At 37.1% G+C, this 67,500-nt stretch overlaps 3 protein-coding genes across 3 annotated transcripts; 2 read left to right on the forward strand and 1 right to left on the reverse strand.

Annotated features, from left to right (window-relative positions):
* Positions 1-8,670: 8,670 nt before the first annotated feature.
* Positions 8,671-14,861, forward strand: LOC130216845 (protein FAM13A-like). The gene is made up of 6 exons (XM_056448725.1): positions 8,671-8,703; positions 9,860-10,019; positions 12,021-12,227; positions 13,162-13,342; positions 14,133-14,266; positions 14,833-14,861. The coding sequence occupies exons 1-6, from the start codon at positions 8,671-8,673 to the stop codon at positions 14,859-14,861; spliced, it is 744 nt and encodes a 247-aa protein (XP_056304700.1).
* Positions 14,862-19,466: 4,605 nt separating this feature from the next.
* zgc:113423 (uncharacterized protein LOC569178 homolog) lies at positions 19,467-40,096 on the forward strand. The gene is made up of 11 exons (XM_056449695.1): positions 19,467-19,647; positions 22,986-23,113; positions 23,858-23,917; positions 27,296-27,373; positions 28,712-28,804; positions 30,756-31,080; positions 33,162-33,365; positions 34,104-34,225; positions 35,128-35,329; positions 38,044-38,247; positions 39,459-40,096. The coding sequence occupies exons 1-11, from the start codon at positions 19,635-19,637 to the stop codon at positions 39,596-39,598; spliced, it is 1,569 nt and encodes a 522-aa protein (XP_056305670.1). The 5' UTR covers positions 19,467-19,634; the 3' UTR covers positions 39,599-40,096.
* Positions 40,018-51,505, reverse strand: si:zfos-905g2.1 (uncharacterized). Its single transcript, XM_056449696.1, has 10 exons — positions 51,277-51,505; positions 49,127-49,260; positions 45,681-45,839; positions 45,460-45,522; positions 44,877-44,936; positions 44,457-44,501; positions 42,454-42,889; positions 41,948-42,166; positions 40,465-40,601; positions 40,018-40,319 (listed from the first exon to the last, which is right to left on the reverse strand). Exons 1-9 carry the CDS (start codon positions 51,503-51,505, stop codon positions 40,480-40,482), a joined length of 1,467 nt encoding a protein of 488 aa, XP_056305671.1. The 3' UTR covers positions 40,018-40,319; positions 40,465-40,479.
* Between the last annotated feature and the right edge of the window lie 15,995 nt (positions 51,506-67,500).

A 67,500-nucleotide genomic window follows, 5' to 3' on the forward strand; every position in this document is an offset into this window, starting at 1 on the left:
TCTGAAGATTAAATATGTAAATATGTAATGGATGTCTTCAGAGGAGCGCCGAATGGCAGAGGCTCGTTCTGTAGATGGTCTTTAACCTTGCACAGTTTTCTCTGTATTCTTAGCATTAGCAGAGCACTATAGCAGAGTATTAACTTACACATTTGGGTTCACATAATCCAGCTTTATTAGAGTACTTAGTGTAGATACATGATCTTAAACACAACGTCTGTAAAAAGGTTACACATTTACAATAGTTGTGTTATCATTCTGGCACAATAAGAGGATTTTAAGAGCATGATTACACTGGTATGCTTGCCGTGAGTGTCTAACTTCAGCATGGAAAAACGTAATAAAATATGCACATCTCTTCTTCGCTTATAGTAAAACGTCTCCACAGATACCCTTGCTGACCTTTACAGACGTAATATTGAGCAAACAAGTCCTCTCCTGGAGAAATAAAAAGCCCTTGACCTGGAAAGGAAAATCTCTCAGCCCACACGGTTGTAAAAAGATAAGTGTGAAATGCAGAATTCAGCACACCTGATGTTCTGGTCTAAACTTGTTTATATCATTAGAGCCGAGATCTACGATGCAGGGTCCTGAACATGCAATGGTTGGTCCATAAACGCCACTAAATAATCATTATTATTGTGTCCTTGAGTAAAACAAGCTTAGATTATTGCTGGAAGTCTGTATATTCAGTGGACTATAACTCACACGTGACACTGTATATTTATTGACCATTATTACTGTTGAAATCAGGGTCAATTTTACGATGTAGTTTTAGCAGTTTTACAGCTTATTACTGTAATTTCAACTAAAAAAATCTAACAGTAAAAGTTGTGAAAATGCTAAAACTTCTCTGTAAAAATCTTATATTTTCATTTAGTTAAATTTCATTACAGTAATATTTTGAAATTACAGTATTAAGCTGTAAAAATCCTAAAACTACACTGTAAAAAATTACCATAATTTCAACAGTAATGAGCTGTGAAAATGCTAAACTACACTGTAAAAAATGACCATTTAATTACATTTTACTACAGTTATTTTTTACAGTGTATTTAAGCATTTTTTACAGCTTTTTAACCATAAAAATTATGTTAATAAGCTGTAAAAGTGCTAAAACTGCACTATAAAAATGACTGTATAATGAAATTCAGCTAAATGAAAATACAGTAATTTTTTACAGTGTAGTTTTAGCACTTTTACAGCTTATTACCATAATTTTAATGGTTAAAAAGCTGTAAAAATGCTTAAACTACACTGTAAAAATGACCATTTAATTACATTTTATTACAGTAATGTTTTACAGTTTGGTTTAAGCATTTTTTTACAGCTTTTTAACCATTAAAATTATGGTAATAAGCTGTAAAAGTGCTAAAACTACACTGTAAAAAAATTACTGTATTTTCATTTAGCTGAATTTCATTACAGTAATTTTTATAGTGCAGTTTTAGCAGTTTTACAGCTTCTTAACCATTAAAATTATGGTAATAAGCTGTAAAAACGCTAAAACTACACTGTAAAAAATGACTAATTTTAACAGTAAAAAGTTGTAAAAAGGCTAAAACTACACTGTAAAAAAATACTGTATTTTCATTCAGCTGAATTTCATTACAGTAAATTTTTACCGTGTAGTTTAATCATTTTTACAACATTTTAACATTAAAATTACGGTAAAAAGTTGTAGAAATGCTCAAATTACACTGTCAAAATGGCCTTAATTTAATTACAGTCATTTTTACAGTGTAGTCTAATCATTTTTACAGCTTTTTACTGTAATTTTAATGTTAAAGTGGTAAAAATTATGAAACCTTGTAATAAACTGTCAGAACATTTTCTGTAGCTGGTGGACCAGAGATCCTAATCACAGTAAACAGCACCAGAAGCAATACATCAAAGTCTCAATGACAGCATTAGGCAGTCTGCAGAGACACTTGGCACAGGTCATTTCAGCACAACATCGACCCAAAACACACAACAAATGTGGTGAAGAAATGGTTACTAGACAAAAACATTAAAGCTTTGCAGTGGCCCAGCCAAAGTCCTGATGTAAGCCCAGTTGAGAATCTGTGGAGGGAGATGGAGATCAGGATGATGGCAAGGAGACCCTCCAACCTGAAAGAACCAGGTGTGATTTAAAAACTATAATAAACGTAAACATAAACATTATTTGGTCACTCCACCGGCCGGGAACAGTAGAAATAAAAGCAATTGAAAGTGAATTTGAGTTTTTTGGGGGGATGCACCACAACACTCATTTCACTTCTTCTGGAGGACACCTAAATTTGAAGTAACAATGACATAAAAAAATCTGAATTTAGCTTAAGGCATGCAGAGAAAGCGATAATGATCGAAATTTATATAATGTGCCAATGTATAATGTAGGTCAAAATATACTGTGAAACTTTGACTAACTTTGACAACTTTACCAATATAAAAGCACTTTAAATAAGCAACACTTTAATTTCTCTATTATTTTCCAGTAAAACAGCACACATACCACTGGAATAAACATCAACACTCACATGACTACACTTTTGGCATCGTGACACACACAATAAACACAGATAACGAAGCAGAACTCCATCTATATGTTGTGTTTTGCGCGTAAAATCCAACCCAAAATGTCCTTAAGCGGTTTTTATTCTTAGCTTTTATCTCTTATACTTGTTTCTTTTATTCTTGTTTTTGTAAAGCACTTTGGATTACCGATGTGTATGAAATGTGCTATAGAATTAAACTTGCCTTGCAGCCATTAACTCACATTTAAATGCAGATAACATTGTAATATATAAAAGCTTATTTAAATTAAAGTCCTGTTCAACTCTTTACCTCAATTAAGCTGTGGAGTTACTAATTAACTGATTACATATGCGCTGCTAATGACACATTTTTCCAAGAAGTCCACGATCAGCTGTTGCAGGCGTGATGACGCTCGAACCTTTGGATCTGTGTCGAGTGACATCATCGACTCACAACACACAATAACAACACAACACAGTAAAACGCTTTGAGATAACTTAAACATGTTCTGTTGTAATTATTAATATCCCTGGCATTGTTTTGTTTTGCTTTATTCTGTTGTCTATACTATCAGTACTCTTGTTGAATGCTCCAATAAAAAAAGCTCAACACATTAACACTCATTCCTGCGCACATCTACCAATAGATAATAAACACTGCAAATAAATGACTTTCTTTCTTAGAGTTTGTCTCGCTTCAAGTGCGAATATCTACAGATTCTTCAATCAAGAAGCATTTTCTAGACGAGCAAGTAATAATGTCTTGTTTTCATAAAATAATGAGTGACAATTAGGCAAGTTTTGAAGTAAAACAAGCAAAATAATCTGACAATGGGGTAAGAAAAATAATGTTGACATTAATTTTCTCATTATTTAGCTTGTTTTAGCAAAAACTGGTTTCATTTTGACTCATTATGTTTGCTTGTTTAGAAAATGCTCCTTGATTTAAGAATTTTGAGATATTTAGACTTGAAATAAGACCAAAATCTAAGTAAGAAAAGCATTTTTTACAATGTAAAGACGCATAAAACACAATAAATAGATGAATTTAATGCACATTTGCTCAAAACAACCATTAATTTCTATTAAAAAACACACGCCAAAAATGTAAACTGTAGTACAATCACATGCACAATAGTTTCAGGATAAATATGAAGCATTACGCATATATAACAGAAAATCCAACACAATCTCACGGCAATTCGTAACTTTTTGATTAAGTGGCTAATTCGTACGAATTCGTACGATCTAAGTAGTACAATTTAGTACGATTTGCTCATCCGCCAATGACGGTTGGGTTTAGGGGCGGGGTTAGGTGCCACGCCTCCTTTTTAAAATCGTACAATTTCGTACGACTGAACTCATACGAATTCGTACGAATTAGCCACTAAACTGACAAAATGTAAAATACTTATGTTTTCTCGTGAGATCAGGCTGGAATATCTGATTCAGAAAGCAGATTGACAGTAATAATCCAAAGAGATTATTATTATTCAGTGCTGTTGTGTTCTGCGGCAGGACAGTATTAAATACTACACCAGAAACACTGACTTACTTATTTTTAACTCCTAGGGCAGTTTATATGGAAGTTGATATTTAGCTCCACCATGTTGGTGTTTCGTAACGTCTAATTTTTACGAGGTGGCTCATTAGCCCAACGCTCAACGCCCAACCTGGAGGACCAGGACATACACACATACACACACTATGGCCAATTTAGTTCATCAATTCCCCTATAGCACATGTGTTTGGACTTTGTGTTTAAACAACACAATCTCACGGCAATTCGTAAGTTTTTGATTTAGTGGCTAATTCGTATGAATTCGTACAATCTAATTTGTACAGTTTAGTACGATTTGCTCATCCCCCAATGACAGTTGGGTTTAGGGGTGGGGTTAGGTGCCACGCCTCCTTTTTAAAATCGTTCAATTTCATACGACTGAACTCCTACGAATTCGTACGAATTAGCCACTAAACTGACATAACGTAAAATACTTACATTTTCTCCTGAGATCAGGCTGGTTTGAACCAGCGACCTTCTTGCCGTGAGGTCACAGCGTAACCCACTGCGCCACCGTGCCGCCCTCAGACCAGAGAAACACACACTCAAAAGATGATGTTTGCTCTTCGTTCAAACTACTTATTTAAAATGAGCTGAAACAACACAATTCTTGAAGTATTTTTTTTGTGGGACAACTTAAATGTTTTACGTTCACTCCACAAAACTAATAAGTGAACTTAAATCCTACATGTTGTGTGGAACCAGGCTTTTTTCCAGTGTAGTGTGATCTGACCCATAACATAAAGCACAATGTGGTAAAATCACTGTACTCTCAGCAGTCCGAACTATTCGACGTAGTCTTTGGAGATCGTATTTAGTAGCTGAGCTAAACCACATCAATAACTGTCTGGTTTAGCTCAGCTACTAAATATGACCTCCAAAGACTACGTCGAATAGTTCGGACTGCTGAGCGAATCACTGGTACAACCCTTCCTACTCCCCAAGAACTGTACTTATCCAGAGCGAGCAGAAGGGCTGCCAAAATCACTCTGGACCCCTCACACCCAGCACACTGCCTCTTTGAACTGTTACCTTCTGGTCGACGCTACAGAGCACTGCGCACCAGAACAGCCCGACACAGAAACAGTTTCTTCCCTCAGGCAATCCATCTCATGAACACTTGATGATAATAATTGCGAAACCAACATCACTTGCTATACACTTTTATACACATATACACTTATTTAACAACACACTTTACATGCCAATTTGCACATAACAGCTGCACATATAACGTTGTATATAGTAATAAACACGTACATACACTTGTCAATCTGTATATTTGCACTCACTACTTACTTATATATTTTTTTAAAATATATTTATTATCTGTTTTTTGTCCTGTCTCTGTAATCCTGCTGCACTGTAGAAGCTCTGTCACCAAAACAAATTCCTCGTATGTGTGAACATACCTGGCAATAAAGCTCTTTCTGATTCTGATTCTTCTTCTTTCTGATATACTAAAGTACAGAACATACCATATTTATATAGAGTACACTCCAAAATATATATCTTTTAGTTTGTTAAAACTACTTATTTAAAATGAGCTGAAACAACACAATCCTTGAGATTTCATTGGGACAACTTAACTTTATTATGTTCAATCCACATAAATTTGTTAAAAGTGTTAAGTTAACTTAATCGATTTATGCTGAGACAACAAGAATGAATTGTGTGGAACCCTGCATTTTTTACAGTGTGCCAAAAAACCAGAAGCATCAAATAAACAGACAAATAAAGAAAAAGGCACATATACAAACATAGCGTAAACCTAAATGACTTCAACGTGTTCCAACTAATTGAATTAAGCTTTTACAACTTAATTAATTACAATAATTTTCTTATAAATTAAGTTGAAAAGCTTCATTCATTTAGACACACACAAGCTGAGGTAATTAAGTTTTGACTTCTTACAGACACGATGTTGTGTTGATGGAAAAGAAGAGTTTAATAACAAATATAAATCATAATCAATCCTCTAGTGAACTCATTATGATACAGTAGTAATTATAGTCCTTATCTTGGGTGTGTTCACTGCTATCTCTATCTCAGATAGCAGGAGCTGCGTTAATCAAAGCTGAGATGGATAATCCTCATGATGAAATGCTGTATAAATACCTGCGGCAGTGTCACATTGGGCGGATATACTGTCTTGCTGTTTTGATGTGCTAAATAAAGGTTTAGGCTGAATCTACAACACTCTTTAAGGAGACCTATTAGGCAAAAATAACTTCATAAGGAGTTTAAGCATATGTGGCAGCAGCGTGTGAATATAACCATCCTCCACTGTAAAACATTATTGAGCTAATTAGTTATCACAACTTAATATGTTGAGTTATGTTAACATCTTGAATGTGTTGCATGTGCTAACAATTTTAGCTTACCCAATTGTCCTATACCACAGGTGTTACTGTGGGGACTGTGGGGGAAACCGAAGCACCCTGGAGGACACCCAGACCAACATGGGGAGAACACCTACATGAACTGACCCAGCCGATAGATATATATATATATATATGTTATTTATTGTAATACTTTTACTTAATTTTGTATTTGTTTACTTTCGGATGACGTCAGATGATGAACGTCTTTCTGCAGGTTTAGAATTTGATTGTGCTGGTAAAAAAGGCTTAAGAGGCTTGACAAAATTTGGGCTGGTTTGGGATTAGTGTGCATGTTTTGAATAGGCATTTTTATGTTAAATATTTAACAAAAACTAAGTGTCTGTAGGGGTGGCTCAGTGGTTAGCACTGTGGCCTCACAGCAAGAAGGTCGCTGGTTCGAGTCCTGGCTGGGCCAGTTGGCATTTTTGTGTGGAGTTTGCATGTTCACCCCTTGAAATACATTAACTATGTTTGACTCTACAATATGTTGGTTTTAGGTTCTGTTTAGTGTTAGGTTTGATCTTACATGTTTTACCACCCCCTACTGGACTTTTCAGACAACTACAGTCATCACAAATATTTTACTTTATTTATTTTTTACATTGCACAGTAAAACCCAATTAATGAGGAGAACTCAAACCAATATAGTACTGTAAAACTCAATAAGTAACATAAATCGTTTGAGGAAACCGACTGTAACAAACCATTTCAGTTAAAAGAACTACTTCTAATGAGTACTGTGAACTTTGAGTAAATGAAGCAATTTGAGCACAGTAAAACCCAACAAATGAAGAGAACTCAAACCCACTGAGTACTGTTAAACCCAATAAGTTAAGGCAACTCAATCACAACAAGAAAGTCGCTGGTTCGAGCCTTGGCTAGGTCATTTGGCGTTTCTATGTGGAGTTTGCATGTTCTCCCTGTGTTGCTGTGGGTTTCCTCCAGGTGCTCCGGATTACCCCACAGTCCAAAAGACATGTGGTACAGGTAAGGCTAAATTGTCCGTAGTGTATGAGTACGAGTATATGGATATTTCCGCTTAAGGGCATCCGCTGCGTAAAACATATGCTGGATAAGTTGGTGGTTCATTACTCTGTGGCGACCCCAGATTAATAAAGAGACTACGCCGAAAAGAAAATGAATGAATGAATAAATTAAACGTCATAATTTATTAAATAGTTTCCTAAATAATAGCAGTGATATTGAACGCTCTTTATATAGTTTGAATATGTTAACATAATGTTACTAAAATGCCAAAAACAACCTTCGGGTTTACTTTTGGATTTGTTTTATTATCATTTTATAACAAACCGCAGACAAATAAGAGGTCTCCATTCTACTGAGGAACGTCTAGATGGGATACAGCTGCGGATACTCAAATCAATACAGCATAATTTTTATGACACTGCACAACAATAATTACTGGATTTACATTACTGTGAGGGTTGGATTCATTGTAAGGTGTAGGAGTAGACGTAATAAAATTCAATTTAATGGGTAATTTAATAAATGATATAAATATTTTTTCGTAGCCTCAGTCCGAAGCTGTATCCCTTCTAGCAATATTAATCCTGTCTCTATTTGAGAGCCAAGATGGCGGCGACGGTGACGTGAATCTGAGCGATTAACCGTGCGTGTGATGTCATCGTGAACGGTTTCTTTACATTAATTTGATTTTGTCAGTCGGTATATCTCGATTACACATTGGATTTCTTTTTAATAACAACTAGCTCATGAGAGTAATGGGAATACTCTGCAAAATCATATTGTTCTGTTGGGTAAGTATACATTACGACCATAAATCATCAACTGTTCATAACTTCCGGTAAGTAATCTTAATAACTGTGAGTGTCACTTGAAAAAATACATTAACGTTAGCCTTGACTGTTTTTAGGACCTTTGAAGTGTTTTATTTTCATATTTTCTCGTATAAACATGAAGATGTAGCTGTTATTTACACATCAGCATAATTCGTGGTGAACTTGGGCTACTAAAATTATTAATGGGTGGAAGACGAAAATAATAAGCTAATAATAAAACACTTCACATAAGAATGTGTCCTGTTTATATTTATGTTTTCCTGATATTTAAAAAGCTTTGCCCACATCATTTTACAAACACCAGTAGTTCCAATATAAAATATTGTCAGACAAATGTATGCCAAGAATGATGACATATTAAAACATGTTAATTAAAATATTTAAGGATGACAGTGCAGCTCGGAAATACCTATATAATGGTGAGTAAGTGACATACAACTGGGTCATATTACTGAGTTATGATGTCATGTAATTAGAATATTAAAATGACGAAAAACAACTCACCTTTTAAAGACCACCAATCACTTCACTGAGCAACACATCCACATCTCAGCAGGGTCCGTCATGATTTTGGGTCCCCTAGAAACAGTGCTACGTACATATTTGCAAGTGTTGTGACCAATTTGCAGCAGGTTTCTTCAGTTGTTTGTATTGTGACCAATTTTCAACACGTGTGCTGCCAAATTGATGAAGATCGTTTCTTTATTTGCTGGTGTTTTTTTGTAATTGCATGTGCTTTCTTAAACTGCAGCGCGTTAAGCTCTCTCGGCCACCGTATGGTTGCCACCGGCTAATGAATGTGGCTAATGAATCCACAGCCTAATGACAAACTATCAAATTCTAATATAAAAAATCTGGATAAAATATGCAATATTGTTGTTTAATAAATGCTATTTTCAAGAGTTCATCCTTAGCTGATGATTGATTATAAAGCTTGTTTGGCATGCTGTCCCGGGAGAGAGCCCTGAGCTCATAAGATCCTCGAGCCCTGGGCTTCCTCCCATTTGCAAGGCGAGGGGGGAGTTTGAGCTCAGGTAGATCTGTAGCTAATGAACAGATAGTGATTGCTTTTAAGAAATAACTACTTACTAGGAGCATATCTATGGTGCTGATTTGGATTAGCCAGTTAACTTAAGTTGCATGTTTTTGGGGGAAACCCACGTGAGCACGGGGAGAACGTGTAAACTCCACACAGAAACGTTGGCTGGCTTGGTAAGGGCTAGAACCAGTGATGTTGATTCGTGAATCATAAATTGAATAATGCGGAACCGGCTGCACGCAATCATACTCTTCTGTCTTGTTTTTATAATGTGCCCCTTTGACATACTGTAAGGTGTACTTGAGTGCTCTGAAAGGTGCCTATAAATAAAAGGTATTATTATTATTATTATTATTATTATAAGCACGTGATCATCTCGAAATTTAATTTATTGATCTTCTCTTCAATATGGATATTGATAGTTGTTGTTATAATGATAGTTTTTTAATATATTGTCCTACTTCACATCACAGTTTAGCATAAAATACAAGGCCTACTATTTTTGTGATATTTGAATTGCTGTGCTTTCCTTGTAGACCACCAGTGATGATTCAGATTCAGTAGACTCCAGTGAGCCGGCGTTCAGGACAAGGCCAGTGTTCGGTGTCTGTCTTCACCGTGTGCGGAATGCAGGACAGATGCGGCAGGGTGTCCCAGCAGTGCTCATGCAGATGGTGGAGTTTCTGGAACAATATGGTGAGAGGTTTGACAACCCACATGAAAAATACTGTAGTAAATTATAGCAAGGACTGCAAAGTTTATGAATCATACTATTATGAAATGTACTCTCTCTCTTATTATATATATATATGCAATATCACAGGAGTAGCAGTGTGATATGGCTGTATATCAGCACTGGTGAGAGGTGCACTGCTACTCGTGTTATATTGCGTTTACACAACAGTTTGACGGCATAATCGTATATAAAAAAGCAAATCAAACATGGAGAGTCTAAAAACACTTTTGTATTAGGAACTACTTTCTTCCACCATTCATTCACATCTGCAGCTGACAACAGAACAGCAGAAACCGCTGCTTATTCACCAACGTCACTGTAGAGCTAGTGTTTGCATGATTCTCTAGCGTAATGTCTAAAGTGATGACAGAACAGCTGATTTTGCTCAGCATTTTAAGGTTATAAGGCTGAACAGCATGAAATGCCATCAGTCTACAGAGATTTCTCCATAAGTTACAGTCTACAGTATTTCTCTGTTACAGTCGGGATATCAAAATAATTAACCTAGAAAAAAGCAGCGCAATCACTACCAGATTGCTGAGTTTATGTTCAGGAAAAACGTTAAACACATGCGGACATTTCTTCTTTCTTCCTGCCAACACAACACACATTCCTAAAATGCGAGTCCCATGTCACACTCAATATACTACAGTTATAGGGTATAAATACAGCACTACAACATACAATAGAGAGATCGATTTAGAATATCACTTACCTGTTTAATAATGATTTGATCAGCTGTAGTTAGAAATTACGCTGTTTAATCTTCTAAGGGTTTATTATGGATATGGATAGACAACATCAAACGTCTTTGGTCTACTCAGTATGACAGGCTAATGTCCGTCGACTCGCTGTATCTCAGAAATTATAAATATTTTGAAATAGGCACTGTCCTTATCAATAAACTGCATAACTGCAGTCTAAATAACTACATTCTCGCCTAAAAAAGCCTCAGAAGTACATTATGTTGTCCAACAGCTGCAATATTTGTCAAACTGTAGAGTGTCCTCTGCTTGTTGCTATATGTGGGTGGAGTAATACACAAGGGCGAAGGGTGAGGAGGCTGGTCCAGGGCTGTTACCGGCAAAATATCACATGGCTATCAGCCAATCGGATATATATAAAATAGTATTTACAACATGATTGCTAACTGCTTTCTGTAGTAATAACATTAATAGTGAACTGATAATAAATACTGTAGTATACTTTAGTTTTTACATTAGTTTTTACACTGTTATGGATAAAGTACATCCAGGAGAGCGTTATCTTAGACAGGTTTATCAACAGCCCAACATGAAGCACATCACTGTTGTTTAAGACTGAAGGGTTTATTCTGCAAAAACAACCGACTGGATGTACTTTATCCCGCTTATTACACAGCTACCTGCCACAAAACATAAAAATTAGGCACAGAACTTTTTTTGAACTGACTGTTTTGAACCGTAATAGTTTATTAATTGTTTAATTAAACACAAAGCTGACAGAAACTAAAACAGCTGTACTAGTACTGTATACACTAACCCGTGCATTATTCAGACACAAGATGGCGCCAAACAGTCAAAAACACAAAGCTGACAGAAACTAATCTGACTGAATGGAGCCTAGATTAACCTATTATTATTAATTCACAAGATGGCACCATACTGTCAAAACCTGGAGTGTTACAGACAAGCAGAAACATGAATGTGGATGTAAGTATATGGATGTGAAAGTATTCACTGGTGATTCTCAGTTCCCGTATTAGTCTGTGTTATTTAGCGGTTGTTATCAGGGAATAACATTCCTTGGAAAGTCACGACTGACCAATCAGAATCGGGTATCGATAACGCCAAATCAAAACAATGATAATACTAATAACTGTGATATTTTTGGTCACTGTAACTGTAATATTAAATGTTCATACCTTTACATCTTCTGCCAGCCGTGTGCTGGGATTGTATTAGTTTTGCATATGTGTGTAGGTCTCCGTCAGAGTGAGTTGTTCAGTGTCAGTGGGTCAGAAGCACAGCGTGATGCGCTGAGGCAGCGTCTGGATTGCGGAGAGATTCAGTTTTTTAGCAGAGATGATGTTCACGCTGTTGCATCTCTGCTGATCCTCTTCCTGAAAGAACTGCCACATGGACTCATCCCAGATAAGGACGCCAAGCGGCTGTTGAGAGTGTTTGCAAGTAAGTTGGCTCCACAATATGTAAGTTGCGTTTCAATCATTATTATGCACTTGTTCCAGGGAGTGTATGAGTTTAGTTTCGTACCAAATGGAGCACTAACTTTTCTGACTAAACAGAAATTCAAACTGTTTTCTACGTTACATTTAGCGCTACACATAGCCCTGTATACATGTATGGAGACCACAAATTACAGTACGTAGCCAGAAGTACGTATGGCTGCATTTTGTCTGTAAAACGAACGCTATGGCGTGGTATGACGCCATTCCGTTTCAAGCTTACCAGCTGAGCGCTTACTTCCAAATGGACGGCTTTTCCGCTGTTATCAGTTTGTCCAGTTAGCTTGCCATGTACATCAGCAGACTTGAGATGCAGAGAGGAGTTGACCACAACAACAGGGTTCAATTCTGATGTAGAACGGTTCCAGAAAGCAGGTAAGACCAAAACAGAATAAAAAATAAAAAATAAACAAGTAAATAACAGGGTGAGAATGTGGTAAAATCTGAAACCGTGGTAAAAATCAGGCAAGGGCTTTTCTTATTCTGGGTTACTTTTTAAAACTGTCAATTGGGTTTAGGAAAGTGGGTAATTGGGGCAGTCGGTGCTTTTGAAAACACTATTGGTTGGGTTTAGTGAAGGAGGAGCGTGGCTCAGTCGATCTGTCAGTCAGTCAGTCGACAGCAGCCTCTGGTGGATTTACGAGATAACAGCAGCTGTGAATGGCACTGGTAAGAGAAATGTGTTATTACATGTGTTATTTAGTGGTTGTTATCTAGGAATAATTTTATCCAAATTCAATTCAAATCACAATATAAAATACGCAGACAGACTTAACATTGTGCTTTTTTTCAATATTGTTGAATCCTAGCTCACACTCACCAAGGGTTCTGCACCTCCCCATCCTGAAATACGTGTGTTTTGTCTCTTTATCCTGCAGAAACCAGAGGGGAGGGTTTGAATCTCAGACGTGCAAAGAAGGTCCTGGAGAGTTACCCACCTGACACCTTCAACATCCTATCCCTGCTCTTCCACTTCCTGTCTCGAGTCGCTGCTCAAAGTCACGTCAACCACATGACATCAGAGCAACTGGCAAAGGTTTTTGGACCCTGCATCTTTCAGTGAGTGATTTCAGATTAAAGGTGACCTATTATGCCCTTTTCTACAAGATGTAAAATGTGAATCGGAAACTGACCCTTTTAGGCTTTGGTCCTAATTGTGCTGTTTTAGTGAACAGAATTAGTGTGTCCCATACCAGAGTATGTTGAAAAGACTATGCCAAAGGTTCTCGGATGCTCTACTATTTGTCCACTAGAAATTCGAAGTGTAGAAGCATCTGTACTCTAACCGCTAATTTTGGCCACAATACATTGCGCATTAGATGTGTATTTAATTAGAACTACAAACTTGGGTAAACAAACTACAAAAATGGTGGACACACAAGACCAGATCAAGTAACGAAAATTTATTAATTAATATTTATCCAACTGGAAAATATTTAATTAAATTAGTGTTATATTTGATCTGTGAACTTCTATAAAGACCAGTTTGGGCATTAACTACTGAATGCAGAATTATCCAAACACCTGAGGAGATTTGTCTGCATGACAGACTCACGAATGGCAGATTGACACACTGCTGCTGCTGAATCTACAACACGGTAGCAAATCAAATATGAAAGAAATGTGGATGATGTGTGGAGGTGATTGACAGGGCACGTAACTAAGCAACAGAACGGTCCATTAATGAGGAAGTAGTTTGTCCCAAACCTTGCATACTCTTCTGTTACACACTCAAAAGGTTATACTTCTTCTTCACCAAAATGTACATACTTTTAGAACCTTGTATAATATGCGAATCTAACACATTTCAAATTTGCATCTAACACGTTGATCTTCACCGTGTTTGCAGTGTTCCTGATAGCTGCATGAAGCTGGTGGAACTGGAGTTGTGTGTCTATCTGACACAGCACCTTATAGACAGCGTTACGCTCCTGCTTCCCAACATGTATCCTCCAAAACCCAGAGGAGTGCTGCTCTGCACTGGTGATGGCGCTGCGGTATCAGGACACACTCATCACTCAGGTGTGAACACTAATCGGCTGTCTGCAGGTCAAAGAGCACTGTATCATGTTAGGAACTCAGCATCAATGAGTACACCCACTTTTTACTAATTTCTCAGTAAATATATTGTCAATAATTCATGTTAGTTTATTAAAGGGGGCCTATTATGCAAAAATCTATTTATTGAAGTTGTTTAAAGACCCTACTATATATATATATATATTTTGTCCATATATATATATATATATATATATATATATATATATATATATATATATATATATATATATATATATATATATATATATATAGTAAACGCTGTATATGTTATTCAAGTTTCTGTCTGATTTATTATAATAATATGTAATATTGCGCTCATATAAATTATGAAAAAAAAGTATTATCATAAACAATGTATGTTGAGAAACCACGAAATAAACAATAGAGCATAATATCAGATGACAGACTTTTTATTTTGTCCATACAATACACAGTTATTATTGCTCATCCCTAATTTACATGCCTCATGATCATGTTTCCTCTTTCAGGTCAAAGGCCTACTGTGGACGAGCATTAAATCCAGGACTGAAGCACAAATAAGAAACATAGACCCTCAGTCACTGCACTGAAAGAAAGACCTCCAGCACATATTAATAATAATTCAGATTAAAAACACACTGACCCCATTATAATTAACAGAATACTGTGGATTAATCTTACAGATCAATGCAGTAAAAAGCAGTGACAGCTTTAAATAAAGAAAATTAAATATCATTACAATTTAAAATGTGTTTTTTAATACTTATTTCTGTGAAATTTTAGGATCAGAAATCACTTCAACATGATAACTTGATTAATGATCAATACTGAAAATAAAAGTCATCATCTTTGTGGAAACCATTTAGCACTCTGTGATGAGTAGAAATATTGGTCACACTTTACAATAAGGTTTCATTAGCTCATGTATGATGACGCGGTGGCGCAGTGGGAAGCACGTTCGCCTCACAGAAAGAAGGTCGCTGGTTCGAGTCTCGAGTCAATTGGTGTTTCGGTGTGGAGTTTGCATGTTGTCCTCGTGTTGGTGTGGGTTTACTCAGGGTGCTCCGGTTTCCCCCACAAGTCCATAGACTTGTGGTATAGGTAAATTGAGTAGGCTAAATTGTCAGTAGTGTATGTGTGTGAATGAGTGTGTATGGATGTTTCCCAGAGATGGGTTGCAGCTGGAAGGGCATCCGCTGCGTAAAACATGTGCTGGATAAGTTGGATAAGTTCATTCCGCTGTGGCGACCCCGGATTAATAAAGGAAAAGAAAATGAATGAATAGTCAATGTATTTACTAATATGAAGATCTAAGTGAAGTTGAATAAATACTGCAATAAATGTGTTTGGTGTTGTGCATGTTAAATTTGCTACATTTATTGTAAGGTGTTACAGAAATATTAACTAACTTTTACTGTCTGGATCTATTTAATGCATCTATTTCTTTTTTTTATTTAATGGAAATAAGCCTCATGACTCCAAACGATTGACAAATATATCATTATTATATGGTAAAAATATAAGTGTTTAATGTGGATCAATGAAGTAAAATATGCGTGGCTCAGTCGATCTGTCAGTCAGTCAGTCGACAGCAGCCTCTGGTGGATTTACGAGATAACAGCAGCTGTGAATGGCACTGGTAAGAGAAATGTGTTATTACATGTGTTATTTAGTGGTTGTTATCTAGGAATAATTTTATCCAAATTCAATTCAAATCACAATATAAAATACGCAGACAGACTTAACATTGTGCTTTTTTTCAATATTGTTGAATCCTAGCTCACACTCACGAAGGGTTCTGCACCTCCCCATCCTGAAATACGCGTGTTTTGTCTCTTTATCCTGCAGAAACCAGAGGGGAGGGTTTGAATCTCAGACGTGCAAAGAAGGTCCTGGAGAGTTACCCACCTGACACCTTCAACATCCTATCCCTGCTCTTCCACTTCCTGTCTCGAGTCGCTGCTCAAAGTCACGTCAACCACATGACATCAGAGCAACTGGCAAAGGTTTTTGGACCCTGCATCTTTCAGTGAGTGATTTCAGATTAAAGGTGACCTATTATGCCCTTTTCTACAAGATGTAAAATGTGAATCGGAAACTGACCCTTTTAGGCTTTGGTCCTAATTGTGCTGTTTTAGTGAACAGAATTAGTGTGTCCCATACCAGAGTATGTTGAAAAGACTATGCCAAAGGTTCTCGGATGCTCTACTATTTGTCCACTAGAAATTCGAAGTGTAGAAGCATCTGTACTCTAACCGCTAATTTTGGCCACAATACATTGCGCATTAGATGTGTATTTAATTAGAACTACAAACTTGGGTAAACAAACTACAAAAATGGTGGACACACAATACCAGATCAAGTAACGAAAATTTATTAATTAATATTTATCCAACTGGAAAATATTTAATTAAATTAGTGTTATATTTGATCTGTGAACTTCTATAAAGACCAGTTTGGGCATTAACTACTGAATGCAGAATTATCCAAACACCTGAGGAGATTTGTCTGCATGACAGACTCACGAATGGCAGATTGACACACTGCTGCTGCTGAATCTACAACACGGTAGCAAATCAAATATGAAAGAAATGTGGATGATGTGTGGAGGTGATTGACAGGGCACGTAACTAAGCAACAGAACGGTCCATTAATGAGGAAGTAGTTTGTCCCAAACCTTGCATACTCTTCTGTTACACACTCAAAAGGTTATACTTCTTCTTCACCAAAATGTACATACTTTTAGAACCTTGTATAATATGCGAATCTAACACATTTCAAATTTGCATCTAACACGTTGATCTTCACCGTGTTTGCAGTGTTCCTGATAGCTGCATGAAGCTGGTGGAACTGGAGTTGTGTGTCTATCTGACACAGCACCTTATAGACAGCGTTACGCTCCTGCTTCCCAACATGTATCCTCCAAAACCCAGAGGAGTGCTGCTCTGCACTGGTGATGGCGCTGCGGTATCAGGACACACTCATCACTCAGGTGTGAACACTAATCGGCTGTCTGCAGGTCAAAGAGCACTGTATCATGTTAGGAACTCAGCATCAATGAGTACACCCACTTTTTACTAATTTCTCAGTAAATATATTGTCAATAATTCATGTTAGTTTATTAAAGGGGGCCTATTATGCAAAAATCTATTTATTGAAGTTGTTTAAAGACCCTACTATATATATATATATATTTTGTCCATATATATATATATATATATATATATATATATATATATATATATATATATATATATATATATATATATATATATATATATATAGTAAACGCTGTATATGTTATTCAAGTTTCTGTCTGATTTATTATAATAATATGTAATATTGCGCTCATATAAATTATGAAAAAAAAGTATTATCATAAACAATGTATGTTGAGAAACCACAAAATAAACAATAGAGCATAATATCAGATGACAGACTTTTTATTTTGTCCATACAATACACAGTTATTATTGCTCATCCCTAATTTACATGCCTCATGATCATGTTTCCTCTTTCAGGTCAAAGGCCTACTGTGGACGAGCATTAAATCCAGGACTGAAGCACAAATAAGAAACATAGACCCTCAGTCACTGCACTGAAAGAAAGACCTCCAGCACATATTAATAATAATTCAGATTAAAAACACACTGACCCCATTATAATTAACAGAATACTGTGGATTAATCTTACAGATCAATGCAGTAAAAAGCAGTGACAGCTTTAAATAAAGAAAATTAAATATCATTACAATTTAAAATGTGTTTTTTAATACTTATTTCTGTGAAATTTTAGGATCAGAAATCACTTCAACATGATAACTTGATTAATGATCAATACTGAAAATAAAAGTCATCATCTTTGTGGAAACCATTTAGCACTCTGTGATGAGTAGAAATATTGGTCACACTTTACAATAAGGTTTCATTAGCTCATGTATGATGACGCGGTGGCGCAGTGGGAAGCACGTTCGCCTCACAGAAAGAAGGTCGCTGGTTCGAGTCTCGAGTCAATTGGTGTTTCGGTGTGGAGTTTGCATGTTGTCCTCGTGTTGGTGTGGGTTTACTCAGGGTGCTCCGGTTTCCCCCACAAGTCCATAGACTTGTGGTATAGGTAAATTGAGTAGGCTAAATTGTCAGTAGTGTATGTGTGTGAATGAGTGTGTATGGATGTTTCCCAGAGATGGGTTGCAGCTGGAAGGGCATCCGCTGCGTAAAACATGTGCTGGATAAGTTGGATAAGTTCATTCCGCTGTGGCGACCCCGGATTAATAAAGGAAAAGAAAATGAATGAATAGTCAATGTATTTACTAATATGAAGATCTAAGTGAAGTTGAATAAATACTGCAATAAATGTGTTTGGTGTTGTGCATGTTAAATTTGCTACATTTATTGTAAGGTGTTACAGAAATATTAACTAACTTTTACTGTCTGGATCTATTTAATGCATCTATTTCTTTTTTTTATTTAATGGAAATAAGCCTCATGACTCCAAACGATTGACAAATATATCATTATTATATGGTAAAAATATAAGTGTTTAATGTGGATCAATGAAGTAAAATATGCTAATAAAAACAGAAGAACACAAATACAAGCACACATATAGGATTTAAAAGTCTCAAAATCTTCTGTCCATTTCTTGGAGATCTAGAAAACTCTTTCAGAGGCGCTTTCACGCGGTGTATCGTTGTGTTGCTGGCTATATTTAATCCATAATAAAAGTATAAAAAATAAAACTATTAAAAAAGATGTGATCCTAAATGTATATACAGAAAATGTGTGTCATGCAAATGAAAATCCATTCATGAGTTCAACATTAAATGATTTAGAAAATGCATTTGTATTCATTATGGTAAGATGCGATTGCTTCATTCAGCGCCGCGCTGAGAAAAGTAACAAACCTCACGTGACTTCTCCTCTGTGAACGGTTTAATGTTCCGTTTAATTAAATCACAGCTTAAACGATCGTTTTCACTTCAACGATGACCTTAAAAAACCATTTACCCGAAAACACAATGGATTCGACTGTAGAAACGAGATAATATCAGTCTAGAGAAACTCTGCCCTGTGGATGGGCGTCAGACAGGAACGCTTTTGTAAAGTGAACGGCGCTGCGTTCAGACATGCGCAGAAGGGAATGACAGTGCAGAACGGGCGTGGTCTGAACCTTATCTAAAAACAACCACACAATAACAACAGCCGACCCCAAGTGAACCACCACAGTTTCAACAACTATCTGAAAACCATAGGTGCTTAATCACTGTAAACCCTTACGATAACACAGCGCGAGTGACAGCGACGGAGCGAGCATGTCTGCACACGGTACATCATCTCTTTAATACACGCAACTGAACACTTTAAATGACACCGACTCTAAACAATAGCTTAACTCGGTTATTGATTTATGTTTTGCTGCCTTTTAAGCAGAAGTGTACTCGTTTTCGCTGTGTGTTTATTTCCTTAAAGCGTTCCCCGTTTACTGTGAACGAATATTAATATAATGTTTGAAGTTTAACAACAAGTACTGCTTAAAGGTAGCGTTAATGTGCTACTGAAATACTCGAGTACGCTTCTGTACACGTCGAAATGTGAATATTGAGAAGTGAAAGGTTATAAATTGATTAAACTACCAAAGTACAGTGGGCTAGATAATGATGATCAAGATAAGGTGGGCTACGCTTTATTTGTAGTTTGTGTACTTTACAGTGTACGTGAATTCCCTAAGAAAGTACACTGAGGTAACGTTAAAGTTGGTTTATATTCACTCATTAGGACTTTATCGTTAAATAAAACAGTAAAGCAGAATTTAACCCTAAGGTTAATACAGATTATTATGGTTCAGTGATAGTAACTAGTAGTTACTAGTTTATGTAGTGACTGTAAGTACACGTAGTATGTACGTGTGAACAATACCCTTAGGTCCTTATTGTACCCATAAATACAATAATATTGTGTTTATATATATATATATAAAAACACAATATTATTGTATTTATGGGTACAATAAGGACCTAAGGGTATTGTTCACAAGTACATATATGTATATATGCTATTATACATGTATATTATATATACTATGAATATTATTTATATATTCATGTGATTCAAAGCTGAATTGTCAGCTTTATTGCTCAATTCGTCACGATCGCTCAGAAATCATTATAATATGCAGACTTGCTGAAAAAGAAACGTTTGTTAATCATAATACTAATCTTACGGTATTTTGAAAGTTCAATACTTGCATTTAATTGAAGATGATATCTTGTAACATAGTAAACTATCACTTTTGATAAGTGTAATTAATCTATGCTGGATAAAAGTGTTAATTTCTTTCACCAAGTCCTGCTTTTTTTGTAATTTTGACTATTATTACATTTAACTAAACATGTTTACAGCCGTGTATAACTGCAGGTTTGACGGAGTGAAATCATATGCATTGATTATGGTGATGGTAGAATATTTTAAAATGATTACTGTATATTCATGCAAGTTTGTCTTCACTGAAAAAGTTGAATTGCGTACTGTATATCATGCTATTTTACATTTTGTGACGAGTGTAGGGCTGCACGATATTAGAAGAAACTGACATTGTGATATTTAGTAAAAATTAAGTGAATTTTACCTTAAAACAAGCTCAAACTAGTTGTTTTCACTTTGACAAGATTATTTTTCTTACCTCAATGGCAGATGTTTTTGCTTGTTTTAAGGAAAAACTCACTTTATTTTTGACTTACCATTTCTGAAAACAAAACACTATGATCTACTTCTCTAGAAAATACTTCTTGATTTAAGAATATTTATATATTTGGATTAGAAACAACACAAAAACTCTTAGGTAAGACTATATTTTTTTATGTCTCTCGTTATGGATGGAGTAGCAGAGTATTGTGATGCCAAACACACTCCCCTCTTTAACTTTATTTTAAAGCTCTCATGGTCAACACTTTTTAAAAACTATTTCTGATGTGTCTTATGAAAGCAGAGCAAATGTTTGTATTTTATGTTTGTATTTGTTTTTAATGTGAAACTTTTTGTGCAGCCATTTTAGCCCAGACTCCCTGGGAAAAGAGCTCTTGTATCGCAGTGGGACTGTCCTAGGGTGCGTTTCCGAAAACCATCATTAGCCAATTAAGGTCGCAAGTTCCGTCGTTACAAACATAGTTAATTCATTTGCCGTTTCCCAAATCCGGCGCTCCAATGAACATTCGCAAACTGCGTCGCAAACTTGTATGCTTGCAACTACTCCTCTGGAGCTGTAGTTAGAAACATAGTTTCTGGCTGTGTTCTATTCCCATTTATCCCCCCTATGCCCTATTCATTTAGAACATTCTAACATTCAAAGTTGGAATGATCAAAAAAGCATTAAGGTTGTCTCTCTTAGGTGTAATTTGCTTTCAAACTATTTTTACAGTTCAGTTTTAGCGATCTTCATTTTTACAATACAGTGCACTTTGAAAACACTGTCATTTTGAACACAGCCGTGGCTCATGATGAAAGCTATTCACCTTATTCTTCAAGTATGAGCGGGCGCAGCCATTGGAATCTTTTTGGCTCGAGACTTCCGGTCTCATTCACGTCCATTCATTTTTAGACGTTAAAAACAGTTCGGTTTGCTGCTTGATGTTGCAAACTGACGTTTTCTTATAATATTATTCTACGTTGTCTGTATTGTCATGAAAACACTTGCGTGTAGAGCCAGTATTTTGATCGTTTTCTGCCATTTATTATTCCTAGTCATTTCTCCCATAGGCAGCTGAGTCGGAAATTCTAAAACAATCGAAAAAACGAGCGCACTTCCGCATCGAAGAATAAGGTCAATAGGTGACCTATTATTTAAAAGCAAAATTTATGTTACGTCTCCAAAGCTTGTGAAAACAAAAAACAGCATACGCTAACTCCTTTAATTTATAGAGGGTTATTTATTAAGTATCTGTACTGTAGATGACTTGGGCCTGTTGGTTAGAAGTTTCTGCAGTGGTTTGCATGTGTCAAATTGTAAAAGTAGACTTAAAAAAATAAAATAAACAATATCCTACTTAATAATAATAATAATAATCGTCATCATCATTATTGTTAACATTATTATTAAAGTAGGATTTTCTTCATTTCCTTATAAATAATAAATATTACATTTTATTTCTTAATAAATAGCCTCATTATTTATTTATTTATTTATGTATATGATTTATATATGAGATTAGTAAGCATGTTCGCTTTTGTAAGTCATTTTATGTTTTAGATGACTATGGGATATTCTCAATAATATTTGTAAAGGAAACACAGGCCCAATATGTGCTAATATGGAAAGCAGTGCATGTTTTTATCAAAACGAATATTGGATTTTATTTTAAATGCGTGTTTGTGTAAAGCAATATAATTTGCACAAAGAAATGATGGGGTTCTTCTCTAAAGGAGTTCCTCCACCCCGTTTAGAGCATCATTATGGGCGTTTTACATTATAACTAACGTGGTTCAAGCGATGGATCTGCGGCAGAGAAACTACGGGTTTTGGGAAACACTCGTCACTACATCGTTCTTTTCCCAAACGATGCATCGTACTATGATAGTTCAGCCGCGAGTTACGTTGTTGTTTGGGAAACGCACCCCTGGTCAAAAAAAATACAGCATTAATAAAATAAAATAAATGTTTCTCTCTGCAGATAACCAGGAGAGAAGTGTTTTGTGTGGACTGAAGGCTGAGGCAGAAGAGGAAAATCCAGAAATGATGGACAATGACAGCATACCTCTGACGATGCCCAGAGGCTCCAGTCCGCTGAGCGACAGCATGGTAGAGTTTCACACTGCACATATGCGTACTTACAGATCCAGTCCATTTGACATGCATGTGGGTCAAAGATGGGGATTAAGCACATCCAGGAGGTTGTTATCTCAGAATAAATCCTGACAGGTTCATCAGCAGCCCGACATGAAGCGCAGCACTGTTGTCTAAGACTGAAGGGTTTATTCTGTGAAAATAACCATATTGGATGTACTTTATCCGACTTCTTACACTACTGCTTTCCACAAAACATAAATATTAGACACAAAACATTGTTCTGAGCCGCAATAATTTAATTATTCTTTAATTAAATTCAAAGCTGAGAGAAATGAAAACAGCTGATGGAGTATAGACTCACCGGCCACTTTATTAGGTACACCTGTCCAACTGCTCGTTAAAGCAAATTTCTAATCAGCCAATCGCATGGCAGCAGCTCAATGCATTTAGACATGTAGACATGGTCAAGAAGATCTGCTGCAGTTTGGTTTGTATGTGTTTATTTTTAATGTAATAAACCTTTCACCATCCACTGCCATTATATGAAGCACCGAACACCACAGATTCAGCTCAACATCTGCTTTAATGTTCAGCTGAAGAGAAAAGATCACCTACATCTTGGATGACCAGTGGGTAAATTAACAGGACGTGTTTTATTTCTGGGTGATTGATCCCCTTAAGAGGAGTGTATTAAGTGCTATTGCTAATTTGACTGAGTTGATGAAATGCCTGTTTTCTGTCTGTCTTTTCTACTAGATGTCTGAGGTGGATAATGAAGGTCTTATCAACGAATTCACTCATGAAATGACATGTGAGGTGATGGACCTTCTCAAACTACTCTAATGAAGATAAGCAGAACTTGAATAATTCAACCAAAAATGAAAATGACCAAATCATTTACTCATCCTCAGGCCATCATCAGTGCATATGAATTTCTGCTGTTAACCCAGTGGTAGGGAACCTATGGCTCTCGAGCCACGTGAGGCTCTTTGACCAAAATATGTGGCTCTCCAGCTGTCTTCCTCATTATTATTTTACCGTTTAAATAACTATAACCATCACTAAAAATCCTATCGAAAATACAAGAACAATCCCCTTTTAAATTGTAATTTTATACAGCACAACGAATAAGAACAATGAAAGGACGTTTCGACCAATGTGGATAACACTCAGGCTGTCTATAAAAAAGTCCAACAAGGATTGTTTTTTCTGAGGAAACTGAGATGGTTTCAGGTTTGCACCTCTATGATGACACTGTTTTATAATCAATTTATTGAATCTGTTTTATCGTTTTGCATTGTAGCTTGGTACGGTAATCTGAGTGTGTCAAACAAGAACAGGTTGAGCAGTCTGGTGAAGGTGGCAGGCAAGATCATTGGTTTTAACCAAACTGGTCCAACAGTAATTTCCCAGGTAGCAAAGAATTCTGGCCCAGTTTGGCATAAATCTGGCACAGCAGGCATTTATCCAGCACTGGCATACAGCATGTGGGCCAAACTTGGCCCTGGTTTGGCAGAGGTGGCACCGTCTTTAAGGTGGCAAACAATACTCGGGCCAAAAGTAAAATGTAGTATTTGGCCCAGATGTTAATACTTGATATGTGGGCCATGTAAGTTTGGCCTGTCCTGACCCACATTTAAAATACATTTTTATTATTTTAAAATAAAGAAAAAAATTCTACCAATCAGGTCGCTTTAAGAAAAAAGCTCACTCATAGCAAGCCTAAAGTGCAATGATTTATGGGTTTATCAATTTCATTGCAGTCGTGACACACCAACATATCTGGCCCATTTTAGGCTCAGTTATGGGTTACTAACTCGGCTGAGACTTGGCCCAGATATGGTCCGTGTTTGGCCCTTGTCTGGAAGCCAGATATGGTCCAGTCATGTGCCGTAATTCACTGCGGCATGTGGGCCTAGCAAAAGCTGATTGTGTGGGCCAGAGCTGGGCCAGAGATATTTTGCTATGTGGGTGACCACACTAGTGTTTTAAAGAGAGCTCAGGGTCTCCTATACACCCCGGATCACCCGTTGTACTCTGTGTTTCAGCTGTTGACGTCGTTTTAAAGTTCCTATTTGCAGGACAAATAGAGTCAGAAGTTCTTTTATAATGGTGGTCATTAAACGAGTCCAGGTGGGGAGGAGATGCACCTTCAATATGATGCACTGGATGTTGTGGGGTAATATTTTATTAATGTGTACATGGAACTTCGTCTGTGTTACGGCACCTTGCTGCAATTTTAGTTTTCCTAGATGGGATAATAAAGTTGAGTCTGAGTCTGATAAATTGAATTGCGACACCAATAAAGGACAAACAGCTTGCTTTTCCATGGTAACTTAAATTCAGAGAGCATTCATGAGTGGTGATGCTGAAAATGAAAACACTGTTCTTTATTCATGGACTTGCTCAACATGTGATGCTTCATTTTTGTTTATTTTTGAGCTGTGCATGGACATAAATTAATATGTATGATTTATAGTGATATTATAATAATAATAATATAGTATTAGTCGTAATACTAGAATATTTTTTAGTAATTTATAGTAATACAGTAGCAAATGCATTTTTAAAGAGGCATTTTGAGATATACAGTTGAAGTCAGAATTATTCGCCCCCCTTTGTGTTTTTTTTTCCTTTTTTAAAGAGCCCATATTATACATGAAATAGGGTCATATTTAGGTTGTAAGGGTCTCCAACAACAGTCTAATTTGCATGCAAGGTCAAAAAACACTTTGATGGTCTTATAATCTGCATTTATTTTTACCTAATTATCCCAGCGACTCCCATATGAATCGTTCAGCGATTCATTTGTTCCCAAACCCCTCCTCAGCGCGAAGCTAATCTGCGCTGATTGGACCGATGACAGCCTGCTGCGATTGGTCGACACTGACAGGCTTCAGCGCGAGACAGAGTGAAATGCCCAGCTGCTAATCTACAATATAAAAGTAGTCACAGTGCACACACGCTTCATAGTGGATTTTGGCTGCCAGTGGGTGAATGTAAATACAGACGATGGACTAGAAAATACTGACGACTAACTATTTTATTGAGCAAAAAGTCCAAGAACTGGCGAGGAGATCTCCTAGCCCATCACAGTCAACCTGCTCTTTTCACACACACACACACACTTGCTCCGGTGCTACGCACACACATTACACTCTTCCCCAGAGAACACAACACACACGCCTAGAGCGCCAGTTCAGCTTGCTGGGTGCAATTTAGACACCTCACCTCGAACCTGAGCTGAACTATTTTGAAACTTGACCGTTGCATGTGTGTAGAAACAGCTGACGATCCGTAAACAAAGCGGCACGCGTCGTGATTTCAACGTGGCTTTACACGCGATATGAGAAAAAAGATAACCTGATACAGCACACGCGGTTACAAGTAACAAAACACAACTTTTATAGATGAATCAACAGTTTTAAACACTGTACACTTACAGATTTAAGCCTTAGCTGGACATTTCACTTCACTTAGAGCTGTGTTACACCATTTTAAGGTCAATATTATTAGCACTTTTAAGCTAAATATTTTTTCCGATAGTCTACAGAACAAACCATCATTATACAATGACTTGCCTAATTACCCTAACCTGCCTAGTTAACCTAACTAACCTAGTTAAGCCTTTAAATGTCACTTTAAGCTGAATACTAGTGTCTTGAAGAATATCTAGTCTAATATTATTGACTGTCATCATGGCGAAGGTAAAATACATCAGTTATTAGAGATGAGTTATTAAACTATTCTGATTAGAAATGTGTTGAAGAAATCTGCTCTCTGTTAAACAGAAATTGGGGAACAAAATAAACAGGGGGGCTAATAATTCGACTTCAGCTGTATATACATCCATATGGCTCTTTAGAAAAATCCATTTGCTAATAAAACCAGAAATGGCTCTTTGCTAAAAAGTTCCCGACCCCGGTGTTAAACGAAGACAGTTGGAGGAAATTTATCCAGGCTTCTCCATGCTGTATTGATTGTTTTTAGTCTGTGCGGAGACCTGGGTAAAAACACTGAGCTGTAGAGCTTCTGACAGAAGAAAGTCATATAGACAGACGATGGACTGAGGGTTAGTAAACTATGAGGTGCTTTCACTCTTGGCTGAAGGAGTCCTTTAATTTTGCAGTGATTTCTTGTTTTGTTATATGTGTCGGCTTTTCTTTTGACGGTGTTTTTTCTCTGTGCTTGAAGGCGGAGAGCAACATCTCATCTGAAATCTACGGCGCTGATCTGCAGAGAACTCTGGGGGAGATTCTTGCATACTGTCAGGTACTGCTAATGCTGTAATGCATCTCTTTCAGTGTTTTCGATCAGCAGTATTTGAGGAGGCTGGAGCTTAGAGAAGGGTCAGATCTTTCAATCATTATTATATTATTGTTTGTCGTTCTTAAAGTGACACTATTATGCTGTGTCTTCATTTTAGTTCTCCTGTAGAAATTTTACACAAATCCAGGGGCCTCTTCTCTTCTCTGATTGGTCAGATGAATCTTTTTTGCTCTGATTAGTCAGATTACTCTACTCTGATTGGTCAGATGATTTTACTCTGCTGCGATTGGTCAGATGACTATACTCTGCTCTGATTGGTCAGTTGTTTTACTCTGCTGTGATTGGTCAGATGCCTATACTCTGCTCTGATTGGTCAGCTGTTTTACTCTGCTGTGATTGGTCAAGTTCTCTAATCTGTTCTGATTGGTCAGATGCTCTTCTTTGCAAATGACTCTGCTCTGATTGGTTAAATGATTCTACTTTACTCTGATTAGTCAAGTTCTCTGCTCTGATTGGGCAGATGCTCTTCTCTGCTTTGAGTGGTCAGATGATTAGTCTTTGCTCTGATTAGTCTGATGGTTTTACTTTAATCTGATTGGTCAGATTTTTCTACTCTGCTCTAGTTGGTCTGATGGCCCCACTCTTCTCTGACTGGTCAGATTCTCTACTGTGATTGGTCATGTGCACTATTCTGCTGTAATTGGTCAGATGCACTACTCTGCTCTGATTGGTCAAATGGCCCCACTATACTCTGCACTAAATGGTCTACTATGCTCTGATTGGTCAGCTGACTCTGCTCTAATTGATCTGATGGCCCCATTCGACTCTGATTGGTCAGAGACTCTACTGTACTGTGATTGGTCAGTTGCTCTGCACTGAATGGGCTTCTCTGATTGGTTAGATGATTCTACTCAGCTGTGATTGGTCAGATGACGCTTCTCTACTCTGATTAGTCAGCTGACTTTGCTCTGATTGGACAGATCATTTTACGCCACTCTGATTGGTCAGTTGCTGTACTCTGCTCTGATTGGTCAGATGCTGTACTGACATTGTGTCTAAAATTAAACCATTACCATACATATATATTTCAGCTCTTCTGATATATCAGGGTGCAAGAATCTTCCTGCAGGGTTTGAGAATTAAAGGAGACATTGTACAGATCATAGACTAGCATTAGCAGATTTATTAATTAACGCGGTGCAGAATCACTTCTTTCTTTTGCATCTTTCCAGACCCTTAATATTCACCCAGAGCTGCAGGCTCACATTAGAGGCATTTTTTACTCTGAATTTCATGCTAAGATTTAATAGAAAACGCTCAGAGTCAGATGTCTCTGTGCAGATTACATATGGAGCCATTTTGAAACTAGATGAGAAGTTTGAGATGCTTCAGGCGAAAGTAGCCAGCATCCAGAACCCGACTGTTCCTGCTCAGGTAAATATTACACACTATTATTACACTGTACTCACACATTATACAGCACTTATACACCGTGTCAAAGAATTACTCGCCCTTCTGTAAAATATATTTATTCTTTTTCAAATATTTCAAGGATTCAGGAATTTCTCACAGTATTTCCTCTAATGTTTGTTCTTCTGGAGAAAGTCTTATTTGTTTTATTTGGGCTAGAATAAAAGCAGTTTTTAATAGTTTTGAAGCCATTTTAAGGTCAATATTATTAGCCCCCTTCAGCAATATTAGTGTTGGATTGTCTCCAGAACAAACCACTGTTCTACAATGACTTGCCTAATTACCCTAACTTTACCCTAATTACCCTAGTTAAGCCTTTAAATGTCACTTTAAGCTGAATACTAGTGTCTTGAAGAATATCTAGTCTAATAATGCCTCTAAGTTGCCTGGCACCCGTCACACTACCTGTTCGAACTGTTACCGTCTGGTCGGCGCTTCAGAGCACCTAGCACAAAAACAGCCAGACACAGGAAAGGCGATCTACCTTATGAACAGTTAAATATTCCTCTACTGTCCAATACCTTCTCCATACGCACTTGTACACAGCACCTTATATTAATATACAATGCAATACCTTCTCCATACGCATTTGTACACAGCACCTTATAACCTGTATATTTATAACAAATCTGTACACACAATTCTACATCCAGATTTTTCTTGACTAACTGTTTAATGTTTACTGTATTTATTTTTGGCAATAAAACTGATTCTGATTCTACTATTTACTGTCATCAAGGCATAGATAAAAGAAATCAGTTTTTAGAAATGAGTTAATAAAACTATTATGATTAGAAATGTGTTGAAAAAAATCTGCTCTCTGTTAAACAGAAATTAGGATAAAATATACAGGCAGGCTAATAATACAGACTTCATCTTCATCAGACTGCATTTCTAGAAGTATGATGAAATGTATAATCTATATATATATATAAATACCATTTAAGTGACAAAAATGACCTAACCTAACCTCATAACCTAATTCTAGATGACAATTAGGAGCTCTGTATTTATTTAAGCATTAGTCTTGTGTTTGTTTTTTCTGATAAACAAAAAAGCTGAAATCTGTTGTACAGTATTTTTGGAGGTCTTGTGTGATCTTTTTGGACTTGGGCTGGCAAGATACATATTGTATAATTATTTGTCAAGTTAAATTAGTCTAAAAAGACTTCTGTAAACTATTTTAAGCTATTTAATTTTATCTTGGGCTGAACTTTGGTTTTAAACACATATGTACACTTATTAACAATTGCAATGTGAAACATCAATGACTTTAGTCAACTCAATGCGAGAGTTTATTCCAGTAAAATTCATTGATTGTGTCTATAAAGTTTTTATGGCAGATGATGATAACATCGTTGTTGTGTTTTAGGAACAAAAATGTGTTTTATATAATTTAGGCTCTTTTTGGGTAATCAAATGAGTTATAAAGCCAAAGCAGCTGAATTAAATTACATTCAGTTCAATGACATCAGTAATTGTACTTCTTGCTAAAACATTTTGAATTTATTCTCTAAATTTTGACCTTATTGTTGAAATATGACTTTAATCTCGTATAATTCTGACTTTATTCTCGAAATATTATGACTTTCTTATATCTCTGTCCTTATTCCCATAACTTTTCTACTTGATTCTTGTAGCATTTCGACTTTATTCTTGAAAACTTATGAATTTAATCTCGTAAATTTACGTGTCATCTTACAGATCATTTAGCTTGTTTTAATGAAAGACTCACTTAATTTTGACTCATTATTTCTAAAAACAAGACAATATTTTTTACCAGTCTACAAAATGCTTCTTAATTTAAGAATTCTTAGATATTAGTACAAGAAACAAGGCAAATATTAATTTCAAGCATTTCAAAAAAACACCAACATACACAGCACTGTTATTAACTTTCTCCCTGTGGTTTCAGAGGGTGTATTTGTCCTCCAGCAGCTCTCAGGCCAAGAGTGACTCTGTGATAAACACGGACACCCCTATGCCTCACCTGGTCCACATCTCCTCCACTCCTCCTCTTCCCTCCACTGAGAGCAGGAAACCTCCAACACTTTCTCCAGGCCCAGAAGTGCCCAGTCCTCCACCACTGCTCCACCAGTCCAACATCTCCGCCGCTCCAGATCCACTGCAGAGGAAGAAAATGAGTCTGATTCAACAGCATCTGCAGCGAGTCAAGAGCCGAGATGAAGAAAACCCAGAGATCAGAGGCTCGGATTCAGCTGCACATCTAGACAATACAAGTATGAGAGGTTTTTATTTCCTGTAAACAACACGCATTTACTGGGGTAGACGTTTCAAATGATTTGCTTTTTAGTGGATATACACCGGGATTAAGAAGTATTGAACAGGTCATGTTTTTTCCTGGGAATAATATTTGTAAAGGAGCTGTAGATGTGGAATTGCAGCAGATTTTGGTAAAACCTCAAACAATACAAACATAAAAACACAACAGAAACATCTGAGAAATGAGTTGTAATGTGTAATGAGAATAGCATGACAGATGAAATGTGTTTAATACTTTATATTAAGGGCTTTTTTGGTGAATTGGGTGGGCTAAGTTGTGCGTAGTGTTTGAGAGTGTATGGATGTTTCCCAGAGTTCGGTTGCGGCTGGAAGGGCATCCTCTGCGTAAAACAAGTGTCAGATAAGTTGGTGGGTTTATTCTGCTGTGGCGACCCCAGATTAACAAAGAGACTAAGCCGAAAATGAATGAATGAATGAAATTGTAGGAGAAGTGAGGTGCAGATAATACTTTTTAGCCTTGAGGGAATTATAAATTACATATAAGTACGCCTATTATAACATAAAATGAAGTATTTCTGACAATTTCCTTTATAATTTGAGTTATGAATTCCATTATTGCAATACTACTTGGTATCGTGATACTTCAGCTGGTATAGTATCATACGATTAACTAATGGTATTGCCACAACCTTAGTAGGAAGTTGCCATAGATATATACACAGATAGATACATAGATATCACATACGTACCCGGAGCATGCGTCAATAGCGTCGCCATATTTGTACAGTGCTCTCAGGACAAGTGTCATTCAACCGCACTACTCAAGACAGTGTTACTACTTGATAATGCTGGACTTTTAGCGCTGTGTACAGGTGTAGTAACGAGAAAACAAAGCACAAAGGCAGATCATTTGATGGGTGAACTTTTGTGCTCAACAGGTAACGTTATTGATGATAATACAGTCACCTACTGCATTCACTATAGGGCAAAGGAGCACCAGCTCGCACTAAACACACAGCTTATGCTAGTTTTGTTGAATAAAATCAGCAAACAAAGCAAAAGAAATATGACAATGAGATTCTGCGGTGCCAGAAACTTGTATTATTGTCGGCTAGTGAACGAGTCGTTCATAACGGAGATTCATTCACAAGTGAATCACTCCCTCCGTCAGTATGAGAAGTGAAAGCAGGAGAGGAAGAGTGTTTTAGGACACAGATAAGATCAAATTTAACAGGGAGGGTGTATATTTACATACGCTCAAACACAGGAATGCCTGAGCGGTCACTTATCGATCGATGTAGAAAAGTGATGTCGAATTATAAGTTTCGTAATTTAAAAAATTGCATACTGACGTCCGGGAAAACTCCCGATTATAGATATGTGTGTATATCTCTGGCTCTGGGTGGCCACAGTCCTCCACTGCAGCTTGGTCCAGCGTTCATTTCAAAGGAGCGCTACCCTGTACTAAAATGGCGGCTCTATTGACGCATTTTTTCCAATAGACAACACCAGGGTAGGCGACATCTAATGTATATATCTATGGGAAGTTGCTAGGCAACAGAGGCAGACGTTCAAAATCAAGGGGGAAAATAGCTAACGCTGAAATGCATGCGGTTATAGTATGGTAATTAAAGGTAAAGACTTTTACAGCTCTTAGGTGTTTTGTAATTTTAATAAAATAAACATGTTAGAAAGAAATCTACACATATTCAGGAACAGTCAGGGCATTATAGATGTGTGGGTTTTATTTCAACAAACTTATTAAATTACAAAAACTTAAAGCAGTCAAAATGACCGCCTCGGTAGTTCTAGTGCAGGGCTGTCCAGGCTCATTTCTGGAGTCTTGCTGAGTTTAGCTCCAACTTGCTTCAACACACCAGCCGGGAAGTCTCTAGTATATCTAGTAAGAGCTTGATTAGCTGCTTCAGGTGTGTTTGATTATGGTTGGAGCTAAACTCTCCAAGACACTGGCCCTCCAGGACCGAGTGTGGACACCCCTGATGTAGTGTTAATCATGCTAGAATAATAATCCAATCCACATTACTGCCTCCACCAGTGTCTGTTTCCTCTGTCGCAGGTTGTCTGGGGAGCTCTGAAAGAAAGGTGTTCATCTCCAGCTTTATTCTGCAGCGGGCGGGTAAAATGGCACGGCCGAGTGCTGCGGTGCGCTATCTCTCTCGAAACATCTTCACCACGAAGGAGCTTTCTCAAAGCAGCACCACTGGAAACCCCAGCAGATGCCTCCTGAGACTCGACACAAACAAGGTCGACGCCATCAGAGGTGAGCCGTTTAATTGTCATCTGTGTTGATCTCCTGTTTCAAAGTGGAAAATGAAATAAAATGTGTGTGATGGGACAAATTAATGTTGGTCTGCAGCTCTCCATGTTTCCAGCTCTCCATTATTGCAGATGTGAAGTGTTGTTGTGCTGATTGTAAAAGGCCTCCGTCAGTCCGTCATCACAATGCTTCAGCATCATTCTTCTATTATTATTCCCTCCAGAACTGTCTTGAGCATCTGTCCGCACTCCTGTCTCACGCCTCCAAAAGCCACCACATTTAGTCTTCATCTTCTGAGGAGCAGCTCATTTATTAGAGGAGAACAAACACCACAGTGGCGAATCCCAACAGTGCAGCTAACCACACTTCTCCCCGCCCACTAGTGACCATCTCTCCCTCATTAGCATATGAAATTAGTCTTATTTTTAAATCTGCCACTATGCTGACACACAGGCGTCTGTAGCTCCGCCCTCTTCTGTAAAGAGCACAATCTCATTTGCATTTAAAGCGACAGTCACCAAAACACCACAATTAGGATCAAAGCCTGAAAGGGTCAGTTTCAGAGAGCTGGAGAACATCTGTGTGCGATTTTTCTCTACACACTCTGGGGACGTCAGAGACTTATTTGACATCTTGTAAAAAGGAACATAATAGGTGCCATTTAAAGCAGTTAATTTTAGATATGAGTGGAGTTTACATGAGAAGTGAATAGTTTTAACACACTGCTGATGATTTCCTCAGAGTGGGCGGTAAAGCGATACCCAAAGTTCGATCTTCGTGAGAGTGGCAAAGACTGGAAAGTGTGTCTGTCTGTTATCAACTCAACCGCACGCTACTATCGGTTCATGGACAAGACACGCAGGGTGAGAATGACCTCTTCTACGTCACAAAAATGATGATTTGTTAATGCACATGAAAATATAACACCAATCAGCTTTTTTAATATACTGTCGTGTGAAAAAGTGTGGACCCCCTAAGATGTTTTCATGTTAAGACACAAATAATCTGATCTTTGGCAGGTCTTAAATGTTGTAAATAAACAGTCAAATGAACAACAACATGTACAGAAACTAACAGAAATAAGCCAGGCTGATCAATTAAAACCTAATCAAATTAACTAATTAATTACCGTCATCAACTAAAGTGTGATCAGTGTGTTGCTGTAGTTTATTAATATCTCCTGTTACAGAAAATGATGATTGTCTTTTATAATATACAGTTAAAGTCAGAATTATTCGCCCTCTTGTGAATTATTTATTAGTTTCGTCTCCAAATATTTCCCAAATGGTGTTGAACAGATTCAGGAATTTCTCACAGTATTTCCTCTAATGTTTGTTCTTCTGGAGAAAGTCTTATTTGTTTTATTTCAGCTAGAATAAAAGCAGTTTTTAATAGTTTTAAACTCATTTTAAGGTCAATATTATTAGCCCCCTTCAGCAATATTAGTTTTGGATTGTCTCCAGAATAAACCACTGTTATACAATGACTTGCCTAATTACCCTAACTTTACCCTAATTACCCTAGTGAAGCCTTTAAATGTCACTTTAAGCTGAATACTAGTAAATATCTAGTCTAATATTATTTACTGTCATCATGGCAAAGAGAAAAGACATCGGTTATTAGAGATCAGTTATTAAAACTATCATTAGAGATGTGTTGAACAAATCTTCTGACTGTTAGGAGGAGGGCGAATAATTCTGACTTCAGCTGTAGTTCTGATGAATGGTATTTAGACTCCGGATCTAAGTCAGTGTTTGTTTCTCAGCTGAAGATGAGAGAAAATGCCCTCTCAGACATGCGATCTCAGGTGTGGTCAGAACCGGCGGCTGTATCATCTGCGTGCGCAGCGACCGCAGAGATCGATGTTGAGTTGTCTGACAGCGACGGCGAACACAAACAACCCAAACTGCTGGTCAGTCGTGTGACCCAAGACTACGACACTCCTGCAGAGTGGGACGCCGACAGCGGTCAGTGCCCACCGGGCAGAAACATGCTTTCTTAGGTGTTGTTTCTAGTCTGAATATTTACATTTCAAGCTGAGACCAAGATTATTTAGCTTTCCCCATTGGCAGATTATTCAGCTCGTTTTAAGGAAAAAATACTTAATTTTGACTCATTATGTCTGATCACAAACTCACCGAGAATATGTTTCTAGATGTAGGAATTTAGATATTTGGAAAAGCATTTTGTGCATTGTGATTATTCAGTTTCTGTACCTGAATACTGTTAGACAGCCCAGACATTTAACTACGATAAATACCATCTGATGAAATTGCATTCATAACACTATATATGTAACCACAGAAAAATAAACAACCCAGGCTCATTCGGAATATGTGCCCAGGGCTACACTTTTAAGAACTGACAAATATGTATCCTGGACTACATTCTCTTGCAGTTTTTGTTTTCACATATCCACTAGAGGGCGCAGTGTACATTAAGCTACATAAGCTTGTTTTTGTTTTAGAAATGATGATATAGTTTACCTCATTGTCAGATTATTTTGCTTGTTTTAAGGAAAAACTCAATTTTGACTCATTATTTCTGAGAAAAAAAGACTATATTTTTGCTTGTTTAGAAAATGCTTCTTGATATAAGAATGTTTAGATATTTGGACTAGAAACAAGATGGAAAGTCTAAGTAAGACAAGCATTATTTGCAGTGGAGACAGACATGTTGCTTGTGTTGTCAGTATATTCATATATATTTTTGGTGGGGTATAGATATGAATGGTGGCTCATTTGGATTCATGATTTATTTTTGTTTACTTTCAGGACAACCAAAAAGCAATCGTACACATGCAGTACGTACTAGGGCTGCACGATATTGGACAAATCTGATATTGTGATATTTTTATTTTCAAATGTGCCCAGGGCTACACTTATGAGAACCGAGAAATGTGTGCTTGTGGTTACATATGGCTGCATTTTCTGTGTAAAACAAATGCTACAGGGCTTTACTGCTGACCCATTACTTCAACATAGACAGCTTTTCTGGTGTGACTGCTTTGCTTGGTAGCCTACCACAAATGTTTGGGGGTTTGAGTCTGACGAAAGACAGTTCCAGAAACCTAGTAAAACGAAACCCATAAACGCAGCGTGAGGTTGCGGTAAAAGCAAGACATCAAGCTATAGACCATGGGTCTCGAACTCAATTCCTGGAGGGCCACAGCTCTGCGCAGTTTTGCTCCAACCCTATCAAACACAGCTGATCCAAATAATCAAGGTGTTTAAGAGTCATGACACCTTCACTAGTTGGATCAGCTGTGTTTGAAAGGGTTGAAGCAAAACAGGGCAGAGCTGTGGCCCTCCAGGATTTGAGTTTGAGACCCATGCTATAGATGCACATCATAGATATTTACATTAGATGTCGCCTACCCTGTTGTTGTCTATTGGAAGGAATGCGTCAATAGAGCCGCCATTTTAGAACAGGGTAGCGTTCCTTTGAAATGAACGCTGAATGCGGGACCAAGGTGTAGTGGAGGACTGTGGCCATCCAGAGCCAGAGATATACACATATATATCTATGATCAGGGGTTTTCCCGGTGGTCAGTATGCTAACATTTTAGCGATTTGTTTGTGAGTGAATCACAATTCAACAAAACTAGCATAAGCTGAGTGTTTAGCGCGAGCTAGTGCTACTTTGCCTTATGGTGAATGCAGTAGGTGACTGTATTATCATCAATAACGTTACCTGTTGAGCACAAAAGTTCATAACATACAAAAACATGATCTTACCTATGAAATTTTCTGCCTTTGTGCTTTGTTTTCTTTGTTTGCTCGTTACTACACCCGTACACAGCGCTAAAAAGTCCAGCATCTTCAGATTGGCACACTGTCTTAACTAGTGCGGTTGAATGACATTTGTGCTGGGAGCACTGTACAAATATGGCGGCGCTATTGATGCTTGCTCAGGGTCCATATGCGATATCTAGTGTATATATCTATGGATGCACATGAGAAAGATGTTGAGGCTTCCAGAAATGTATAGAGCACCCTCTGGTGGATTTACGACAAATGGCATGTATGAGAAAACGTACTAGCGATGAGAGTAACGTACTAGCGATTGTCAGATATCTACACTGCGCCCTCTAGTGAAATCAAAAACTGCAAGAAGACATAGCCCAGGGTACATATTTGCCAGTTCTCAAAAGTGTAGCCCTGGGCACATATTTCCAATGAGCCTGGGTTATTTTTCTGCAATTTATTCACCAGATGGTTTGAATAGCTCTGTTTAATGTTTTTCTTGGCAGTCTACCTGTATTCAGGTACAGAATTAATTAATAACAATGCAAAAAATGCTTTTCCAAATATCAAAATTTTTAAATCAAGAAACATTTTCTAGACTCAAGCAAAAATATAGTTTGGTTTCCAGAAATATCAAGTCAAAATTAAGTTATTTTGCTTAAAACAAACTAAATAATCTGCCAATGGGGTTATAAATAAATAATAATATTGCTGTCAGTTTAAAGTTTAGATATTTAGACTGCACATATGAGCCTGTGTTATTCAGCGGTTGTTATCTGAGAGAAACATACCACTGACCAATCAAAACCCAGTATTCCAGACAGCCATGTAATAAGTGTTCTTATCCAGCCCTGTTTATTTTTGCATTTGTCCTGAAATTGCACTTACTGACACTGTTCTCAGTCGTGTTCTTCATTGTGTTCTGCTCTGATTAGTGTATCTGGGTCCGCCTCATCGGGGAGTGAAGGTTCCAGAGTTTGCCCTGTCTGCAGCACATCTGCGCACACGTCCTGAACTCGTGGCTCGATACCTCATCAGATTCATCTTCCCCGAGGACGTTCTGGTGCACAGTAATGTTTACGGTGGAGTGCGGCGCGGCATTCACGCTCTCGATCACAACAAGATCTCTGCACTGCGAGGTGAGATGCTCCATTAGCCCTTGTGTGCTGTCGGGGATGTAGAGTCTTCATGTGGCCGCAGCTTTCTCTGTTTCAGCACTACATTTTTTTGTCAAGTAGGGATGCTCCGATCGATCGGCATCGGCCGATAATCACATTTCATGTACTCGCCATTCTGGCCGCTATCATGAAGCGATCACAGGAGTTTGTTTATGAGTTTACAAGCAGATGAAGACGCACGTGCGCACTTGGGTTATACAGATGGCAGCAGTACAACGTGTGAGGAGGTATATGATGCATGGGAGTGTAAACAATCGCTGCCCAGCATGTAGCTAGTATGATTAGTATGTTTGTTAGTATATTGCTAGTATGAATTGGTATGTTGTTAGCATGAATTTAGTATGAATTAGCATGTTGCTAGTATATTTATAGTATGAATTAGCATGTTGCTAATATGATTAGTATGTCGGTATGTTTCTAGTGTGGATTAGTATGTTGTTAGTATGTCCAATGTAAAGTCAATGGCAGTTTTTCTTACAATGGAAGTCTATGGGACAGTTGCTAAGGTGCCGTAAGTGGTTGCTAGGGTGTGGCTAGTTAGTTGAAAGGTCATCAGTGATTGGCAGATTGGTAGTCTAAGTTAAATAAGCCCAATCTTAAGTCTGTATGACAGTCTGGCGGAAAGTTATGAAGTCGTAAAGTTTGGTCCAATGTTATGTCAATGGGACTTTTCGGAAATCGGTAAGTCGGATCAGTCGGAAAAGACATAGCAAGCAGAGTCAGACTAGTTTGAATGTTTGGTGCTAGTTTGGTGGTTGTAGTATGAACGGTCTAGGAGGAGATGCATGTAGAAATTAGTCTCAGAAGAAGACGACGATGAAAGATTACGTTTATGTAGTATAACTGTATATTGGCTTTCTCTATCCACCATAATGTTTAGGGTTATATGTAGCATCCTTAGTTTATTGTCTTGGGTAAGGAGAGATCTCCACTTAAGTATCATACTTAGAGGGAACATGTGCTTTATGCAATGGCAAAGTTACAGTGAGCTTGAAGCATCAGTATCAGCCAATCACCATGACCAGGATTCAGTACTCGGCCTGCAAAAATCCTGATTGGAGCATCCCTATTGTCAAGTAGTGCTACTTTCAGCTGAGTGTCTCTTTTTCCAGTACTTTTGATTAGCCATTAGCTACGTTTTCTAAGAATCTGTCACTTCTCGTCCTCCTCAGAGCACCTGTCGGAGCGTTTTCCCTGGATGAAGCTGCAGGAAGATGGAAGTGACTGGAAGGTTTGTGTGGGCTCTATAAACAGCGCCATACGCAAGTTTCGATACGAACGAAAGATGGGCAAAAAAAAGGGGATGCGCTAGCCTTGAGTACGCTAGCACATCCATTACAGACCTGGAGGTGAAATCTTCATTTGCAGAAGTGTTTGTACAATGAGTGAGTCGAGAAATTCTGCTGGTTTCGGGAACACTTTAGTTTAGCTCACTATTCATGCTAATAACTGCTGGCGTTTCATCTACCTGTTATTAAGATATAAACTGTTCATTAGCAGTAATAAACTAGGATCTTATTCTACATCTCTAATCCTACACCAATCCTAAACCCAACTAGCTATTAATAAACAGCGTTTATTAAGCTAGCAGCGTTAGTTAATGGATTAATACGATGGATTGTGTCCTAAACTCAAGTGTTACCGTTGTTTTTGTCCACAATGCGTGTCGTATTATTTGATTGTATGATTTATAATTCATTAATTGAATATTTGTAACTTGCAACAGACGAATCAAAGCAAAAAAAGTCTTTATTAGGCAAAATGATTAGGCAGTAGACATCAGTAGACATCAGTATTCAGGATGTTTAAATGACTAAATTAATATATCGATTTATTAAGAACAAAGAGGTGTTAATATATATTATGTATCCCAAACTTTTCCTTTTGATTGTGCTGCGATCAGCAGAACAGAACAATAAACAAACGTAAAAAACTGTTGTTCACGCTTCAATTCTCAAGACTGAGTTCAGACGTTTAGCTAAAGCTGTCAGGATTAAAAGCACACACAGACCCTCATTTCCTCTGTCGCCAACCTGAAATAAAGCACAGTAACACGGTTTAACTGATCATGCTTTTTAATCCATCGTAATTAGTCATGTTTTCTTGCCAATTAAACTTCTGGATGTATTTTGTAGGTTGAATATATCCTAGCACTAGCGGATGTCATGGAGAACACACCTCCTTTGGCGGATCTCATGTTTTTCCAGCTGTTTTCTTGAGGTTTTTGGTGATGTTATTGATCACCCCAAGACACTGCGCCCATGCCACGCCACGCACACTGATGTCAAACTGGGGGAACATCTCTGCTAGAAACTCTAAACACACACACACACACACGACTTCATCAAATCATCAATAATTGTAACCCTTCAGTTTAATTAAAAGTTCTGCTTCATTCACACATTCGTTTGTAATGTTTAAAGCAGGGGTGTCAAACGTAGAGCTCGCAGGCCGGATAGAGGATTCTGTAAAGTATAAAAATGACCTGCAATTATTCATTAAAAGAAACTGCTGTTCCAATTGTGTCCACTGGATGGCGCAATAGCAAACTGTTAATGTCATCCAATCCAGAACGCTGAATCGGTGTCAGTTTGACCGCCATCTCAGAGAGAAAGACCTCATCTAGACCATCATACCACACTGCGGTGTAGGCATGGGACGATAACCGTGTTCATGGTATACCGCGGTTTGGAAAAGTCAAGGTTTTAAAACCATCAAACATCTCTGTAATACCGTTCCTAAGGTACGAGTAAGATCTTTTCATTTAGTTTTTTAGGACAGCAGTATCTCCAGGAGAAAAGATCTCCAAAGATTAGAGCAGTAATCATAATACTGTGAAACCGTGATATTAATATCCAAGGTTGTCATACTGTCAGAATCCTATACCGGCCCATGCCTACGGCGGTGGTCTATGAAGAAACGTACTGTTTTACATTTCATCAGTTCAGTCGTATGTAAATGTTCCATTTAAAAAAAGAGGCGTGGCACCCAACCACACCCCTAAACCCAACCGTCATTGGTGGATAAGCAAATCGTATTAAATTGTACGAATGAGATCGTATAAATTCATACAAATTAGCCACTATGTTTGGAACCACATATCTTTGCGAGCAAGATGAGCTTTAATAAAGGAAAGCTCACGCACAAGCACTTGAAACACATCCTGAAGTTGACTGTTACTCAGGATGTGATGCCTGATATTGATGCACTGGTGAAAGCTAAAAGATGCCAGGTATCAGGAGTCTGAAAACTATGCAACCTCACTTAAAGTGCTGCATGAGACACCCTGATAGCGTTCTGCAGACATCCTAAGTCTGGGGAGTCTCCTGCATATGCATAGAGACTGCCGGATGCCTGCAAATCTCGCGTCCCGCCCCCCACAAATATGTTGCGCACCCCTTTCTCTCCCCACCTGTCTTCGCGTATGTCGGCGCGCACTCCCCTGCCCTCCCCCAAATCTGTTGCTTTTAGGTTATATATACACCATGATTTTACCAGTCCGGCCCACTTGTGAACAGATTTTACTCCATGTGGCCCCTGAGCTAAAATGAGTTCGACACCCCTGGTTTAAAGGCTTGTTCACAGGGATTAAAACTATTATGGTTAGAAATATACAGGAGGGCTAATACTTGTGACTTGATCTGTAAAAGGCTATATTCACCTCGAAGGGCCTCAATCTTGTTGGGGTCGAGCTGCTGGATGCCCTTAGCAGGGTTTCCGGTGACTGCGCTGCAGGACAGTGTGCTGATAGGGAAAAGAGAGTAAAGCACAGCAGCTACTGCTTTCTGGGGCTCCGTCTCCTTAAACACCTCCTTATACACACACTGCGGGATCCACACCTTACGCAGAGAGCTCCCAATCATCACTGAGGGGGGGAAAACTGAATAAAGAGATCCATTAATCAGTTTCTTACTAGTGATGAGACGTTTACAGACTCTAGGTTAGTCTTGTTCAGTGAGAAGATCCAAAAGGAGAATTAGGGCTGCACAGTATATGGGTCAGCATCCATACTGCAATGCAGGATATGTTAAGTCTGATTATTAAATCATTGTTAATAAATACACACACACACATTTCATTTAGTATTGTTTGCTCTGCTGCATGCATGTGTGTTTGCCTATTGTTTATTATCTGCATGATTCCCTCCAGAGTCTGTTGGCATCTTACCTTTGCTCTCATCTTGAACTGCGGGCTCTTCCTGCTTTGGATCAGATTCCTCTTTCTCTCTGTGCACATGAGCCGAGCTTTTCTTTCTCTTCTGCGGACGCTCAAGCTCAGTGTGAGCCCAAGAGTCCTGCTTGATTATCTGAGAGGGTGTTGTGTGGTCAGTGCTCGTCTGATCTGGTTTTGTTATGAGTGCAGTGTTTTCAGGAGTGTGTTGGTGTGTTCTGGTGCCGCCTCGTCCCCGCCGGCCGCGTCCTCTGCCCCGGCCTCTGCCGCGTCCCGTTCTCCCGCTGCTGTTTTCTGCCTGTTGGAGGTCTCCACCGTCTGCTGCCCGTCTCCAGGGAGGGTCCCAGCGGGAGTTTTTGTGCACTGCTGGGCCAAGACGCTGCTCTAAATCCCAGGACAGATGCTCTTCTTCAGCCGCTGCAGACGCCGGTCTCTGACAGATGCACGGTACATTACAACAAAATTAATTAAATTGATTAATGCATTACTGATTAGCAGGGCCAGACAGAATCTGCAGACATTTTAGGATATTTCTGGGTAGAATTTTGTATGAGATGATCAGCAGAATCATTTTGGGAGTGTAGTAACTGAAAACATGAGATAAATAACAACAGCTTTTGTTTAACGCCTAATTAGGTGCAGTAGGTGAGTGTCTTCATATTCAGTAATGATTAAAGGGCACCTAGGTTAGCCCTTTTTCCAGATTTAATATAAGTCTTGTGTCTCCAGAATGTGTCTGTAAAGTTTCAGCTCAAAACACCCATCAGATTATTGATTATAGCTATGTGAAGTTTCTATTTTATAACTCTGAGCAGCAGGTAGGTTTTTTTAGTACTGCGCCTTTAAGGCTCGTCCTCCTCACCCACTGTTCCTACGTGCCTGAATCTCCACCCTCGGCTGCCTCAGACAACAGACAGACATGAAGGAAGCAGATCTCACGTAGCGCTTGTGAGAAATACTACAGTAAGATCTTTACTAATGAGGATTTGATGCATTTGTTGTGGAGTTGCAACGATGAGCCGCACACAATGGCGTTACAAAAGTTCACACACAGTGCGGACATGCACACACAGACAGCGCGCACGTTTAGCTTTGCACTGTTTTTGCACGCAAATCTGGCAGGATACAGGTTAATCTCCACTGCTGTATGGATATCTGTAATGTTAATGTACAAAATAAACCTGATGTAATGTCCACAAAGCGGGACTGAAGCATCTTCTCTTATAATTATTCGGAGACGCGGCTGTGCTGATGAAGTAAAGCGAAGCTAAATCGCTGTAATTCATTACACACATGCTCTGTTTTAAAACATGTTAAACTTGTGAAACTCACTCTTGATCACGTTTGATGATGACTGATGATCCTAGCGAACTGAACAGAGCTTTTATTCCCGGCTGCTTTGAGCTCGTCCTGTCTTGTTGATATGATTACACACATGACTATCGGACATGTTAATACGCGCAGCTATCAATTCAGTGGGCGGGGGGACCGCACTCCTACGTAAAGTTGCGGTCGATCTGAAAACCGCTCTAAGTGGTCCACCGTTTATGTTGCTAAATTGAAAAAAAAAAAAAAAAAGCACTGGGTGTGTTTATATCACCCCAATATGACGCTCTATACACCATACATGCACATATGTCTGTCCAAACAGCTTGAAAAGTAGATTTTTCACCATAAGTGCCCTTAAATTAAATAGACACACTGAAGGCAATCTGGATTAATGTGGAATGATTTAGAGAGTATATTAACTAAACTTAAAACATGATGAAAATAACAATTGTTTCAATCCAATTACAAAAATACACATTTTAAACTACTCTGTAAAGTACAATTCATAAGAAAAACTGCTCAAGTACAGTAATCTGTACAAATCTAAATTTGTAATTGGTTACTTTACACCACTGCATGTGTATTAATTACACATAATTAACTATAATTACTCTAAGTACATGGAACATGCACACCCTTAAGATAAAGTGATAAATTCATTATGGACGAACCTTTGGCGTTTTCTTCCGCCTTGCTGTACCCCTTGCTGAGGATGGCTGTAGAAGTAGAGAAAGAAAACTTACAAAAGCCTCAGATAAAATATGCAAGCACAGTTAAAGACAAAGATTAGGTATAGAGGTTAGGGCTTCACAATCCATCACATCATTATTACAGCGATGATAGTAGACGCACTATACATCTGGCAAATGTGTCAAACTTATTTTATGCATTAAATGTTAATCGAAATCTGACGTATCAGATGAACACAGGGTGAAAATAAACACTAGAGGGCGCAGTCGAGACGAGAGAGAAAAGAGAACATCTGCGTAAACTGTGTAAATTAATGTTTGTTTTCACACAATGAAGCAAGCTAGACTGTTCTAGTTCACCCAAATGTGTGTGAGCTGTGGATCATAACCGGTGTATAATACCTCATTGGGCATCTGTCTGTCAATCTTCTGTTCAAGCCTCTGCACCGCTGCATGCAGGAACTGAAAGTCAACAAAGAGCTGAAATCATTCACAGGTCAGGAGTCGGTTCTTCATACATGGTTAACCTGGTTATGATTCTGTATAATCAAATATATAGGTGTAACGATCTTGAAACCAAACTGATGCATTGCAATATTGAGTTACTTTCCTAAAGGGTAAGGTTGCATTACTTCGTTGCTTTTGTGTTACTTTATCTGACCTGTCTGAAGCTTGATCTCTTTCAGAACTGCCAATTTTATTTTGTCTTTAAACAGAGGCGCTATAACCTTCATTTATTTACCTTCATTAAAACACATCAAATAATAATGTAGGATACTGTTATCTTCTTAAAGGGACAGCAGCTATTTATGCCTTTATTAAACAAACAACACACACAAAAGATAGATAGACGGGCAGATAGATACCGTGTTTGTATTGGAGCATTCAAAATCATCATTTTTTTTAATGCTGATGATAATAGAGTTAATAAGAGCCTGACTGTCATCAGATTTCTGAATGAGTCAACTAAAAACAGAGCTCTTACCCGACAGTGGTTCAGGACCTCGAGTAGTAAATTCTGCTGATCCTCCCCGACAACAGATGTGCTCTGGTTTAGGAAATAATTATGACATTCATTAAGGAAACATGCAACAAATTAAACAGTGAAGGTCAACTTTACAGCTTAAGCACAAAACAGGTGTGTTTATAAACTGAGGCAACACTGACTAGTATGAAGATAAAGGCTCATCCTAAATTTGATCAAACCTGTACTGGAGCATTTGGAAATACAGGAGGCTCCATCGCAGCTAAAGGACTGATTGCGGTGTCCAGCCCTGAAATCTCCACTGGACCTCTGGCTGAATCAGATGGAGGTGCAGCTCGGCCAAATGTGTGCTCTTCTGAAGGGACGCCCACGTTTATGTCCTTAATCATATAAGAGAATCCACACTCATATAAGAGAATCCACATTCATATAAGAGAATTCACATTCATATAAGAGAATCCACATTCATATAAGAGAATCCACATTCACATTCATATAAGAGAATCCACATTCATATAAGAGAATCCACATTCATATAAGAGAATCCACATTCACATTCATATAAGAGAATCCACATTCATATAAGAGAATCCACATTCATATAAGAGAATTCACATTCATATAAGAGAATCCACATTCATATAAGAGAATCCACAGTCACATTCACATTCATATAAGAGAATCCACATTCATATAAGAGAATCCACAGTCACATTCACATTCATATAAGAGAATCCACATTCATATAAGAGAATCCACAGTCACATTCACATTCATATAAGAGAATCCACATTCATATAAGAGAATCCACATTCATATAAGAGAATCCACATTCATATAAGAGAATCCACAGTCACATTCATATAAGAGAATCCACATTCATATAAGAGAATCCACAGTCACATTCACATTCATATAAGAGAATCCACAGTCACATTCACATTCATATAAGAGAATCCACATTCATATAAGAGAATCCACATTCATATAAGAGAATCCACATTCATATAAGAGAATTCACATTCATATAAGAGAATCCACATTCATATAAGAGAATCCACAGTCACATTCACATTCATATAAGAGAATCCACATTCATATAAGAGAATTCACATTCATATAAGAGAATCCACATTCATATAAGAGAATCCACATTCATATAAGATAATCCACATTCATATAAGAGAATCCACATTCATATAAGAGAATTCACATTCATATAAGAGAATTCACATTCATATAAGAGAATTCACATTCATATAAGAGAATTCACATTCATATAAGAGAATCCATTCATATAAGAGAATCCACATTCATATAAGAGAATCCATTCATATAAGATTATTCACACTCATATAAGAGAATCCACATTCATATAAGAGAATTCACACTCATATAAGAGAATCCACATTCATATAAGAGAATTCACACTCATATAAGAGAATCCACATTCATATAAGAGAATTCACACTCATATAAGAGAATCCACATTCATATAAGAATCCACATTCATATAAGAGAATCCATTCATATAAGATTATTCACACTCATATAAGAGAATCCACATTCATATAAGAGAATTCACACTCATATAAGAGAATCCACATTCATATAAGAGAATTCACACTCATATAAGAGAATCCACATTCATATAAGAATCCACATTCATATAAGAGAATCCATTCATATAAGATTATTCACACTCATATAAGAGAATCCACATTCATATAAGAGAATTCACACTCATATAAGAGAATCCACATTCATATAAGAGAATTCACACTCATATAAGAGAATCCACATTCATATAAGAATCCACATTCATATAAGAGAATTCACATTCATATAAGAGAATCCACATTCATATAAGAGAATTCACACTCATATAAGAGAATCCACATTCATATAAGAGAATCCACATTCATATAAGAGAATTCACACTCATATAAGAGAATCCACATTCATATAAGAGAATTCACATTCATATAAGAGAATCCACAGTCTCATTCACATTCATATAAGAGAATTCACATAAGAGAATTCACATTCATACAAGAGAATCCACAGTCACATTCATATAAGAGAATTCACATTCCTATAAGAGAATTCACATTCATATAAGAGAATTCACATTCATATAAAAGAATCCAGTCACATTCATATGAGAGAATCTACATTCATATAAGAGAATCCACAATCACATTAATATGCTTATTCAGAAGATCCTCACACAGGTGAGTGGGTTTGACAAACCACCTGTAGAAACATTCTTCTCTCCATACCCACCAGACACGTTACTTAGCCCCTGTTTATACTAAAACGTTTTAATTTTATAACTTTTGCTACAGTTACGCCTTCAGTCCACACTACCTCAGTTATCGAGCCCTGAAAACGGAGTGTTTTGGAAACGCCGAAAGAGGCTGTTTTGGTTTTAAAACGCTGCTGCTCCATGTCAGTATGGATGGGGGAAACAGAGACATCTGAAAATGGAGCAGCAGCATTTTAAAACCAAAACGGTTGCTGTCCCAATTCTTGGAGGTAAATTTTGAAGCCCTTCCCCTTAACACTCGTTTTTCAGGGCCAAGGGGAAGGGGTAGGGGTACAAAAATAGAATTGGGATTGGGCCAAAGTTCAGTCTTGCATTGTCTCCTTGTAAGTTCAGACTTTGCAAGTTCGATATGGAAAACAAACTCATCAGGTAAATCTTCTAGGAGACATTGTGTACTGTATAACGTCATTCAAAGCACCCTGTCTACACGGTTTCACTTTCTTAACAATAAAATGAAAACATGATAAGGGAATGCCTATTTTCATTTTAATATTAACAACTTAATAGACATTCCAAGCACAGGATGGGTCTATCTGGTGTGGCAGAGTTCATCACAGCTCCAATACACATCTCTGCCATTTGCCTTACAGTAACCATGTGCTTTTCACCATACACAATTCATCCTCTCGTGATCTTCTTTCATATAACTCTCTCATGATTGGTGTCATTTGACAGTTTAAGACTTCAGTATTGTGATAAAATCACAGAGACATTGATTTATATCAATCTACAATCTATTTACTATAGTTGAGTCATGGCCTGAGGAGAGTACGTTAACGTATGTATTCTCCCCCACTTCAGCTGGTTTTGGGGGTTGGTATTTCACTCATGTTTGACAATGCCTTGCTCAGGGTATAAGGAAAGGTAACTGTTGATCTGGGAGAATGGCTTTTACTCTGCATCTCCCTGGTGTGTAGCAACATATGCTGACAAATTTTCACTGTCTTTGTTGCACAGCAGTGCATATGTACAGTATATTAGCTTGTTTAAATATACAGACAGTAGAATAATTGTGTAACTTAATAAACAACTGTGCCTGCATTAAAGCATTGAGATTCTCTCTATCATTGATGATAACAACTTAAATGGAGTCAGATTAATTACAATGGAGTCAGATAAATAATTAATTTAAACACGCCATCCTTCAACTACTTTCTGTTTCTGATTATTGGTTTAGAATAGCAGCGTAAGCGTCAAGCCTTACAGTTTGATAGTCATCAGCTGACCATAAGATTTCTTCTCAATAAGATTTATAATTGGCAAATATTACTTTTCTGAAATGACATTAAGCTGAAAGTCTGAACGTCCGAATATGAAACCAAACGCACAAACCCCTACCCTATCAGCAGCACTGTTCAGATTTGTCTCCAGCTTTAGTCTCTGCTCAGCCAGAAATGTCTGTCGGCTCTTATTCTGTGCTTTCAAACTCTTCCTGGGGGATTGTTTTGGACGAGACTCTGAATCCTGATCGTCTGAAAGAGAAATTAAAGAGGAAATTAACAATAAAATATGAAATGGATGCAAACGTGTCCATGGGTCAAAGGAGAAAGGGAGTTTATATGCAACAAAATAGTGTCACAGAGCCGTCATTGGTTTCCTCTACATTTTAATTCATTTATAAAGCTCTCATGGTCTACGCTACAGGGAACTTATACTTGTTACGGCTGTTTAGTTATTTACTTTCTTTCATGTGCATCCAGTGAGGACAGAGCAAATCTCAACGGGACTATCCTGGTAAAACTCAGCAGAAATCAAATAAAATGATGTGAATGTGTCCTGTTTATTTCAAGAACACAATAAATTATGGCAATCATACATTTCTAGCATGATTCACAGAAGATATGAAATGTCATTCAATTAAACGATGTTTTATTAAAAGGGAATATTTAGAGCAGGAATCACCTGACGACATGTTATAATTGTGTTTAATAATCACATCAGAGCCACCAAAATACGTGTTTATTGTCAAACTTTAGCTACTATCCTTCAAACAACTTGATTATAAATTAATAATCATTTAAAATAATCAAATTCAGTGTGATTACTTATTCTTTTATACATTTTCACAGTACAGGTCAGAATAATCGTAATTTCATCCTCATTTTGACTTCTTAGTTTCACAAAGGTTATTCGAAACGAGTAGCTATGTTGCTTATATTTAAAATACATTCAATAACATCACTTCTCTCATTTAATTTGAGGCGGACGCTGAAATATATTCGACCTCCGCAGTTATTTCCTCTTAGATGGTTCATTAACACAAAAATTAATATTTACTCACCCTGAATGAGTTTCAATATGTTGAAAACCTGAAACCATTGACATCCTACTATAGAAGTCAATGTTACAGGTGGGGCAGCACGGTGGCTCAGTGGTTAGCACTGTAGCCTCAGCAAGAAGGCCATTGGTTCGAGTCTCAGGTGGGTCAGTTGGCATTTCTGTGTTGAGTTTGCATGTTCTCCCCGTGTTGGCGTGGGTTTCCTCCGGGGGCTCCAGTTTCCCTCAGTCCAAACACATGGGCTACAGTTGATAAACTACATTGGCTGTAGTGTATGTGTGTGAATGAGTGTGTATGGGTGTTTGCAGCTGGAAAGACATCCGCTGTGTAAAATATGCTGGATAAGTTGGTGGTTCACTTCACTTCGGCGACTCCTGATGAATAAAAGGACTAAGCCGAAGGAAAATTAATGAATGAATACAGGTTTTCAACATTTTTCAAACTATCTTCTATTGTGTTCAATAAAGAAACTCACACAGGTGAAGGGTGATTATGATGACAATATTTTCAGTTTTGTGTGAATTGTCCCTATAAATGCAGACAAAATCTGTGCACCATTCACACACTGACGAAAACATTAATAGCTAATAAAAATAAATACTGTGTATTTTTAAAAGCTAAGACAATATATTGTGGTGGTCAAATTAACTGGTCTTACACCTGTGAATTTGAGGAGCAATGTTTGGTTCTCAACTAACAACCATAACTCCACTTGTTTATTGGGGTAAAGTTGGTTTTAAATTCGCACATTCAGACTTTCACCTAGATATAATGCCAGAGAAGTATTGTTTGCCAATTATAAATTAAGAAATCATATGATCAACCAATGACTATCAACGTACAACCTTGTTCACAGTCAAGTATAATGCTAATGTTGCTTTCAGGTTATTCTTACATGCTATTTCAGACGGAATAAACAGTATAGGGAGCGTGTCACAAGTTTTGCTTATAACAGTACATTATTATAATTAACCTGTATTAGTATATTCATCTTTATGATTTTATTGGACGCCAAAATCCTAATGTGCAAATATAAAACCAACTTTACCTCAATCAGTTGTTTAATGAGGGAAAAAGTTAAGTAATCATAAAGCCCTCTTCGCTTTTGTAAACTTTGATTAGAATGACTTAATGAGCTAGTGTTGATTGTAACGTTAATGAAGGTAATCTAGAGATGTATGACTTTAAATAGGACACAAACCCTCCTAACCTCGCTCCTGAATGTTTCTTCTCCAGGTGGAGTCTTCGGATGAGTCTGAACCATCGTCTTCATCTTCCTCACAATCGGAGGACTCAACAGGAGCAAAAATACTGAGGTCCATCTCTGGATCTTCATCTTCAAGCTTCACTACGACGAAATGACTGTTTGTGTGCTCTTCATAACTGTTCGAGCAACTCTGAGGGCGAGAATCTGCGTCCGAATTAACTTTACCCTTCATTTTGAGAGTCCTGGCGCACAATTTCCTCGGAGGAAATGCTTATTTGAGCCTTTCCGGCGAATCAGCAGATTGTTTTTAAGTTTAACACACACGCTTAGTACATTTCATGAGGAGCGGAGTTTGTGAAGCAGCGGATGGATATCAAAACTGCTCCGATACTCACTTTTATATTTTTAGTGATACTTTTGTTAGATGTTTTTTCAGTGTAAATGTGGTGAATGTAAAAACTGTTTATCACTTAGGTTATAATTTATCACTAGTGTGGAAATAAGAACATGAAGTGTTTGGCGAATAATTGTGCCGGAAAGGGACTATTTCTTCTTCCGCTTTGCACATTATTAAGCAGAGCACGAGCGGATAACCCCGCATGTAAAAGATGTTATGAGACCAGACGTGTGACCCATAGACCACAAAAGCAGTCCTAAATTGAAAAGGTATATATATATATATATATATATATATATATATATATATATATATATATATATATATATATATATATATATATATATATATATATATATTTGGCATTAGTCAAAAATGTTGTATTCTTCACAATTATTGATTTTTATTTAATAGCAAAAATCTTTAGAATATTAAAAATAAGATCATCCTCCATGAAGACATTATGTGAAGTCCCTATCATACTCTACGCTCAATTTTTGTATTAGTAATGTGCATTAATAAGAGCTTAATCTGCACAACTTTAAAGGTGAATTTCCCCCTCAACATTCAGATGTTTTAACCTTTTTTCCGAATAGGATACCAAATATTGTCCTATCCTGACATACATCATAGTTAATCTCTCAGATGAATAAATCTCAATGTTGAAAAGTTATGTTGTCTATTGGGGTAATGTTGGTTTTATATTAGCACATTAAGACTTGGATGAACTATTCTTTTAAGGATACGTATATGGTGAATTTATTTATGTTTACTTTTTAAAAGTGTCACATTCAAAGTCACTTAAATCCCCTTTCTTCCCCATTCTGATGCTCGCTTTGAGCTTCAGCAGATCGTCTTGACCATGTCTACATGCCTAAATGCATTGAGCTGCTGCCATGTGATTGGCTGATTAGACATCTGCGTTAACAAGCAGTTGGACAGGTGTACCTAATAAAGTGGCCGCTGAGTGTATACAGGTTGTATTGACTATGATCACAGAGCCGACCAACATGTGCGCTTGTAATGGTTTACAGCCTGCGTATACAATAATTTGAGCTAGTTACGTTGTCCATTGTGGTAAAGTTGGTTTTATATTATCACATTAAGACTTGGATTAACTATTAAGGGTGAGTATATGGTGAATTTATGTATATTTACTTTTTAAAAGTGTCCCTTTTTCCCACTTGAGCCTATAGGCTGAAATGTCTCTGTCTCTGGTTTGGGGAGCAGAAGACATCAGTGACTAGCAGATGTGTGCAAATGTGCCATCGACATGGAGGCATATCCTATTGGTAGAGCAGAGACATTTTTACTGCAATCAAGATCTTTCATGGTAAGTATTGTTTATAAGATCAAGTCTTATTCTGCACTTCACCTTTAAGACCAGCAGGTGGCGGTGTAATAACACCACGTGGAAACAAAAGTGTCGATTTAGAAATCACTTGTTATCAAAACAGTCTGTTTCCTTTGCTTGTGATATGCTTTTTTCTCTCTCAGTATCATTTATGGTATCTGTTGTTAGCTGTTTGTAGGTATTAATAATGCACATCACTTAAAGGGGGCATATTATACTTCTTTTTAGACTTGCTATGATGTTCCTAGATTGTATATGTAAGTTTCATTACAAAATACCCACAGATATGTTTATAACTCTCTGAAACGGACCCTTTTAGGCTTTGATTCAAATTGTGGTGTTTTGTTGACTGCATTTGCGCCCACAGAACTGCCGCTCACTGGATATTTCCTCTTCTCTCTGTAAACCCTATGGTTGTGCGTGAAAATCCCAGTAGATCAGCAGTTTCTGAAATACTCAGAGCAGCCCGTCTGGCACCAACAACCATGCCACATTCAAAGTCACTCAAATCCCCTTTCTTCTCCATTCTGATGCTCGCTTTGACCTGCAGCAGATCCTCTTGACCATGTCTACATGCCTAAATGCATTGAGCTGCTGCCATGTGATTGGCTGATTAGATATTTGCATTAACAAGCAGTTGGACAGGTGTACCTAATAAAGTGGCCACTGAGTGTATACAGGTTGTATTGACTATGATCACAGAGCCGACCAACATGTGCGCTTGTAATGGTTTACAGCAGGCATGTCCAAGCTCGGTCCTGGAGGGCCGGTGTCCTGCAAAGTTTAGTTCCAACCCCAATCAGACACACCTGGGCTAGCTAATCAAGCACTTACTAGGCTTTCTAGAAACATCCGTGCAGGTGTGTTGAGGCAAGTTGGAGCTAAAATCTGCAGGACACCGGCCCTCCAGGACCGAGTTTGGACACCCCTGGTTTACAGCCTGCATATACAATAATTTGAATGCCAAACAAGATCTATAGCTTACCTTTCTGTAAATAATGGTATTAATTAAATAAAATGTGGTAAATCAGACGCTGTAGTCACTGTAACTGAGTCTAATTTGCATATAGCGCTGAGTTTGGTTATCAAACTCATATTATTTAGCATTTGTTTCTTGGGGTCAAGTGTAAATGTTTCAGAATGATCCAAAAAAACACATGAAGTGACCAGGAGTAAACAAACCAAGCGTCTGCTAAATGACTGCATGTAGAGGTCATGTAAACAGCTTCATGACAGAACTTTGTGTAAACACATAAGCACATGCAGCTTTCAGGAGGAAAGGTCACACACAGATGAGGACAGCATATTTGAGCATTATTGCTGTTTGTTTATGTATGCTTGAGACAATCTAGCGTAGATTGATTGAGAGATGAGGTGATGAGTTATGCAGGTATAGGCCTCGGGTTATCGGGTGCATTATTGAGACGGTGAACCTGCGATGAGTGTAAATACTACAGTAATTCATATTAAATAAAGGTGTTTATTTTAAACCATAGTAGATGGCACGGTGGCTCAGTTGTTAGCACTGTGGCCTCACAGCAAGAAGGTTACTGGTTCGAGTCTGGGCAGGGCAAGTTGGCGTTTCTGTGTGGAGTTTGCATGTTCTCCCCTTGTTGGCGTGGGTTTCCTCCGGGTGCTCCAATTTCCCCCACAGTCCAAACACATGCGCTATAGGGGAATTGATGAACTAAATTGGCCGTAGTGTATGAGTGTGTGTGTGTGTGTGTGTGTGTGTGTGTGTGTGTGTGTGTGTGTGTGTGTGTGTGTGTGTGTGTGTGTGAATGAGTGTGTATGGGTTGCAGCTGGAAGGGCATCCGCTGTGTAAAACATATGCTGGAATAGTTGGCGGTTCATTCCATGGTGGCGACCCCCTCATGAATAAAGGGACGAAACAACAGAATTATTGATATTTTTGGGACAACTTAATTGTTTTATGTTCAATCCACTTAAATTTGTAAATACAATTAAGTTAGGAAAACACGAAGGGATTTTTTACAGTGTATAGTAACAACTAACAAAGCTATAAAATATAATTACTTATCTTTTATTACATTTAAGGTTTAATATCCATTTGATTTGGTAAACAAATCAAGTTTCTCATATAATATAATATCCAGGGTGGGCCATTTATATGGATACACCTTATTAAATAGGAATGGTTGGTGATATTAACCTCCTGTTTGTGGCACATTAGTATATGTGAGGGGGCTCATGAAAGAATACAGTTAATACGTTAAAACCAAGCACACCGTTGTTTTTCTTGTGAAATTCCCAAGAAGTTTGATGTGTCACATGACCCTCTTCCTATTGAAAAAACAAAGGTTGGATCCAAGATGGCCGACTTCAAAATGGCCTCCATGGTCACCACCCATCTTGAAAAGTTTGCCCCTTCACATATACTAATGTGCCACAAACAGGACGTTAATATCACGAACCATTACCATTTTATTAGGGTGTATCCATATAAATGGCCCACCCTGTACTAAAAGACCATTAAAAATATGACTATTGTACTGTATTATAAATAAATCTTGACTGAATTTCACTGTACAGATTTTTTGCTGCCTTTAATTTTGTTTACTTGACTCAATTTAAGTTTTTAAGCTGCATCAATCAAACTGACTTAAATATTTTGTTAAGCTTTGTATAACTAAATAAATAAAGTTGAAACATCAATGTCAAAAATATCCATAAATTAGCAGTTTTTGGTGTTTTGAGATTCATGTTTATTTATGCTGATGAATTGCATTATGGGACTGTAAAAGTTGTAAAAAATAGCTTTTACTGACCTTTCTGTTAGTTAGCATTGCTATGTTGTCTGGGTTGGTGTTGTATATTACGCTGCAAAAGAAATCTGGTAATAAACAGCAGCACATTTTCTGTTATTTTACAGACTTGCATATGTATTATTTCTCATGCAATATACTGTATCAAACTAAAATGTTGATAAAAGTCACTTTATTAAACTAACATAAAGTTTTCTGCAATGATAAGGTGCATTATACTGCAATACACCACAATTTACTGTAGTAAATCTAAATTCCAAGTCAAATCGTGTTTTCTTTTTAACTTATATTACATTAAACTGACTTAAAACAGCTTGTATAACTTTAAAATAGTAAGTCAGAAACACAATATATAACTTAAACTTAGTTTATTAAGTTATATTACATAAACATATTGATCATATTTTTTACAGTATAAAGAATTCATTACAGTTTATCAGTTCACGGTATTAACAACCCTACAACAGCGACAGCACTCAATAACAAAGTGTTGTAGATGCTTTTTATACAGTATAATACACTTTACTGTATATAATAATTACTATAAATAACTAGTGTTTCTTGATTATTAAAGCAATGTCATGTAGTGCTTTTTACTTCTATGGGCAATGTGGAAGCATATAAATGAAGTGTTTGGTTGCAAATGCAACGTATGTCTTTTCTCTTATCTTACTTCGTATTATCTCTTCATTTATAAAGCTAATTTCTTTGCTCGTTAGTTTTGATGTTTTTTTGGCATTGCCGAGAGCTGTCTGACAAGTTCAGACTGCCGAATATGATGAATGCATTCAGCTTTATTATACACACGTTCTTATGATAATCTCATCTAATCTCTGTGTGAAGTCAAATTCTGTCAGGATCTGCGATATCAGAGAAGCATGTGATCGGCCTCACCCTCGTCTCTCGGCATATGTGATGAATAATGCATGTTTTTGCCTGCGGTAGCTCTCTCTTATCGTTTACCCACACGAACACGGGAGAACATGCAAACTCCACACAGAAACGCCAATTGACCCAGCCGAGGCTCAAACCAGCGACGTTCTTGCTGTGAGGAGACAGCGCTACCCACTGTGCCGCCACGTCGCCCTCCTTTATATATTATTAATTATTATTATTATTATTATTATTATTATTATTATTAATAAATATTTTATCTGTAGTGATCACTTCTACTACATAGATAAGCATATTTTGTTGTTATTTTTATTTGTTGTTAGAATTCCCGTTTGCTTTAGTAATGTATCTTAACCCTCACGTTTAGAGACAGACCATTTAGAAACAGGTGATTAATAATTATATGAACGTATGATCTCATACAGCCGTCCCCCCACTTTTAAAATGTCCGCTACGGCCTTGGTTTATTATTATGTTTCTGCTCCATCAACAGACTTTACATTGACTATAAGAGATTGTGCTGGTATATGTGGACTTACCGTAGCCCTAACCCTAACCTTACAGTCTACTAATACTCTAAATACTAAAAATGAGTTGGCATGTAGTTGCAATGTAACGTACCGGTTTTCAGCTTTCTTCAAAGATTTTTTTCTTTTGTGTTGAACTAAAGAAAGAAAAGCCCATAAAGGTTTATAACCACTCGAGGGAGAGTAAATAGTGACGTTTGGGTAGCATTACACTGACTATAAGAAACTTTGCAAGTGGACCTACTAACCCTAACCTTACTAATACTCTAAATAGTAAAAATTAGTTGTCATGTAGTTGCAATGTAACTTAAAATCAACCAAATGTGTTAAAGGGACCATCAAAATAAAGTGATACCAATATTTTGAAGAAAGCTGAAAACCGGTAACCATTGACTTCCATAGTAAGAAAAACAAATACTTTAGAAGTCAATGGTTACCGGTTTTCAGCTTTCTTCAAAGATTTTTTCTTTTGTGTTGAACTGAAGAAAAAAAGCTCATAAAGGTTTATAACCACTCGAGGGAGAGTAAATAGTGAGTAAATTGTCTCGTTTGGGTGACATTACACTGACTATAAGAAACTTTGCAAGTATATGTTGACTTACTAGCCCTAACCCTAACCTTACTAATATTCTAACTAGTAAAAATTAGTTGTCATGTAGTTGCAGTGTAACTTAAAATCAACCAAATGTGTTAAAGGGACCATCAAAATAAAGTGATACCAATATTTTGAAGAAACCTGAAAACCGGTAACCATTGACTTCCATAGCAGGGAAAACAAATACTTTAGAAGTCAATGGTTACCGGTTTTCAGATTTCTTCAAAGATTTTTATTTTCTTTTGTGTTGAACTGAAGTAAGAAAGCTCATAAAGGTTTATAACCACTGGAGGGAGAATAAATAATGAGTAAATTGTCACGTTTGGGTAGCTTTACACTGACTATAAGAAACTTTGCAAGTATATGTTGACTTACTAGCCCTAACCCTAACCTTACTAATACTCTAAATAGTAAAAATTAGTTGTCATGTAGTTGCAATGTAACTTAAAATCAACTAAATGTGTTAAAGGGACCATCATTATATACCAATATTTTGAAGAAAGCTGAAAACCGGTAACCACTGACTTTCATTGTAGAAAACAAAAATAACATGGCAGTCAATGGTTACCGGTTTTCAGCTTTTTTCAATGATATACTCTTGTGTTGAAGAAAGAAAAACCCATAAAGGTTTATAACCACTCGAGGGAGAGTAAATAATGAGTAAATTGTCATGTTTGGGTTGAACTGTCCCTTTAAGGCAAAAGAAAATGGATGGTTATATTTTAGTTATAATTGCTAAACCAGAACAAACTGTCATTTTAATGGTCTGACATGACAGTTTCACTCTGACATGACAATCTCGGAAAAACAGACCAGTACGGTTTATATAAATCAACAAGGAGTTTTCAACAAACCATATAGGTCTGTCTGTCTGTCTAAATAAATAAATAAATGAATAAATAAATGAATAAATAAATGTAATTTATGGCAAAACTAATATGATATTTGTAGGAATATGAGGATGGCACAGTTATTAATAATAAAAACGTATAAATTATATTCCCTGTATTCTGTTTTGCTCTGTTTGATTTATCTCAGCTCAGTTCTGTTTGATTTTGTTTTATTTAGTTCTGTTCTGCTTTAATCCACTATATATTTCCAATAAGTTATTTTCTGTTCTTATTAAAATAATCTCAATTATATTATGTTCTGTTATGCTCGATTCCATCTATTATATTGTGTAAATCATGTTGTAAATCGCAGCTTTTCAGCTTTCCGTAGCACAAAGCACAGCCACTCTCTCAAGCAAATCAATGTCAGCCATTTTGAAGCAAAACTGGAGTGATTTTGCATCTGTTGTGAATTTCACGCACAATTTAATTGAGTAAACTCAAAATATTCAAGTGATTTACCATATGTTTTTTGGTGTTAATGCCTGTAATAGCTGTTTTTTTTTCTTTGCTTTGCTATGCTACAGAGCATGTTAACATGACACTGTGTTAACATGACACTGTAAACCCCACAGTTTTGCTAGAGGCACAAGTTAAACACTACATGCAACCAGTAATTATCATACGTTAACATCACAGCAGGAAGATTCCTGTTGTGTGACGAGTTGACCTTAAAACACTTTTCACTGAGGTTACACTGTGCTCTTGGGTTTCTTCTCTGGAAATTCATTACATTTTATTACCTGTTGCCTTTTCTGTTTAAAATGTCTGCCTGTGCTAAGCTTGATCTTACTTATGAAGCTCAGTCTGATTCTGTTTGTCTTCTCATGGTCTGGGACTACACTAAAAATATTCATACATTTTCCGTATTTTGTGATGCATGTTTTTATTTTTTCCCATATTTCTGCATTATTGCATTATTTTAACCTTAAAAAGTTGAAAAAAGTGACTTTTATGAACATAGTTTAAATAGTTTAAAGTGATTATTGTCTGGGTTGTTGTTGTAAACTACCTGACAAAAGTCTTGTGGTGGATCCCAGTTGTAAGAGCAACAAATAAACACTCGACCTCTAGTTGATCATGTGTAAAAGTGTCAGAAGGTGGATTTTTCCATGAATCATCTGTTGAACAGCATCTCAGTCATCACCAATACTGCAGAAGACCTACTGGAGCCCACATGGACCAAGATTCTCATAGAAATCAGTCAAGTTTGGTGAAGGAGAAATCATGGTTTGGGGTTCATTCAGTATGGGGGCGTGCGAGAGATCTGCAGAGTGGATGATCAACATCAACAGCCTGAGGTATCAAGACATTTGTGCTGCCCATTACATTACAAACCACAGGAGAGGGACAATTCTCCAGCAGGATAGCGCTCCTTCTCATGCTTCAGCCTCCACATCAAAGCTCCTGAAAGCAAAGAAGGTCAAGGTGCTCCAGGATTGGCCAGCCCAGTCACCAGACATGAACATTATTGAGCACGTCTGGGGTAAGATGGAGGAGGCGTTGAAGATGAACACAAAGACTCTTGATGAACTCTGGGAGTCCTGCAAGAAGGCTTTCTTTGCCATTCCAGATGACTTTATTAATCAGTGATTTGAGTCATGTCAGAGATGTATGGATGCAGTCCTCCAAGCTCATGATGGAGTCAGACACAATATTCATTCTGTTTCCACTGCAGCATGAGCACATATTCTATACTGGACATTATTGAAGGTTCAGTGAGCAGACTTTAGTCTAAGCAGAGTCAGACCTTACTGTCCTAATCAAATCATTCATAATCAAGGCATGATCAGATTATATTGTGCTCAAATAAGTGTAATCTAGAGGCCTTTTCCTTTCATATGAGCCACTTCTGATACCAAATGATCAACTAAAAGTCAAGATATTATTTGTTCTTCCTAATGTTATAGGCACATATAACTATTCTCTCATTGTGCTTTAATATAAGAGTATATTCCAAGACATATTGGCCTAGAAAATGGAAGCTATTCATTTTCTGTCAGTCGTATGGTACACAATATAACTAGACGAGTCAAGATTTAAATAGAAAAATGATCTAAACTATTCTTTGGAATTTTTGATGCTAATGGTCTAATCCGATTCAATGATCTATGCTAAGCTAAGCTAAAAGTGCTCCTGCCAGACTTAAGACTATTTAATTAGATGTAAAATGAGCCTATTTCCATAAAAAAACAGACAAACGTTCCTTAAATAGTCTGGTTAAGTCCAATAAATGCAGTTCAGATTTCACAATAGAAGGCTGGAGCAAGAAATATGAGCAGTATTCTGGATTATGTCAAGTGTTGACGAATAATGCCTTCGGAGTCTTTTGTAAAAGGCATGTGTGTGCAGGGTGGGAAGGGCAGGGTTGCCAGATGTTGTGGACAAAGGTCAGCAGTGCTAGCAACTCAGATGAACAGCATTCCTGAAGCCTGTATTCCTCTTTATTTAGTTGAGACGCGCGCAATAGCCACACCTCATTATCTGTCAGGAGCGCAAGTTCACGTGATGGATTCTGATGGCGAAGGTTTCCAAACTTTTATTTATTATAGAACAAAGCCAGCACACACGGCTAGCAACAACCACAGTCAGTATTATTAGCTCTTCTGTATATTTTGTTGGAGAGATTTTTTTTTTTTCAACACATTTCTAAACATATTGGTTTGATCTGGAGACAATCCAAAACTAATATTGCTGAAGGGGGCTAATAATATTGACCTTAAAATGGCTTTAAAACTATTAAAAACTGCTTTTATTCTAGCCCAAATAAAACTAATAAGACTTTCTCCAGAAGAAACAAATATTAGAGGAAATACTGTGAGAAATTCCTGAATCTGTTCAACATAATTTGGGAAATATTTGACAATATATATAGATACTTCTGATGTTGACTACAGTATATGTTCATATATCAGGATTCCGTATGGGTGTCTGATTTAATGTGGGCAGATCTGATGTGTCATAATAATAACTTTATTATTATGATTATTATGACACATAACAGAATAACTTAACAGATAATATAATAACTGATGAAGTAATGAGTCCTTTTTACTCATTATGTAAAATAAAATGTGCATCAAACATCAGAATTCGTTTTAACTTGTCTACAATGGCAAATGACCATGGATTAATGGAGATAATCTTCAGTTTGACATGCGGTAATGGATTTTAATTGCACAGGTGCTTCATCCTGCATTTTAAAATGCTTTAACACACAGTAAGCCGTTGATTATCTCTTATATAACTCTAGCCCAGAGTCAGTTATTCTGCTTTTACTACAGTTCCCACACCTAAACACACTGCTCGGATGTTGTATTTCAGACATTTGTTAGATTGTTGTCCTCAAACTGCTCATGCACTGCCAAAAATATGTTCTTATTTAACGTTTTAGTCTTGTTTCTAGTCCAAATATCTGAAAATTCTTAAATCAAGAAGCATTTTCTAGACAAGCTAAATATTGTTTTGTTTTCAGAATTAATAAGTCAAAATTAAGTGAGTTTTTCCTTAAAACAAGTAAAATAATCTGCCAATAGGGTGGGTGCATTAATCCTATCTTTCTTAACCCATTGGCAGACTATTTTGGATTATTTTTTAAGGAAAAAATCACTTAATTTTGACTTATTATTTCTGAAAACAAAACAATATTTAGCTTGTCTAGAAAATGCCTCTTGATTTAAGAACTTGTAGATATTTGGATTAGAAACAAGATAAAGAATCAAAGTAAGAAAAGCCTTTTTTGCAATGCAGGAACACCTTCAGTCTGTCTTGGCCTTTCTTTGGCCTCGGGCCAGTCACCAGGGCTCCAAAAAGTTAATTTAAGTTAATTAACGCCACTGGTCACACTTCACAATAAGGTTTATTAGTTAATGTTAATTAATGCATTTACTAACATGCACAAACAATGAACAATACATTTACTACAGTATGTGTTCATGTTAGTTAATGAAAATACAGTTGTTCATTGTTATTAATGTTAACTTACGGTGCATAAACTAATGTTACAAGCATGTACTTGGATGTTAATAATGCATTAGTAAATGTTCAATTATGATTGATAAATGCTGTACAAGTGTTGTTCATGTTAGTAAATGCATTAACTAATGAACCTTATTGTAAAGTGTTACCACGCCACTGCCAGAGTTCATACCAGGTTAATTAATCACCCTTATGTCGTTTTACCCCCAGACACATTATTTTCATCGTCCAAACACAAATTAAATTTATTTTTCATCTACAATCTAATTAAAGACATGTGTTTTTAGTAAACAACGCACCCTATAAACCCTGTGCACTGCAAAAAAAGGCTTTTCTTAGAGGTTTTTGTCTTGTTTCTAGTCCAAATCTCAAAAAATTCTTAAATCAAGAAGCATAATAAATATAGTAACAAATATTGTCTTGTTTTCAGAATTGATATGCCAAAATTACATTTTGAATTAAAAAGTAATCTTGTTTTTTACTTTGATATATTATTATTTCTTTTAACCCATTGGCAGATTATTTTGCTTGTTTTAAGGAAAGAACATAATAATTTTGATTCATTATTTCTGAAAACAAAACAACACTTTTAACTTGTCTATAAAATGCTTCTTGATTTAGGAGTTTTTAGATTTTTGGACTAGAAACAAGACAAAAACCTCTAAGAAAAGCCTTTTTTTGCAGTGCACAGGGTTTATAGGGTGCATTGTTTACTAAAAACATATGTCTTTAATTAGATTGTCGATGAAAAAAAAACTTAATTTGTATATAATGTGTGTGTATATATATATATATATATTGCAGTGAGCTCCAGTACATCTCATAAAATAAAATTCAATAAACTAATATGGCTTAAAATGTTTTAGTTCCATATGAATTATAAAACCTTCATATAATCTTGTAAAAACAATATAATTCTTGTGTATATATAATATTTCGAGTAAAGTTTTTTTCATTTATTTTCCGGAATAACACCGGAGTCTAAACAAAAGTGGATCCCGTTCACTTTCATTGTGAAATAGGAAAAACCTGTGTCAGAATATCTCCTTTTTTGTTCAATAGAGGAAGGAAAGTTTATAGAAACAACAGTTTATAGAAAACATGCAAGTGATGACAAAATGTTTTTCAGTATCAAGACTCGGGGGCTTTTAATCACTCCAAATCTTTAAAAAAGCCTCCTATGTGTGTAGGATTTACTGAACTGAACTGAACTGAACTGCAGAAAAATGCTTTTCTTACTTAGAGTCTTGTTTCTAGTCCAAATATTAAAAAGAATTTGTATATATAATGTCTTATGAGCAAAAAGCATCGTCTTGTTTTCAAAAATACATCAAAATTAAGTGATTAATTTGAATTAACATAAGCTAAATAATCTATCAAATAGGATAAGCAGAACAATGCTATATCAAAGTGAAAACAAGATTATTTTGCTTCCCCTATTGGCAGATTATTTAGCTTGTTTTAATGAAAAGCTCACTTCATTTTGACTTGTTATTTCTGAAAACAAAGCACAATGTTTTGCTTGTTTAGAAAACGCTGTTTGATTTAGGATTTTTTAGACATTTGGACTAGAAACAAGACAAATAATCTAAGTAAGAACAGCATTTTTTGCAGTGCTATTCAAGGCAAGGCAAGTTTATTTATATAGCACATTTCATACACAATGGTAATTCAAAGTGTTTTCCATAAAGAAGAATAAAAGAAACAAGAAAATAAAATGATTAAAGAATTAAAAATGATTAAACCAGATAAAAACAGATTAAAATGTGTTAAAACAGGTTATAAAAGAACGAAAAAGAAAAGAAAGACACACTAGTGTGATCTGTGGGATGTAGCACAGTGCTCATTCAGTAAAGGCACAGCTACACTGATGTGTGTTCAGTCTTGATGTTAATGTGCCTAATGTTGGAGCACATCTGATCATTTCTGGAAGCTGGTTCCAGCAGCAGGGGGCGCTGTTAGTAGCTGATTCATCCTGCTCTGACTGAACTCTTGGAGTTTCTAGTTTATTTGATCCTAAAGATCTGAGTGATCTGTTAGGTTTGTATTCAGTGAGTATATCTGTAATGTATTGAGCTCCTAGGCCATTTAGTGAATTATAGAGCAGTAATAATACTGTAAACTCTATTCTGAATGTAACTGGGAGCCAGTGTAGAGACCTGAGGACAGGTGTGATGTGCTCTGATTTCCAGTTTCTGGTCAGAATGCTGGCTGCAGCGTTCTGGATGAGCTGCAACTGTCTGACTGTCTTTTTGGGAAAGCCAGTGAGGAGGCCATTACAGTAATCCACCCTGCTGCTGATAAAAGCATGAACAAGTTTCTCTAAGTCTTCACTGGAAACAAAGCATCTGATTCCTGCAGTGTTTTTGAGATGATAGTATGCTGACTTACTTGCTGCTTTGACATGACTGAAATGCAGATTCCCATGAGTGCTGTTACATAGGGATTAATGTTTTGATCTGTGGTGTCTATAAGCTTGTCTGTTTTGGGGATTTGAAAGGAATCGACTTAACCCAGGCCCGTTCTGAAAACGTACCGCCTAGGAACTACGTTTTGTACGTTTATTGTGAGTGTCATTTACACCTGCTGTTCTAGCTTAAATCCACCAGAGGAGGTCGACTGACCCACCGATTGACTGACCCATCCTCCTCCTCCCCTAAACCCAACCGAAAGTGTTTTCAAAAGCAATCCAGGACAAGAAAAGCCCTCGTCTGAATTTCACCACGTTTTCAGATTTTACCACATTCTCACCATGTTATTTAATTGTTTATTTTTTATTTTTTGGCTTCTGGTTTTGTCTCGCCTGCTTACTGGAACCGTTCTTCACCAGACTCGAACCCCAGAAATGTGTTACATAGACTACTCATCCCACACTGTAAGTATTACTTTTCACCACAATATTCCCACTTATGACACCTTGCTTGGCTACAGAATGTGGCTCTTTATATGCAAAGTAAGTTGCATTACAAAGTTGGCTCAATTTTTTACCACCCAGAAGAATCGCCTAAAACAACTGCTTAGTAACATAATTAAACTCAAAATAAATTCCTGGCATCATCCTGACCACCAACCACCACAGATTATCGCTGTTAAAACATCTTTCTTTTATGACCTGCACCACTGAAACACACTCTCAATATTTACATCTGCAATATTAAGTCTTATCCAGCGTTATCTCATCAGTCTGTGTGACTGATATCATCGTTGGATGGATTTCTATCATGCCATAATGTTCTGTAGCACCATTATTCTGCGTGTTTTGATTGACACATTAATTGGCTCGATAATTACAGAGAGAAGTGATATTTTGATTTACAGATGTCAGGCTGATGAGTTGTGCTTTCCCCGCTGAGTCACCTCGCCAAATTTTCAGCCAAATCTACTTTATTATCTCAGCTTATGAGTTTTCCATTGCATGTCTGCTGTGTGTGTTTGGATTCATAAGGCTGCTTTCACTGCACATAAGAAAGCTTTTCTTATCCTCTTTAGGCCCAAGGTGTTTTTTCACATGCAGTTTTTATTTCTCTTTGCTATTTGGGCTAATTAGAACCTAATTAGAATAAAAACCAAAGTATTATCTTTTGATATGATGTACTTTTAGATATAAATGATGTCCATATATGTGGACTTGGGGTCCGAAATGACATGAAACACTTTTTTCCTGACTTTTTTAATGCATATTTAACAAAGAATTTATTTTTTTGAACTTGCTTTGACTATCAGAGAGTAAAAACAACATTTTATTTCCATTTTGGACAGTTAAAATAGGGTTTGGGACATTTAATTTGCTGCAAAACAGTTGCAGGACGACCCTGTAAGTCTGAAACAAACTTTAAAACATTCAAAGTATTTTAAATAGCCACTCAAGAGCTCAAATGTGCTGTCCATGTGGACACTCAAGCCTCAGGAGGTTAAAGTTTTGCTCTTGTTTCTAGCACAGATATCTAAAGATTATAAAGCCAAGAAGTATTTTCTGGACCAGTTAAAATACTGTCTTGTTTTCAGAAATGAAAAGTCACAATTGGGTGAGTTTCTCCTTAAAGCAAGCTAAATAATCTGCCAATGTGGTAGGCAGAATAATATTATGTCAAAAGGAATAACAAGGTTATTTCACTTACCCTTATTGGCAGATTATTATGCTTGTCTTAAGGAAAAACTCAGTTGATTTTGACTCATTATTTCTGAAAACAAGACTATATTTTCTGCTTGTCTAGAAAATGCTTCTTGATCTAAAAGTTTTTAGATATTTTTTTGTCAAAATAAGATTTGTAAACAGAGAAAGAGAAAGTTGTGGCCAAATTAAGCCTCAAAATCAGCCCAGAGTGAATGAAAACGTTCTCAGCAGCACACAAGGGTTAACAAACTGCTTCACACCAGCCACACAATGGGCTCTAATTTAATGATTTAAGCACAAAGTCTAAAGCTCATGGCACAAAAGCATTAAGGCCGTATTCGAATCCACTTTTGCTATTTTAAGGATAGTAAAATATGCTCTGTGCTGCGGTGCATGGTCTAACAGGGTTGTGCTTATTCTCTTAATGAGTTCTGGGTGTGTTTTGAGCATAACGCGCATTAAACCAATCAGAGTCTCGTCTCTCATTCCCTTTAAGAGTCAGTTGTGTCGCTCCATGGCTCATTTACTATTTACATGGTGGACTTTGTAAGTGTAAAAACTGAACGCTTCACTAGCGAGAAAACAGTTCAACAGAGCATCTGCAGCGCAATGATAAAGAACGAGCCTCCTCCATTCAGCCTCTTTACTTTCTCTTTACTTTACTCCTTTACTTTGGTGGAGAAAGAAAACGG

Source organism: Danio aesculapii, chromosome 23, assembly GCF_903798145.1.
Source record: "Danio aesculapii chromosome 23, fDanAes4.1, whole genome shotgun sequence".
Lineage (NCBI taxonomy): Eukaryota > Metazoa > Chordata > Actinopteri > Cypriniformes > Danionidae > Danio > Danio aesculapii.

What these genes read in the sequence shown, in the direction of transcription:
- LOC130216845 (XM_056448725.1), top strand. Translation starts at nt 8,671, where the DNA reads ATGACAGTGCAGCTCGGAAATACCTATATAATG. An exon ending in TTTGGACCCTGCATCTTTCA is followed by an intron (nt 13,343 to 14,132) that starts GTGAGTGATTTC and finishes CCGTGTTTGCAG; the next exon opens with TGTTCCTGATAGCTGCATGA. An exon ending in AGGAGTGCTGCTCTGCACTG is followed by an intron (nt 14,267 to 14,832) that starts GTGATGGCGCTG and finishes TTCCTCTTTCAG; the next exon opens with GTCAAAGGCCTACTGTGGAC.
- zgc:113423 (XM_056449695.1), top strand. An exon ending in ACCCGACTGTTCCTGCTCAG is followed by an intron (nt 28,805 to 30,755) that starts GTAAATATTACA and finishes CTGTGGTTTCAG; the next exon opens with AGGGTGTATTTGTCCTCCAG. An exon ending in CAAGGTCGACGCCATCAGAG is followed by an intron (nt 33,366 to 34,103) that starts GTGAGCCGTTTA and finishes TGATTTCCTCAG; the next exon opens with AGTGGGCGGTAAAGCGATAC.
- si:zfos-905g2.1 (XM_056449696.1), bottom strand. Translation starts at nt 51,505, where the DNA reads ATGAAGGGTAAAGTTAATTCGGACGCAGATTCTCGCCCTCAGAGTTGC. An exon ending in TTCCAAATGCTCCAGTACAG is followed by an intron (nt 45,523 to 45,680) that starts GTTTGATCAAAT and finishes TTCCTAAACCAG; the next exon opens with AGCACATCTGTTGTCGGGGA. An exon ending in CAAGATTGAGGCCCTTCGAG is followed by an intron (nt 40,602 to 41,947) that starts GTGAATATAGCC and finishes GTGTGTGTTTAG; the next exon opens with AGTTTCTAGCAGAGATGTTC.